The sequence below is a fragment of the Misgurnus anguillicaudatus genome, chromosome 2 (assembly GCF_027580225.2).
Source record: "Misgurnus anguillicaudatus chromosome 2, ASM2758022v2, whole genome shotgun sequence".
In the NCBI taxonomy this organism is placed as follows: Eukaryota; Metazoa; Chordata; class Actinopteri; order Cypriniformes; family Cobitidae; genus Misgurnus; species Misgurnus anguillicaudatus.
The window spans coordinates 44,725,517-44,795,117 of NC_073338.2; the positions used below are offsets into that span (position 1 = coordinate 44,725,517).

Below are 69,601 nucleotides of genomic sequence, written 5' to 3' on the forward strand. Positions count from 1 at the left end.
AAATATCTCTATAACTGATGCGAAAGGATGAACATGGTTTAAAACATTACCAATACAGTGTATTATCATTCTTTCATTAACTGTTATTGAAAGGTTTGTGTAAGAGCTTAGAATAAATGTCTTTTATCTGTTTTTGTATCTCTCAGGTCCACAATGTGTAGCCCGAAGAACATACAGCATCTCATCAGAAACCAGAGATCAGATCTTTGTGGCTGTAGAGGGTAAATATAAAAAATGACAACTCATTATAAATCCACTGTATTGAAACATTACCTATAAATAATCCACCTAGTTGACTCTATGAATACATGACTTGTAACTAGGTGACATCAACAGTAGGCTTGAAGTGTTTATCTGTATTTAAAGTGATATGTATTGTGAAAAGCCCTGTCCACTTAAAATATATCCCTCTCTGTCAGAGAGCTCATGTTTATGTGTACAGTTCTGCGGTCCAGCTCGCTCCTGCTTATTACAAGGCTTTGACAGGGATTCAAATTGCGTCTTTTTGTTTGAGAGGCCCCTCAGAGCGGAAGTGTGCTTGCTTGGATGTTGCCTGATGGAAATGAGGGCCTTCACACCAGATAGAGAATTGATCGGGACGGTTTATCAAGGGTAAGCACCTGAGCAAACCAGACTATACAATCTGGCCCACCACAATCTACAATCTAAAAAATGCTGGGTTATTTTTGAATCCGTTGGGTCAAAAAGGGTCAAACCTAGCCGTTGAGTAAAATGAACCAAGAAAATGTTTACATTTGACTCAGAAATAGTTCTAACACAACACAGTAATGGTTAAATTATTATATATGAAAATAACCCAGCCTTTTTAGAGTGCATGCAGTTTATTTTGGCCAAGAATCACTTGCATATTATGCAGAAAGAAAAATGCACATGTAAAACAACCAGCAACCAAATGTAGTTTAAAGCTACATTTCAGGCCATTGGTTGGCTGTGCTATTCAAACCTTAAAGTGTAACTTGCAATGTTGTAAATTTTTATTTTAAACATGAACTTTAAACAATTTAGCGAGGATTATCCTTTCAATGAAAGAATGGCTGATAAATGTAAATATATATCATAATATTCGAATTAATATAATATGCAATATAATAATGTCGATTAATATAAAATATGTGACCCTGGACCAAAAATGCAATTTAATAATGTCGATTAATATAAAATATGTGACCCTGGACCAAAAATGCAATTTAATAATGTCGATTAATATAAAATATGTGACCCTGAACCAAAAAATGTAATTTAATAATGTCAATTAATATAAAATATGTGACCCTGGACATAAAAACAATTAAACCATATAGCGTGGGTATATAGCAATAGCCAAAAATACATTGGTCAAAATTATACACTGAAAAAAATGACTAATTGAATTTAATCAATTTTTTTAAAGGGATACTTCACCGATTTAGCATTCAGCTTTGTATCTGTAGAAACCCGGCAGTATTACTGAATGACCATGTTTCCCTCCCTCATTTCCCCCTGAGAGGAGAGATATCTGCATTTTGGTTCTGCAAAAAAGTCCTCCGATGATGCAAAAATCGTCATATTACATCATCGGAGGACTTTTTTGCAGAACCAAAATGCAGATATCTCTCCTCTCAGGGGGAAATGAGGGAGGGAAACATGGTCATTCAGTAATACTGCCGGGTTTCTACAGATACAAAGCTGAATGCTAAATCGGTGAAGTATCCCTTTAAGGTAAGTGGTTGCAATCAATTTATTTAAGCTACATTTAAACAAAAGTTTTATATTTTATTTTACGTTACTAATCTTTTTTGTTTAAATGTAGCTTAAATAAATTGATTGCACCACTTACCTTAAAAAAATTGATTAAATTCAATGAGTCATTTTTTTCAGTGTACATTTTTATGCCAGAAATCTTGTTCATAAAAGTATTTTGTACATTTCCAACCATAAATATATCAAAAATCTATTTATCATTAGTAATGTGTGTTGCTAAGGACTTCATTTGTACAACTTTAAAGGCGATTTTCTCAATATTTTGATATTTTTGTGCTCAGAGTCCAGATTTTCAAATATTGTCATATCCTAACAGACAATACATCAATGGAAATCTTATTTATTCAGCTTTCAGATGATGTATAAATCTCAATTTCCATAAATTGACACCTATGAGTAGTTTTGTGGTCCAGGGTCACAAATAAACTATAAAATTTTTTGCAACCTTCAAATTTTCAAATAGTTGTATCTCACCCAAATATTGTCCAAACATACCATAAGCTACCCTTAAACATACCCTTGCAAAGAATTGACCCTTATGGTTTTGTGGTCCATGGTCAGAATTATAGCCTTTCACTTTTTCATATTACATCACGGCCACATCCTGTGCTTTTGATCAAGATGTCCTCTTGTTTTTTCAGCTCTTTTTGAACTTCTTTATTCTGGTGCCAACTATTGTGAGAGTTGCGTCAGACTAAAGCCCCCTGCTTCGATATGACCTCTTTTGGAATGCAATTAAATACTTTGAAATGTTGTGAATAACAAAGCATCAACATGTCCACCTCACTACAGTACAGACACAGTGTGCCAGATATTTTATATAGGCTACACTATATGTGTTTGTCACACAAAATATCCCAACACCATCAGGTAGAAAAGCACAAAATATCACAATATCAGTCATGTTTGCCAGACTTAAAGGTGCAGTGTGTCATTTTTAGAAGGATCTCTTGAGAGAAATGCAAAATAATATACAAAACTATATTATTAGAGGTGTTTGAAGATCTTTTTATAATGAACTGTTATGTTTTTATTACCTTAAAATGAGACGTTTTTATCTACATGGGTCATTCTACAGAAAAGGTGGAATTCAGGTGATGGAAATTTGCTTAAATGAACTTCTTTCAATACACCCAAAACTTCTATAATAGCATTAATTAACTTGTTAAATCTATGAATCCGCAAAACAGGGAGCTTAATCTATGATTAATTTTTAATACATTTTAATAACAAATCCATGACGTTGTATCTTCAATACCTGACAAAATGAGAATATAATAATAGATAATGAATATGATAAAACTTATAAACTTAAACATTTTTCCATCTTGTTTTGTTTTTAATGCTTTTGTGTTGGTCAGTTAACGGAATAGTGCTCAGGAAGTACTCATTAGAGAAGTAACACCAATGACGGTAACACTAATGACAATTTACAGAAAAAACAAACACTTTAACAAAATGGCTGCCATTAGCCATGTGCTATTTTATCAGAGATGTAACAATCACATACTTAGTCAGTATAATGTATTTTTATGTAAAGATCTTAACTCTCCCAGCTATAAAAAAAAGAGTAACACTAATGACATCCAAAAAATCTTATCTCAAAATTCTTAGATATATCATGATATTTTAGACAAATAAGGTAAGACATCTCACAAACCTTTTGCCTTCCTCCACTGCACTTCTTCCACTGACCTTTTACCCCAAGAAAAACTTCAAAGAGCTGATGCATTGTTTCAAAATAAAGGTGCTTTGGGAAGGTAACACCAATGACATAAATTTGGGGGACAAATATTTATTTGAAATTATTCATATTAGTAGTGTATTTTTACCATTTCAGTGTTGTAGTAAATTCCTACAGGGTTAAAGGTAAATGTAAATTAGATTTGTTTTATAAAAAACATGGTTTTAAATAATAAGTACACAGTTCAACTTCCATGTATGATCAAAGGGACAGGGCAATTTTCAAGACCAGACATTTAAAAAAAAAGTTTAAAAAAGGAAAAAAAAAGAAAATTACACAAATAAACTCTCTCATCATTTTAAGGACAGTTTATATTTATTAAATATATATCATTATGGGATTATTGCGTCCAATTAAACTATTAAGGGGTCTGCAAAAGCAAGGGACAAGCATTTCCACCTTTTTTGTAGAATGACCCACATACAACGAGAGTCCCCTTACATGGAAGTCGCCATTTTGGGCCGCCATGTTTTTACAGAAGCCATTAACGGACAAACTTTTTTGCTAAGTTGTCTCTGACAATGACAAGTTTTTCCGGTGGGAGCTACGGTAGCTTCTCTATGCGTTTCAAATCAGGGGGTGAGCAGTAGACTGAGCCGTTGGTTGCAATTCGCAACCTCACCACTAGATGCCGCTAAAATGTACACATTGCACCTTAAACAATCTAGAGAAAACTGCTTATTTTTAACAAGTACTTTTTTCATGAATTGATCATGTATAAATTGAACATGCATAAAGGTATAGCTTGCTTATTGCTGCATCCAGCATATTGAAACCATTTAACATTTAACAGGTCATTAGATAATAAACTATTTTGTACCCATTTCATTTTGATGTGGCAAGTTACTCATTAAAAGACTGTTTAACACAAAAACGACTGTGTTTATCAGATGGAGTATGTTCACACCTTATTTTGAAGTCTGTGACTCTGAGGGCATCTCGACCGTAAGGATCCAGGGTTCGTGTTGTAACACACGTTGCGTCTCTGAGCAGGAGCTACAGGTCAGAATCTCTCCAGCATGTAGTTTTATTTAAATACATTACCATGAGAATGACCCCGTCTCATTTTTGGGGGATGGAAGGTGGTATCAAGTATTGGTGAGAATATTGGGCGGATATGGAAGAGGTGGCCTGGATACAGAGAAGAATGCAACATGGATCATGAGTATTTCGGACTCGATGGTAAAATGAAAACCCATATTTATGCCTCACAAACTTCACACACAAGCCCAATTGATATTTAAAACATTTCTGTTTCTCTTAGTACCTCAAGGAATGAGTTTAAACCTCAAAGTGCTGTTGCTAGCTGCCACCTTCCTCCTGGTAAGAATCAAACCACACACAGGTCCTGGTCTGAAAAATACAGAATGCAGACTTATAAACTGTACTTTATATTTTCTCTCTCTTCGTTTACAGAATCATATGTTTTTTGAGATGAGCTAAATGGAGATGCTGAACAACAGAGGCAGATGCCACATCTTGTGAACCCAACATTATGAAATTACTGTGACTAACAGCAAAATTATAGCAAAAGCATATCATGTTGCTATGACAACTAAAAGTAGCATGGATGGGTGATGCTTTTCTGAGCTATGACCAACATTTTTTAGACATTTGCTCTGACCTTCAGTGAAATAGTGTACATTTAACACAATCTTTTGTTACAACCAAAAATATACAAATATGTGTTTTTTAGATGTGCAGTACTTTGAAAAAGTCTTAGGTTCCTATGCTACCATTAGATGTGTTGTTTTTGCAATTGTATAGTGATCCTTTATAATTATTTCTCAGTCTTTTTATTGGAATACAACCAGAAAATACAGGAAATGTGTATGTAGTATTAAAAACAAGTATAAAAGTATAAGCTGAAGTGTCAAGTATTTAGCGTAAACTTCCCTTCCACTTGAGCAATAGCAGGCAGCTGCAGGATCTCTTAAACCTAAATAAAATTAAATCCTACACTGTAAAAAGTGTTTCTGTGCCTTAGTAGATTTAACTAAATAAAATGAGTAAACTGTGTTACAATTTATTTTTAATCAAATAACATAATAATTTGAATAATTTTATTTAATCCCAAATGAACAAATAATTGAGTAAATTCAACTTCATTTTATCATGTATAATCCACTTAAATTTGTAAGAAGGAAATTAATTTAATAATTTTGTGTTGAAACTACGTTTTATTATTAAACGTAACTAACTAGGCAGTGGACTCCTATAGTTCCCAGCTTGCTTTGCACGGGACTGCATTTGGAGAGTATAATTTGAATTTAAACTCTAGTTTTTAACTAAAAAGAAAGACTTGTTAGTTTTTATTGTTCATTTATCTTCGAGATTTGGTAGACTTTCTGTCTGGTGCTTGTGCATAGACTGCATACTGTGCTTTACAGCTGCCCAAAACGAAATTGGGTGGGCGCATTGATTGAATAAACAATTCTCATCTCACAGAAATATGAAGTCTAAATCAATGTTTATGGAAACAACAAACCATAAAAAAGTTACCTGTACCAAGAAAAGTAAATTAAACTAACAGAGTAATACTAGAACTATTAGTTAACTAAACATAATTTTGTTGCATTTGTATTAAGTAATATTACAGTGTTTATACTTAAAAAAGGTTGCAAGTTGACTCAACCTAAAACTTCCCATGCAATCACTTGCCTCACTTTTTATAAGTTAGATATAGGTACTTTTTACAGTGTAATTTCTAATTTTAATCGAATTACTTCAGGACTTCAGTCTCCTCAAAAAAAGCTCAAGATATGTTTGTGCCAAGAAAGGTCACACTAAATACTAACTGATACCTGAAGAAAAGATTTAGTTCTGAAAATTGTTTTGTTTTTAATTTTGTTTACATATTTCCTGTATTTTCCTGTATTTTCTGTTTGTATCCAAATATGCATGGACATTTAAACTTTGCTAAAACAACAAAGCTGGTGATGGTGGCCTAAAGATTTTTGCACAGTACTGTAAATGTTTTACTATTTTGATACACTGTAGACTATAAAAATATGGAGTAATAAAGGAAAATATTTCTAGGATGTTTGTTGAATAAACTGGTTGTAACTTTGTGACACTGACACAGAAACTGGAAGTTTAGCAGATCAGAATTCTGTGACGTGCAACACCTAAAACTCTTTAAATAGATTATTTTATAACATTACGTAGCCTATGCAACTTTTAGCTTTTACTTGCATATATGGAACAGTTTGTTCCTTTTAATATATCACATCAGGACTGCTAAAAATGAATTGGTGAAGACAAAATGTGTTTAAAATGATTAAAACCTTAAAATGATACAGGACGTGACCCTGGACCACACAACCAGTCATGAGCAGCACAGGTATATTCGTAGCAATAGACAAAAATACATTGTATGGGTCAAAATAATAAAAAAGGTAATCAAAAAAAAAAAATCAATAGGATATAAGATAAAGATAATGTTCCATGAAGATATTTTGTATTGCTATATCAAAAAATTATTTATCATTAATACGTGTTGCTTCATTTGGACATATTTAAAGGCCATTTTCTTAATATTTTGATATTTTTTGTGCTCAGAGTCCAGATTGTCAAATATTGTCCTTTCCTAACAAACAATACATCAATGGAAATATTATTTATTCAGCTTTCAGATCATATAAAATCTCAACTTCCAAAAATGTACACCTATGAGTAGTTTTGTGGTCCAGGGTCACAAATAAACTCACCCTACAAAGTCATATAATTTTATAGTGAAATCTTTATGATGAATGATTAAATGTGAATTGACACCTTGTGCGTGCTATCCGAATACTGTTATATGTGCCTGTGAAATCCAGACTAAAGTCTCATAATCTAATTAAGAGATTTGATTTTAGTCATTAATTTCAATTTGTGACATGGTTTAAAATCAATATTAAAGATATGAAGTTTATATTTTCACAGAATGTTCTTGAAGGTGTCAAATTAGAAAGTATCTATATGAAGTTTTAGATCGAAATACAATATCATTAATTTATTATAGCATGTTAAAATTGCCACTTTGTAGGTGCAAGCAACCTACTTATAGCACTTAAAACATTTTTCACGCTATGATCCTTTTAACCCCTAGGTTGATTTTAGGTGAAACAAACCCAGTAATCACAAACAAAGTGACTTTACCAATAGGTCACATATTATCAATAAAACTACCCCATAGCTGAAAATTAGCAGCAGATGCATAATCAACATTTATTGCTGTCATCAATCATAATTACAAACCACATGTTCTCTTTTTTTGTACCGCAAATACAACGTTATCCAGCACCAGCACTGAATTTCAGGCAGTATTGATACTAGAGCCCCCATTAACTTCACATCAGTGTTAACACTACATATCCATGAAAAAAACAGTTTGATTTCTGTCGATTCTGAAACCAGGACTTCTATTAAAAGAACGCTAGAGCGATGACATCACACGACACATCTAGTGACGCCTCCCCCCAGCAAAATGCCAGGATGTAGAGTGATTTTGAAAATCCGTTTTGTTGGAGGCGAAGGCCTGAAGGCCAGGCACAGTGAATCAGGCAGCATGGTACCCACCATGGTACTCACCTCAGGGAGGGCTCTGTCCTTTGGGTTTACACTCTTATCAACAAGAAATAAAGTCTCCATTTTATATCTTTTCAAATAGGTTTAGAAATATAACTCATTTTTTGTACAACAGATCTACGTTAAAACAAATCTCAACACTGTAGCTAAAATACTGCACTGTAGTAAAATATTCCCATCAACCCATGACCTCACATGACCTAAACAAAAGTCTTTCTGCTCAGTCCATCTTTTTTTTAGACACTGCATTATTCAAATTTGGGTAAGCGTGTCTGTACTACACAATGGTGTGTAATTTTATTTGGACAACCGTGGCAGTTCCCAGCATGTAGTTCAGATCACAGCGGCTGAGCTCCGTGGTCCCACTGGCTCCACCCACTTTTCTCTGATATGTCAACCTCTTGGTTCAGCCGATAAACTCTTTTGCATTTCGATGATTTGGTTCTTTCTTGTGTAACAGCTTTCAGGTAATGTGATAAAACAGAATCCACCTGCTTTTGGTGGTAAAACCTCTCATGCTGACGAGATCCCTTGTTTTGTTTTTTTCAACAGAAAATCAATTATCAGGTCATCGTCTTTTGGCATGTCGTCTTCTTTGGGAATATTATCCCCATAATCTAGATATGAGTAAAAACAATATATTGTTAACCAGTGATATTACAAAATAATGAAGCTGGAACATTTCGCTTGTTAAGTCTGACGTCATGCACCGCTTCCGGGTCCAACCGATTTCAAATGCCATAGGGAATTAACAAACAAAAAACACACTAATGTGCGGTCGAATCATAATGCAAAACTACCAAAAACCCCCGATCCTAATTTTTATCTTTATAACAAAATCTGAGATGACATGGATATTTTACGAATTATTAATATATTGCTGTCTGTGATTCTGTGAGCCCGGAGACTGCTGTGTACACTGCGAGTTTAATCAAATTTTGCTTAAATGTGTGATATAAATAAATAGTGTGTATTGATGGCTGTTTAAATAATATTCTCTATTGACATAAGTAGAGTCTTCCCAGCTAAAAGAAAAAAGTTCTAAGAACACTCCTTGAAAGTTCCCAACGTTCCCAAAAACGTTCTGCTGACATAAAGTGTCCAGTTTTTTTACATTCTAAGAATGTTTCTGGGTTGTCTGAACGTTAAAGTAATGTTACATTCTACCATTTTCAAACGTTATGACAATGTCATGTTTTAATGTTCACACAATGTTTAAAACAACTATTTTTTTAAATGTACTTTTTTGCTTGTTATGTAAATGATAGGAGAAACATTTTCAAATGTTATAAAACATTATTTCTATAAAGTTCTGTAAAAACATTGCTGTAGAAAACACAATTCAAGTATTACGTTTAGATGTTGATGTTTTGTTTCATTTAAAGTCACCATTATGGTGATCCGTGTTTGTTTTAGTTGGAGTCTTGAGCTGTGACATTTTCTTAGTTTTTCCCTGGTTGCATTAACTTTGTGTGTATAAAACACATATAAATGTAAGGTAATGTAAAGTTTGAGCAATTCTGTGGTGGTTGGTACATAATAATAAAGATAATCATCTAATTCTCTGTTAGATGGATTGGACCCAGAAACAGTATTCCTTACGTCACAACTTAACAAGCGGATGAAAATAAACTTACAGTAGGAGCGTGTATGAGCTCTAGTAACAATACAGCTGGGCAAATATGCAATATTCATAATATAATTGAAAAAAACAGCACCTTCATGTATTTAAAAAGTCTTGTGGTTAAATATTTCTGTCATGCATAGATGAGTATATGTATGAAGAGTTTGTAACCATTACACACATTTAGGATAAAACACTAGCGACCTCCAGCTGCATTTACTAAACCATGGAAATCCTCCCAGGCTCTAAATGAACACACACAAACACAACATTATCAATATTAGCAATTATTACACATATATACAGTATAATAAATAAACATAGTGCTAAAAAAAACAGTTTGATATAAAAAACACCCATTCTCTGATATTACAATACTTTATAGACCGTTTCATCGGACGTACATACGTTGTTGCGGTTACGTCTGGACGGAACTTAACTTCCGGTCTCTGTTTGTTTAATGGTCTGACTAGTTGCTAAACTGAACTCTGGAACAAATTTCTCCTCGAAAATAATAAATGTTTTGGTTTCCTAAAGACATACGGTGCTTCTCGTCCGGTGTGCAACCCCCTTTAGATCAATGTGTCATTTCAGGTTTGCTGTGCATGTGACTAAATTGCAGATTTTCTGTTTGAAACCCAGCAGGCAAGGTTTGCAGAGAAATGTAAGATTTTTCCCATCCTCATCTTTACCAACCTTGTCATAAAACTCATTGCTGCTGTCACCTCCATGCTGCTTTTTGTTTTGATGATGCATGCAGCAGTGAAACACTGGTGGCTGGTGTTGCCAGATTGGGTGTTTTTTCCGCTACACATTAAGGTCTGTTTACAGTGTGTTTTAGCCAGGTTTTCGCCTGGAAGACTATAGAAATCTGGCACTTTATTGAACGATGTTAAACTGAGAGATCGTGTCGTTCACAAACACCAGAATGAAAGAGTTCACAGTAACGTTCATCAGGCAGTAATACAGTACGTTTAGTTCACGTTCTCCCAAAATATGAACGAGTTCAGGCACAACACTGCCTAAATGTTTGTTCTAATACAAAGATGCGTATCCATCCACATGCATGTCTGACATTTAGGTTTCAGTTTTAAAACATGCAGGAATTAGAAGGTACTTGCTTGATCTAAAGTTCGGAACCTGATTAATGTTAAAAAAGTTATTACGAGTGACAAGACTCTAAAACTATTTTCCTCGCACTGACTAACAGATCAGAAGCGTGCGACTCCAGTATATACACAAAATGTACAGTTTTGAAAATATCTGTTTTGACAAGATACACGCAGCTAGGACCTATAATCTCTTATGTCTTAAATGAATGATTGGTCAACTGTTGGGGAACTTACTACTATTTTTTTTGACTTTGTGTGTGCTAAATCTATTAGTTTTACCAGTGATTTTCCAGTCATTGGCACAGGCTTATATAATAAGCTTCTTAATAGGCTGAGATGTGGAGATGGTGTGCGTGTCCAGTAACTCACTTGATACTGTCGGTGTGTGTTTTATACTCCATAATGGTATTAGGAGGCAGATTGAGAACTCTGCGTAAAGTGTCTCTAATGCGAGCAGTGGTGGCCTGATCGCTGGCCGTCTTATTCCAGATAGAAATAATATCCTCCTTTTAAAAAGAATACACACAGAGTAAGAATAATTTGATAATTTAATAAGAATAATTTAATAATATAGTGAATATGTAGTAGTCTGAAATCTGAAACTTGTGCTGCAATATAGATGTGTGATGCATAAAGATAAGATGTCTGCAGTACCTGAAAGCGAACGGACACGACAGCTCCACAGATCTCCTCTCCTACCATAAATTGTTCCCCCAGCATTGCCAAGATCAGATTCTCCCAGCAGCGAGACGCCAGACCTTTACGAAGCCGAATGATCCATTTACCTCCACTCTTATTAGCATCATCCTAGGAACAAGAAGCAAAGAGAAAAAATTGGGGCGGGACTATCAGTGGAGATTAGTTTGATAAACGTCATAATGTTGCAATGTGGCACAAAATAAACATACTTTATTTTTTATTGAAACTAATTGTCATGTCACACTCATCCTCCCACATGGGCTTGATTCCTTCTTTAAACAGATGAAAATCACTGTGACCAGTCAGATCGCCCGGTCTGATCATGTGACTATAAAAACGCCAGAACTGCTCCACCTGGGATTACAAAACAGCCGTTGAGCTGTCAATCATACTGTATGATCTACAACACAGCAGTCTAACTTTAAACAACACAGAATCTGAATGTTCGACATATGAATAAATATTTTGGTGAATGTGTCTCTGTGCATTATTATACATGTATGCACGTACCGAAGCAAAGCTCCCGATTTGTTTGATATTCTGTTCGTAGCTCTGTGTGCTGGCCGGCCGTCCTGGTGTACGGCGAGAATACCAAAATGTGTAGTTGTATTGGAGAGGGTGCTCACCGGCCCCTGGGACCACCGCCTGAAGCATACACAAGCAGGTTTTAATTATTGTATACTTTTTTTAAACACACTTCACAATTTTGCATTGTAGCAAAGCAGCTTTACACTGTAAAAAATCTGATTTCAAAATATTTCCCAACAAAGAGAATAAAGATTTTTTATTAGGAGTCAATTTATCATTCTGCGTATACTGACTTAAATTAGCCTAAAACTTGTTGCTAACAAGGTTTTTTTTATTCACCAGACAAACAATCTTACATTTAGGAGGGTTTTGAAAGATCCCATGAATGTGGGGTGTTCATTTCATTGTTGTTGTTTTTTTTAAGAAAACTGTTTTAGTATGCTGCTGTTGTTTTTCATTAGTTGTGTTATTTTAATGAATGATATTTGATGATTATCCCCATGGTTGATGTTTGGGTTTCCAGTGATGAAGTCAAACTGCATGATGCAATGCTATTGGTGCTGAAAGTGATTTCAACACAAACTGTTTAAACTGTTTATCCTCTCTGAGGATATATGAATTATCTAGTAACAATTTAACTATTTTTAAACTATGTGAGCTGATCAATTTGATAAGTAAAATTAAGAAATCAGCATTGCATGAATGAACAAATTTATGTTGGCTTATTGTTAAAACAATAAGGAACACGCAAAAATCTTACTGCATCAGGTTGCCTCAATTGTTTATATTTTCTCAACTACCCGAATTTATTTTTTACAGTGTACCAACCTGAAATATGTACATAAAAAGTGTAAAGTAAGTAACTCAAAGTAAGTAATTTACTTCACTTGCCCCTTAACCCAATGTCAAAGGGTCGAGGGCAAATCTTGAAAAATGTACAAATTTGATCGTAAAATTTATATAAATTAGCCACCTTGTAAAAACACCTACGATTTGTCATAAGATTGTTTTTGTGTTACAGTAAATACAGAGTAGTACAGGCAAATATAAAAACATGCACATAAAATACATAGGAAATATAGGGCCAAATTTACAAAACAGGGCAAATTAGCGCAATTCCAAAAAAGCACTGATGGGAGTGGGAATTTACTAAAAATGTGCGAATTCAATAACACAAGCACAACATCTAATTTTTATAATGATCAACGTTATCTACTAAGAGCAGGGCAAATAAGTTTAGGGTTGCAAATAAGCAGAGCTGATGCTCCTTAGGTGCGGGTGATCTACTAACGCCTGATGCGCATGAGTTCAGCACCACGGATATCACAGCTGAAAATGCAGGGTGTAAAATAGGGCTGCACTATAAATGGCATGTGATTATGAATGCGACATTGCCTAGCTTCTCCGTGAAATACGGCTCTGTGTAGTAAATGCCGCTCCATTTACTACTAATTAAATGGACCGGTTTTACTGACATGATTCGCATGACAATCACATGCGATTTCTCCAGCAGATTTAATAGGAATGCTCCGATCGATCAGCCGAAGATGCTTGCTATGCTTCTCAATAAATTACAGTGAAATGCCGCTACATCCAAAAGCCAGAGGGCGCTCTCGTACAGAAACTTAATATGCGCTGCAGACGAAGAACCATTCACACACAGCTATGACACGCAGCTCCAGGAAACGGCTTAAGGATATATTTATATTGCTGTTCTTCAGACCTTTTCAGGTATTTTCATGATAGTAAAGAATATGTTTAATGATTATGTTGGACGAGTGTTGCTTTTTTCTAAATGCATGTTTTAAACGACTCAAACTAACAGTGATTTCAAGTCGATAAAGACTTACTGATCAAAAGCCGTAGTACATGAAATAGCTGTGAATAATATCGGCTGTGTGATTTAAAGTATCGGCCATGTATTATATGTGTATATCTGCATTTATCGGAGCACCCCTAAAATTTAACATAACGTGGCTTGGCAAACAATATTTTTGAATAATGTTACTCCGGCATTCCTAATAATTGATCTGTGTGGAAAAAACCCTCTCCCTTCTACCCTGCACTCTCTGATGGCTGCAATGCCTCCTTCTAGAAGCAACAATTTCAGCCATTTTGAGCGCAAAGTTGATTAAGACATGCTTTTTTCAGCGTTAAATAATGGCGCAAATACCACTCATTTCACAAGCACGATCCTTAGTAAACCGCGTTGTATGAACTATTTAAATACTCTTCTCCCATAAATTTTGCATCTGAAAGGGAAACTCCTAGACATGCATATGCAATAAGGTCAGTCGCAAAAATAACTAGGCCACACCTTTTCAGCGTTAATTATACACTGAGCGACTTTAGTAAATCCTGACAGTCTTTACTTAAAGGCGGAGTGCACGATGTTTGAAAGCCAATGTTGACATTTGAAATCACCTAAATAAGCACGCCCCTACCCCAATAGAATCTGGATCTTCTTTTGATAAACCCGCGCCACACATACGCAACCCAGGCAACGATGTCGGTTAGAAGACACGCGTCTTACTGCTGATTGGATTTTTCAGAAATCATGCACTCCACCTTTAACGCCAAAATGATGGTTTGCGCTGGCGGTAGCTGTTAGTTAATCTGGCCCATAGTATTATTAATATTACAAAATACAAGTACCTCAGCAGTACCAACTGCAAAACCGAATGGGATTTTTTCATAAAATGGAGCGTTCATTTTATAGTGCTATTAAAAAATATGCATATCACATTTTTAAAAGGTGTAAATTAGCAATGTAAAAATAATTGTCAGCAGAATTTAACAGGTCACAGTTGTACAAAACAAATGTGTCACACCTGATTAGATTCAGCCCAATTTATGTCTAAAAGAATACGAGATATATTTACTAATATCGAACACCCACCTTTCTCTTAGTGTTTGAATCCTTCTCCTCGTCATCATTTTTTTCCTTCTCCCCATCTTTCGGTGCGTTGTTTTCCTGGTCATGGTCTCCACTGTCATCATCTTTCAGGCTTAAAGAGAGACAGATCTGCACATTATTACAAAACCACAATATCTTATTTCTCACTGTGAATTCAACCAGAATATCAATTTAACCCAAACCCTTAAAACATAACTCACAAATTATCAAAAAAGCTTTTTAGAAGGGCAATAGGATGGTGGTACTGTGACAGTATCAGATGGTAATACCATGATTATGACATTTTTAAAATAATCTATGTACACGGTATTTACATTAAGTACTTTAAAGACTGCTATGGTATAACAGTATTGTATTATAATTTTTATACATGACACTTGCAACTTTAGTACAAATAGGACAGAGGCCCTGAGGTATAAGTTTACAGAGTCACCACCCGTTCTAAAAATAAAACCATGGTTTTACTATAGTAAAAGTCCAGTAATGTTTTTTTTTTAGTGCAGACTGACTACCAATTGTATAACACAGTTTTACTACAAATACCACAATTAAACTGATTATTTTGGTGATATTGTAAATCTGTGGTTATGTTACTATACTTTTACTACAAATGACAGTTATGCTACTGTATGGTTACAGTAAACTGTGGTTTATTACCAAAGTACCCAACTCTGTTTTGCATGGAAAGTTTGCAAACATAAAGTAATATACAACATTCGCTTTTTAACGCTACAGTAATGAATATATCTACTGTAGTTTCGCTTTTCAGCAAACCACACGTTTATAACCATCGTCACTCCTCCAGTACGCTCCAGAAGAGAGTTTCTGCCCGGGTTAAAGAGCACCTGCCCCCGCTGCTCAAGCGCACCCGTACCCGGTGATTCTTTTTCGGCCCAAGGGCCGTGCGCATTCAGCTCCGGGGCATTTGTCCGGTTGCGTTTATGTTTCTTTTTTAAAACCAATGCACGAGGCTAACAGCAAAACACGGTGACAACCCAGTCCATGCCAAAGCTCACCGACACACCTCTTTCCCTCTCTCTCTCCCTTTATCTTGCTCCGTGTTGAAAGGACGAGAGACACGCATGCTTACGCATTCACGAATTAGTAACACCGCCGTAACGCGCAGCTTTGTAATCATTACTCACGCGTCAAATTTGTTGTTCATTATTTTCTAGGTGGGTCTCCGTATCCGCTCGCGCGCCGACGGCAGCCCCGTCAATTCCGCAGCAACGGCGCCGCGCACGATTGCTGGCGGGCGCGCGCATCGCACCCCAGCGGACGACGTGCACACTGTCCACTTGGTAAATTATTTGAAGTGAGCAGAGCAAGTTTTATTTAAGTAACTTAATAGATTATCATACAGTGTTACACAAATATGGAAATATATATAAAATTAAAACTGCATATTATACGAGAATAAGAAAAATACTAAAACAGTTTTAGGTTAAGTGTGCCTATATGAAGTCATTTCTGTGACAACTACTCAACAAGTAAAAAAATTATCAATAGGGGATTTTCTTTTAAAATACAATAAGCATTAAGAATATCGCCTACGGTTTTTTGTAGTGACAATAGTAAAATAATTGGTACAATATTTTAAGTACTCACTTTACAGAAGCGTCAAACACACACACTTAATTTTGTCTGAATGTTTTATCTCTTTCGTTTTCATTGGTACTTCTCTTTCTCTCTTTCTTTGTTTCTGTTGTAAGCAATATAGCTAAAACTTTTTACAATATATTACAATCTTTATAATACGGTAGCTGTATATATCCCTTTGATATTGTTTTATTGCTGGAAATGTATCAAACAACTAGGTTCACATACATCAGTAAGGATGGGATATCTATTGAATAACTGTGATAATGCTTGTTATAATTAATACAAAAACATACATAAATAAGAGATAATTCATATGTAATTATTTTATTTTTTATATGCAACCTGGATGTAAAACAAAACATAATTTAAATGCAAAGAAAATAAATATCTTACATGAGTGCAAAACACATCACATACATAACACTGAAGTTAAAAACACTGAAAGTTGGCAAATAAACAAACCTCTGACTGCACATCATCTGAACTGTAATCATTGTAAAGTTTCAATGTGTTAAAAAGACTTTCATCTCTAGCCCGAGATGAAAAGAACCAGCACACACTATCTAAGCATGGACATCTGATCCACTTCCCCAAGACTACCGTCTCATCACAGAGATACAGGAGACCTATTGTAGAAAAAAGCAAAAAAGTTGAGCATTTTACAAACTCAGATTACAGATTACAATTGATCATTCAAGATTATTTACCACCACACAACCAAGAAAAGTGTAAATGGTATGATACACCATATACCAGAAGTTACCAAACTTTTCATTTCGCAACACACTTTTTTAATAGAGTATTTTAATTTTATTAATGAAATGCAAGTTTAATGCAATATCAAAATACCTTATGGTAGCCTATATACATTGTAATTGCTTGCCATTAACTGGACTAAACGTTTCTTTGCGTGTCATTCACCGCTACAGCCAAGCGATTTATCCACCTTATCCCACTTTGCCACCCTGCCATATACGATACCATTTCATATCACTGATATCATATATCATGTCATATCATAGTTTTCCATGCATTTGAACACAAATTCTTACCTCCTGAATGGCACGACCCAAACACTCCTGACTCTGCATTGCTTTTCTGTGGAGAAATTCGACAGCTTTAGACCTCATCTGTACCAGAACACAATTATTTTGGATCACTATATAGCAATCCATGTTCTTACAATTGCAGTGTGTACCTTCTGTAGATCCAGCAGCACCCAAATAATATTGCACAAATAAACCTGCTTTTCAAATAGCTTTTTTCCCACAGACAGTACAGACATTCCCTCATGACTCTTTAATGCATCCTAAATCTTTACTTATACAAAATCTACATTATTATACTAAATTTTAAATTCATATTATGCATCATCATACTTGAGTCACATACATTTAGTGACAAAGCCTTTAACATTTATTATGGCCTTTAAAAATTATTTTGTTAAATTTGTGTTTTCTTAAAGTCCCTGTAAAGTCAACCTTGAAAATTGCCTTTAAACACATTATAAATGTTAGAAATGTATTGCTGAAGCACGCCACAAATACTATGTAGTACTGAATTGCAGAGGTAGATTGCTAAACAAGAATGTTTTTCACCATTTCTTTGTTCAGGATTTTTTAGGCGCCCTAAAATGAGCATGGCCCCGCCCCTAACACAATCACAAGCATCCATTAAGGTTGCAGCTGTATTGAAAGTTAAAAGAGACAGCAGCTTTCCTGCAAGTGGGCGTGGTTTCAGCACTGACAGCAGACACGCCCCCAGGTTTGAGAGCAACTTATTTTATTTATTTGGCTTTTTTAATCATTCACAATTGGCTGGGTGGTTAATATTACATTTTTCTGTGATGTCACAAACTCAGAACACATTTAAAATCTGACATTACAGGGACTTTAACTATTATTCGACCCATGGTCATGATATTTGCAGGTTTATATGGTGTCACAAACCAAAATGTTTACATAATTTGAGGAGGTACAACCACTAAAGATGTCCTAACAGTTGCCACTACACCTTTAACTAGCATAATGTTTTTTTTAAACTGAGGTGTGTACATTTACACACTTCAACTTAAAAAAAGCAAGAGCATTAAAGAAACACTGCAATATATCCAACGTATATGTGCCATTTTTAGCTGCAAGCATCTGTATAGGTGGGGTCCTTACCGATATATCCTGCGTGCTAAGGTCAGCGTGAAGTGAGCGCTGAGATCAGGCTGGTATGTGGAGGGAATTATAGCGTACTCGCCCGGCTCTAAATGGCAAAACACGCTGACCTCTTGGGAATGGGCATGAGGCACACAGCTAACCACAGGAGACGTGACATTAGTGGCCAATGAGGAGTAAGAGCCACCATCAGGTACCTGGACACAACAACATCATTACCGTTAGGGATGGTGGTTTTGAGACATATATATGCTTGTGTTGTAATTTACGATAGTACTTCTGTAAGAGCCAAACTTTCATCAACTGACATATTAAACTTAATGTCAAAAAATGACATCACTCACTTCATGAATGATTATTAATTTTAGGCAAAACATGTCATTTTTTAGCCTTCTCTTATCCTAGTTTAATATGCAGGGACAACTTTAAGTCAACCATTCAAAAGTTTGTTGCTCTGAAAAGATAGTAGCCTATTGAAAGACAAAAAAGTGGAGGTGCTAAATTTTACAAAAATAAAAATATTTTTGTGAGCAGGTGGATTGGAGCTTCCTTAAGATCTGACCTGATAAATATGGAAGCCAATGGCATGTAAGGCATGTTCTGGCCTGTTCTGACGTAGAGTGACCCTAACATTGTTCCCTCCAGGGTCATAGGTCACAGCGAGGGGTATGCGAGGGTTGCGCCCATGTGTGGGGAAGTTGCGACCTCCTCCAGCAGTCGAACCGACAGTCCAACATCCACGAGAGGTGACGGACTCCCACTCTCCTTCTGAACAGTGCTGGGAAGGAGTCGCCGATTTCATCACACTAAGAGAAAAATACATTTTGGACCACTGAAAAGTAAATGTCTTCTGGCTTGTAGTCAAATCTGGGGTTTCTGTAGCTGGTAAGGCACAGTGCTAGCAACTAGGGATGCACCAAAATGAAAATTCTTGGGCGAAACCGAAAAAGAGGTAACCAAGGCCGAAAACCGAAACATCGAAAGAAATTATGCCAATTATTAGTACCATTCAATTTGTGGCTATGACTGTGTACTAACTTCACTAGGGGTGTGACAGATCACAAAACTCACAGTTTAGATCACATTACAGATTTTGAGGCATGGATCGGATTATTTTTCAGATCAGCAAAAAAATCATATAACAAATAAAGAAATTACAAACATTTATAAAAAAGAACCAAGATGTACATCAAGTAAGGTCTGAAATTAGCATAAAGTACAGAAATCGAATTGAATGAATCATAACACTGTCTTTATTGTATAAATTAAATATGATTATTATTATTTTAGAGCTACAGAAGTGATTTTCTCTTTGTCTTGGGTTGTTTGATTAACATTAATGACACAGACTTAAGTAGGTTAATTGAGGTTACTGTCTCTTTAAGACCAAATAAGCACAGACTGGTTTCTGACTCTAATCTATACATACACTTAAAGGCAGGATAGGCAGGAATTATCTAAAAAAACTTTTTTACAAATTTGTTTAAACTGTCTTTATATTTCTGAAAAAGAGAGTATAAAAATCGAGTGTCTGTAAACCTCTCACCACTGTTTTAAACACAGCGAATCGCATGTGAGCCGATCCGTGATCCGTACTGATTCACAACCTCGGGAGCTAGGAAACGAATTGAGACACAGGGATACTGAAATATGTCCACACCACAGACATGTTGCTTCAGACAAGCACGTGCAGGTCGCGGTTTCTGTTTGCGTCATCAAAATATTCCAATTGTTTTGGAGATAAAAATATTCAGCTAACAAATATTTATTTGATTTTTAGAGCATTTTTGTTTTTTGGCTGAAAATTTTCAGTGGCCGAATATTAGGTCATGAGTTCATGCACAGACTAACAAAATGAATAACTGAAATGCATTGCATATCAAGTAAAAGTGAATGAAAGTACATAAACTGGCTGTTATTACATCAGATGCACGTTACCTAAGAGAGGTCATACAGGATGAATGAACTCTCAGAAGAAACCGTCCTTCAGCTCCCTGCACGAAGGTGCTAGGAACCAGCAGGTAAAACCCAGAGCTCAGGTGTGTGTGTGAAACCACCTCACGATCGTACGCATGTGTGCGTGACAAAATGGGCGGGCTGCTGACCGTCTGCATCAGGTTAAATCGCTTCGTCTCCACCTATAAAAATACACAGAAAATATGTTAAGAGCTTAAAGAAAATAGTAAGGAGGAGCGTGATGCCAAAGTTCAAAACGGCAGACATACATTAGTTTCTTTCTTATTTACTTGCTTTTAAACACATAAAGATTGGTTAGATCTCTCTAACCTTCCACACGTGAAGTGCAATGGCCTGCAGGTTTGGGTGCTGCTTTACACTGCCCCCTGCTGGTGGTTCAGGTAGTGCATACTGCATCAATGACAGCAACACTTCTCCCCTCTCAGACACCTTCAGCCAGTATTTAGGATTGGTGCTAAAAGTGCTGTTGTTACGGCAACCACCTGCAGAGTGACCTTTGACCCAGCGGCCTCCGATCTGGTGACTGTGGGTTAGAAAAGCACCTACATGTAAAGAGATGGAGAGATACATATGAAGTGAACACCTCTCTGTATTATTAAACATATGAGAGATGGCAGTGTTCTTTTATTAAATAAAAATACCTGTGTAAATGCTCTGGAGGTGTCCTGCCTCATTGATTGGGTAACTCACTGTGACCTCATCAAATTCCTGCAGGAATTCCGTCTCGTCCATCCAGAATTCCCCCTCTGCCGTACGGCCCAGCAGAGCCTGAGCACATGATGGTTCTAAACAACTCCACCCTGATCCACTGTAGAGATAAAGAGTCAGTCAGGCTGACATAAAACTGCAGTTTTTGGTAAATAAAGAAAGTTAAAATGAATAACCTCTTTATATGGTGTTAAAGAGACACTTCAGAAATATCTGTTCATGTTCTTGGATGCGACATAGATACAGCATCACAAAGCTACAAGTCTAGAGAAGTTATATTTCACGTTTGAAGTCAATAGGCCTAAAAAAAATGTTTTTGTAAGACTAGTGCCTTTTCTAAGTGCCAGTCAGCCCCAAAATAAAAGTCTTTTGTTTACATGCATACACGTTCATTCTTATTATTATTTATCTTATGTAAGCGTATAAAATGCCGTTTCCACACCAGGAAATAAAACGTCACACAAATATTGTTGGATTCGTTATCTAATTGGCTACACATTCTGTTTTTCATTATTTTTCATGAAGTCATTGGAGGAACGAGCGAGTCACATGACGTCACGATATTTGACAGCGCTGTTTGGATATTATGTATTATACTCCCGCCTACTTTTAGAAACAATGTTTGACCGCTGGTTTGAATGCAAGTGTAATCTCATATACAAGTGTTACGATGTAAATAGTCGTCAGATTGTATATTATATTCTATTACAAAACGTGCATGTGAAATCTGATGTAAACAATGGACAATATATCTATATTTCATGGATTATACGCATTTGTGGACAAAAATGGCCATTGGATGTATTTTACTGGAGAGTTTTTATGGGTTATTCACACATCTGAAACAGACTGGATTCGATTCGCGATCCTTATACCAACACAAAAGTAAGGAGTCCCGTTTATATTTTGCATGTTGTCATCTTGACTTCTGTAACAAAATACTACATTTATGATGCTAGAGCATCTGTATCTCAAAACAGAGACCATACACTGATGCTAAACCCGTAGACCTTTTAAACTATGTATAGTAATGTTAATATTATTATTGTTTGTAGACAGTAGGCTATATAGATATTTTAGCAGCGTTAAAAAAACTGACGTCTTTCCGCCCCCGAGCTAGTGCGCGTCGAGAGGTTAACATTGCCACTTTGTAAGCGTGAGCAAAAATTTGTCGTTTTGGGGTGTGTCCTTTTAAATGCAAATGAGCGGATCTCTGCACTAAATGGCAGTGCCGTGGTTGGATAGTGCAGATTAAGTGGCAGTATTATCACCTTCTGAAATCACAAGGGGAGCCAAATTGTTCTTTTTCACATTTTCTAGGTTGATTGAAGCACACTCAGATTTTCATTATTTGTCCCCTTTAAGAAAGCAGTATGGCCGATATAACACAAATGTAATTACAGCAAATCAAAGACAAACAGAAAATTGGTGAAACTAAATAAACATTTGTCTACGCATAAAATTGATAAATATACTCTTTTGAAGTACTTGAAAAATATTTCAAGACATATGCATTGTGGATCTGACATCTCATGTCACTTTAAAAAGTGAATATTGATTAATTATTTAACTGTCTGTTAGACTTTTGCTTTACATTTGAGGGTCTTTTCATTACGAACGACAAATTTAAGAAACAGAAAGATTTATTGGTCAATGCCAATAAAAAAAAAAAAAATCCAAATATCAGGCGATATAATGGCCACTTCAATATATTGAACTATCACTACTACACAAAAGCCAGTGTTTTTATAAACCAATGCAACTATAAAATGAGAAATGTGCTATTAAGAGTTAAAGGAAAACACAACCGTTTTTATTGTATGTTCTTACCTCAACTTAGACAAATTAATACATACCTATCTTTTTTCAATGTGTGCACTTTTAATCTTTTTACATTTTATTGTTTTCCTTTAACTTTTGACTAATTTTAGTTGGCAAACAAACATGTTTATTAACAGAGGGGTTACCTCTCCTTCCAGGTCCCGCCCCAACTCCTCCTACCCCAGGGATTTCGAATCCTGATTAGCTGCACTTGATCACCAGTTTTTGTTATCGCATTTGTCCACTCCATCACGCTCATGGCGTGAAACTGGCCAAGCTCTAAGACCCCTGCAAAAAGACAGACAGAGAACTTTTATGTTACAATTATCCGTTACGTTTCTACTACTATATATCTTTAAAAAAAACGACTTTCATTTAAGTGTTGTTAAAAATTACCATGATATCATTACTGGTACTGAAACATTTACGTTTATGCATTTGCCATTTTTCATTAGGTGCGTTTGTTGGGATTCGCTAGTAACACAATGTTTTACAAATTAAGCTACAAGGAAACAAATAGTACAATATATAACCGAATTAACTGGGGAAAACTACACCACTTGCCCCAATATCCTGTATACTATTTACGATCTCAGCAGTAACAACATAAACAAGCAGCTGTTGTGGTCCGCACGTAACTTCCGGTAAACTTCAATAGTTTATTTATATAACAAGCAAAAAACAACACATAGATTACCTAGGAAACCAAGCCATTTGTTATTTTCGATGAGGCATTTGTTCAAGAGATCAGTTTAACAACTAGTCAGACCATTAAAATAACGAAACTAAAGTTCGGATCCAGACGTGTATCGCGTCAGTGCACGTGCGTCAGATGAAATTACCAACCTGCTATCTATTAATTACTATCTAAAAAGTATCATTTTCAAAATCTGTTATCTATAATCACTACATATAAACACAACAATAAAATAAAATGCCATTTACACATCATTTTAACCATATCCTGAATTTTTTTTAGCGTTTTAAAAGCACAACATTTAAAAAAAATGTTTCAAATTGCAAGTTTCTAAAACACAAAGTCATTATCGTTTCATGTAAATGTAGAAATGCACATTTGTGATAATAGTCATGTGAGCGTAATACGTGGACCTCATCATCCATCCAAACATAATAGTGTGATACATCTTGATTGTTTGTATTTATCTCTGTAAAAGAATGCATGTGTGCGCAGGCAAGTAGTGTTTCTTTACAAAGTAACATCGCCAACTACTGGCCTGGCACACATAGTACAGCATTTTAGTCGTTTTTGTGGATACGTTTAAAGATGGATCGTTTAAAAAAAAAAACTGTCATGTGTACGTGAACTTTTTTTTTAAAAATGCAAAGGAAAACCTTTCTGTTTTTTACATCATAAAAACATAGCCTAAGTTACTTTTTTTTCTCACCAGTGGTTGCGCTGTGGACAGAGCAGCTGATGGAACACCGCTTTTTCATTTCCTCTGACAGTTGTGATAGACTCATCTCATTGTCCTGAGTCTGGATTTTGTTGGACTGTTGTGGTGAATCCATTCTTTTTAGACTCCATCGTTCTGCTATGGTTCCACTTAAGTCCACCATGGCCTCGCATACTTGCCCCGCCCACAAACGCTCATATGAACCATGTAACCTTGTGTAAAGGAAGGTTCAAATGTATGTTTATTATATATTTATGTTAAAATATGAAATCAAAGAGGTCATGTCCGTGACAGCATTTTTTTCAAACTAGCACTTACTTGGCATATGCTTTCTCCAGCAGTGCTACCCAGAATGCTCTGGGGCTCTGACATCGTGAGAAGCAGGGAGTGCTATTGATACATGGCAGCCGGTCATCCACTCGTACCTCTATCCAGTGCCCGTTCCTCCAGAAGCAGAACCGGAAATCACCATGGTAACCACTGTCACCCCATAAAGGCTGTTCCTGTGGAAATACCTGATAATCTGATTTGTAAGAAAACAATCGAAGAAATAATTAGACTTATGACAAAACGTTTTACATATTACACAAATTAATTTACCTTGTTCATCAAATGCTGGTTCTTGAGTAACATGGAGCAGGCACAGAGCAACCAGCAGTCTCCCAGAATGCCTTGCTTTGGGTTTGCCTCAACAGGGTCATCAGGGAAGAGTTGAGGATGCTCACAGATCTCCTAATGGTAGACAACAAAAAGCACTGCTCAATACTGCCAACTCTACTTATAGTCATATACATTGCCTTGACATGATCACTGGAAATAAATCTACATGCAATGTAAAAGAATATAATTTAACCTGTGGGCGGAGCCATGTAACCTCGCCCAGCACACTGGAGAGGGGCGTGGTGTAGTCACAGAAGAGGGAGGAGTCATCAGCGGGGAAGCTCGGATCGACAAATATCCCATTGTGCTCAGCCTCTGTTTGCATGGCAACCGTTTCTAGTGTTATATTATTTATATTTACATTATTAAACATTATTCAGCATTGTATATACTGTAGTTTAAATAAACCATTAACTTAATCTACAAGCTATTTTGTATTCCCGTGCAAATATTTACGTGCATAAATTGCGACTGCTGATTAAACTTTGATTTCTACTATTTATTCTGTAAATGTTTAAATATTAATAATCATGCATTGCTCAAGATTTAATGAAACTTGCAAACGTACCTTCAGCTAGGTTGGGATGCTGCTGCTAACCCGCTGTACATAGTGCTGGTAGTTTTGAATGACATGAGTCATGACCACATATGCATTAAGACGGAGTTATATGCTTTAAGAGATCGACTGTCACTACTCGGCGGTCGATAAAACACTCAAAAAATACAAAATTGAACATAAACACTGGTTCAGAGAGCAAACCATCCTTTAACCGGAAAGACGCGCATGTGGTGGACAGCGCGACATCCGGGGCGGAGGAAGCTGCAGCAGTCGCGAGACCGTCTGCAGACGGGGCGGGGCCTCTGTTGAATCTGCGCACATATATATAAAGGGAGACCCAACTTTGTGTTTTGAATACAGATATAAGGGACAGTGGTAGAATAAGGGGCATTTCTGACACGTTGTCTTATATTCATCGTTATACACTGAAGTTGACTAATCTATGACGACTTCTGTATTTGTGATCCCCAAAAATGTGAAAGGACTTTAAATGTGTTAAAATATTTTTTATGTTAAATGGTTGGTTAATGGCTAAAAAGGGGTTAGCATAAGTGTGTACGATTTACATCAACCAATCAAAATGCAGAGTTACAATTTAGGGTCCATGTTAAGTTTAGGCTTAGGACATACCATTTTAATCTATTATTTCCTTATAATCTTATTGGTTACTTTATGGTTAACGTTTAGGTTGTATTTTAAAAGGTAGGCTATGTGGTTCTAGGACAACCAAAACATGCTGATCAAGAAAGACAAAGTCCTGTTTGTCAAAATCACTGCAATTTAATACACACTTAATGTTTTTTTTTATTTCCCTTTGGGGCAGTTTGTTTTGCAGAGGCGGACACTACTTAAGTATTTTTACTTTCTACATAAAAGTAAATTTTCAAGTATTCATATTTTATCAGTGTTTTTCTCTGGAAAACATACATTCCAAAGCATATTATCGTAATTTTACTCCACTACATTGCATAATTTCAAGCTTTTGATTTATATTTAATATTTAAGTACATTAAACATCTAGTAATTATTTTACTTTTATTTAAGTAAAAAGTACTTTCGTACACAATTTTGATGTAATTAGGTATTAAATAAATTTTAATATGCAATATTAAAGGAATACACAGTATGATTCTATCCTTTAGAATGTAGTGAACATTTTTTAGTAATGTAAAGTAAATTTTTTCCCAAGACAAACACATGCACAGATGCTTGGAAAATGGAACTAAAATACTCAAGTAGTGTCCACCTTGTGATGTCCTAATTTGTAAAAACATTTTTTATGCAAGCAATAAGGTATAAGAGACTGATCGTAAGTCACGAGTCCACTGAGATGCATCGTTACGCAAAAGGCAAATTTTTTAAATGGTTGCTTTGTTACTAATAATTATTATTTTTAATAATAATAAATTATGCTACCCGATTGTTGCGTAATTGTTGGCTGCCCAATTCTGCTGATGTACACATAAAAATTCCCATAAATTACAACATCAATATTAAAACTAACAAAGACCAGTTTCTCACCCTTGCTACACTTTTAAAACCTGTTTCTGCAAAGAATCGAGAGTCATTCGGTTCCTGTTTAAATGTTTATAAAATGAAAGAAAAAAAAACCCTTGAAGATAAATGCTCTTTTCTCAGCATATTGAAACCTCTTCTCCACTGACTTCCCTTCTGGTCTTCTTGAGTACTGCAGTTTTTCGCTTTTTAATGCCTACTTGCAGGCTTGCCTTAAGTTTCTTTTTGGACAGTAAAGTTGCAAATTAAGATGTTGCATCACAGCAAGAAGGCTCCTAATTTGCATGTTTTCCCTGTGTCAGCATGGGTTATCTCCACAGTCCAAAGATGCACAGATAAGGCAAAACTGTATAGTCACTAAAGTTGCCCTTGGATGTGTGACTGAGTGTGCCCTGTGATTGACTGGCATCAATCCAGAGTATACCCTGCCTTTGGGCTGAGATGCTGATAGGCTACTACTTCCTGTGACACTGAGAGGACAGGTAGATTTAGAGGATGAAAGAATTGGTCTTCCCCCCATTTAATATTTATTTGAGTAAAATATATTTTTTTCTTTTTATGTTATCTGAAGATTTGCTCCAGAATTAGACGCTCCATACTACTAGATTATGCAAATTTTTTAAATGTTAAATAAAAGAAGAACTGTCTTGATGGTCAAAGTAAAGAAAAAATGCTGAGAGCAGCTTTTACCAGAATAGCACTTTTTATGCTTACATACCCATTTTGGAAAATATATATATTATGACATGGAGTAAAGGTTGTGGAGGAACAAAGCAAGGAGTCTTCAGTCAGTGGTATGATGATCTTATACTTAATTCTTTTAGGTCTTACAAATAATACGAAATATAATATATGATTGTTACACTAAAAAAATTTATTAAATAAAAGTTATTTAACTGTTCACGCATGTTGCTAAAGATAATATGTTAATATACAGTAGTCAACTATAAAGACTTATTAAAACATTAGTTTTATAACACTTTGTGATTTTAAAACTCAAACAGAATTTGATGCCTAAACGTTTGTTGTACAATATTTCGTTTTTTCCTGAAGATTTTGTCATGGATGCCATGAGACTCTCTACCCTGTTGCTCTATCTTTCTTTGGCCTCAGTCTCTGCTGTGGATAAACTGAAAAACATTGATGACTTGAAGAATGTTGGCTATGGCAAACCTTTTCCCCGTCATGGACTCCAAATGTTGTTCTGGTTTGCCCAACAAGTTGATCGTGCTGATCAAAATGGAATCTATACCAAATTCAATCTTGATCCAAAAAAAGGCAACTTTGGCTTTCACGAGTTTAAAAATTACGAAACAATCCTCCCAAACATAAGTATTAGAGGGGTACAATACTATTCAGTTGGAAATCTAAATTCTGAAAGGTACCCTAAGGTCAAACAACTGCCGTGCTACGTGAGGAAGTATTATAATAAAGAGAAACCATTGAATAACATGGACAGGCTCATGATCTCTGTGAACCCAAATAGTCCAAAAAAAGTTTACAATGTCTACATTACGGCACATAATAAGAGTGGTATGAACTTTGATCATAATGCCACATATGAGATTGATTCTACTCTGATAAACAATATCAGGAGGATCAATCAACCATATGATGGCAAACAAGAATGTGAAAGATGCTATAATTTTCTAAAAAGAACAGGATACACTGGTGATGTTCCCTTTACAGTCAACTCTTTTTGTCACCAACAGTTATATTCACTAACAGCTGGTTTCCAAATCGAGTTTTCTGAATCAATATTTTGCCATGATTTAAAGTTTGATCTTTTCACTACAAGAATAAACGGGTTTGATGCAGGTCTGGAACTATACACTGAAGACGGTTATGCTTGTGCTCGACTCTACATCAAGAAGACCTTTACAAACTGGCAAAATGACTTCTACTACTCATGGGTAGGGTTTTACAACGGTCCAGAAGAAGCAAATGATAAATACAGCACACATCAGTATGCTGTGAAATTTCAAAAAGGAGAAGAAGATAACACAAAGGATTATGATATTTATGAATACCAGTCAAGTTTAGCAATTGCTCCAGGAGTTCAGATTCGATTTCTACTGGACAAGAACTATAACTATGTGCTCGCAAAAACTACACCTTGGGCAGGTCCAGAAACATCATCAGATATTGACAGTTTGGGTCCAGGTAATACTGATATCTCCTCATATGGTAATGCTGTCATCCCTGTTGAAATTAAAGGGTTTGATGCTGGTCTGCGTCTCTACGGTGAAGATGGCAGAGCAAGTGCTCGGCTGTACATCAAGAAGACCTTCACTGATTGGCAAGATTACTTCTCTGCCTCGTGGGTGGGGTTTTACACAGGAAAAGAAATAGCAAATGGTGAATATTACACGTATCAGTATGCTGTACATTTTGAAAAAGAAGAAGGACATTTGACAGGTTATGATGTTTTCAAATACCAGTCAAGTTTGGTAATTGCACCTGGAGTTCAGATTCGCTTCCTACTAAACAAAAATTCGAATACTGAACTAGCACGAACTCTACCCTGGGAGGCAGAGTTAATTTAGTTTATTACACGACACTCTACAATACTTGATTCTGATTGGTCAGTCTCGACATTCAGACATATTGCAAGTCATCTTATTTTAATACCTACGAACAAATACAAAAAAATATGCATAATTAATAACATATATGAGATATTGATAAGATACAACAAAATCCTTAATTTTATTAACAATTGGAATAATCGGCTGCTCATGTCTTTGTCATAACTAATCCGTTGTTTCTAACATCATTTTAATTTTAATTGTTCAACTTATTAAAAATGAATTTTCATCTTGTGAATCATCCAATTACTGTTTATCAAATCAGATATATCAGCAGTGTGAAACCTTCTGATTGTATTATATGGATTGATGAATTAAAATGCTTCTAATGCAAGTGAATGTGTCCTTTTATGATATCATACAGAGAAAATGAATGGAAGTGATTATTGGTTAAAATAACTAAATAGTATGTCATTTATATAAATAAATAAATAAATAAATAAATAAATATATTTAAATAGTTCAAAATAGCAACTTGGAATTTCCACATTCAGTATTTAAAGGAAAACACCACCGTTTTTCAATATTTTACTATGTTCTTATCTCAACTTAGATGAATTAATACATACCTATCTTTTTTCAATGCGTGCACTTTTAATCTTTGTACTGCGCCTCGTGAATGTGTTAGCATAAAGCCTAGCCCCATTCATTCCATATGGATCCAAACAGGGAATTTAAAAGCCACCAAACACTTCATCTAACTTAATTTGTTGAAGTTGAGGTAAGAACATAGTAAAATATTGAAAAACGGTGGTGTTTTCCTTTAAAATACAAGAGTAAAAAAACTATAATAAACAATGCACTTCCCATAAAAAGAAGGTACAAAAGGACAATATCATTTCTGACAGTGTACCCTGCCCTTTCAGGCAAAAGTGAAAAGAAAATGTTTGCCTGTATAAAGATTTTCCTGCAATTTTTTTTGCCAACCTTCCATCTTTCAGTCTTGTATCTCAGATCTCCTCGGAGATAAATGTTTGTTGTTTAGATCCTAAGAGATTTATCTTTTTTATAAAGCATGAGGTTCAAATGTTTAATTCTAGAGTATGTATACAGTAATGTTGAAAACTGTGTTTGCCGCGGTTACTTAGTGCTATTCTGAAAGTGAACCAGATTAAACTGTTGCTTTACAAGACATATTTGTGCTGAGCTCAGCAGAAAACAGTTTGGAACACACCAAAAAAAAAAAAAAAAAAAAATGTTTGTTATGTGCGAGAAATAAGGTATAATAAGGTCAAATATGGCAGTGGAAGAACTATTGATGATAAAAAATAGAGAGAAAATACTGAGGGCAGCTTTCTACCAGAATAACACTGTGTGAAAACACACTGCTTTACTTCTAGGAATTTAACATGAAGTGAAACCCGAGGATCCAAAGCAAAGAGTGGTTAGTCTGTGATTGCACGACCTTATACTTTATTATTTTAGGTTTCAATGTTACAAATAATAAAATAGAAATTATGATTAAACGTGATGTTCTGTTATTAATATTGACTTCACGTTGCCATTTTTCACAAATAATAAATCATTTACTTAAAAAGGTAAATGCACAACATACTGAAATTTTGAAACTTCCATTACTTTGGAAATATTGAAGGTATCCTCCATATGTTGGGCGGTACTATTCTGTAGCAATACAAAAAAAAAACACTTTTAAAACACTTTCAAAACTTTGTTGAAAGTACTATGAAAGTCAAAAACTAGTAAGTGGAATATGGCTCATGGGCTCTCTGCACTCATGATAAGGAAGTTTTTAAGTTCATGATTATTGCGTATATGTGGTCTAAGTTCTTCTTGCATACATTTAAAATACATTTTATTATGAAATTTTTTGTTGAAGCACGATTTGTTAGTTAAAACGTCTGTATGCACATTTTACGAATACATTTGTAAACCATAAACCAGTAAACTATAATATTATGGAATAGATTGAATGTTTAAAAAGCATTAAACACACAAATATTTAGTATAGTGGCAATTGGCACACATTTTTAGCTATAATAGTATTATTTAAATAAGTGCATGGGATTATTTCATTAAAAAATCATTCCATTGTTGATCATTGATTTAACATTTAAAAGTGGTTAGAGATATCACATTTCAGAAAAGAATTATAAAGAATAGAAGGAGATATATTTAAAAAAAAAATCCTAACTAAGTATCCTATAGCATGGCATTTGTTCAATAACTGATTTCAATTGAGAATCCATTTAGAACATTGAACTTGACCTTAACTCAGAACTTCACACAGGAAATTTCTGTAATAAATAAGTAAATAGATAGCTGTTGAATTAGCTATTAATATATGAAAAGCTCAGAAATGAAACAAGTTTCACTGTTGTCTTTCAGTAATTATAAAATCAGCACGTATGCATTAACTAAAGTAAATATTTGAGAGATGCATAAAATAACATTTTAAGAATCTCCTCGAATAAATATGAATTCTTCAAAGAGCATATACAGTGTTCATTGGAAATATTTTTTTTTTATTTCAGTTGTTTATTGTATGTACACAAAAACTGAGAATGTGAGTGTTTATATTGTGTTTTTGATTTAAATATATGAAAAGTTTGGTTTAAAAATATGTTTAAAAAAATCAATAAAAACATGTTTATTATTATGCTATCATGTTTTTATTATGCTTTATTGTGCTACTTATTTTGTTTTATGAAAGGTTAGGGTTAACACTTAGCCAAGCAATGCATTCAAGGTACACTACCACATCCAGCACAATTATCACCTGCAGATTTGAAAGCTTAACAGCTCCCTCAACTGGACGGTTACATTTGCCAAACTATTTCATAAGCTATGTTTTTTTCACCAAATTTTAAACAAAGAGCCAACATTAAACAAAGATTTAGAAGATCAAATTAAATCAGTCTAAAAATGTAAGGACAGTCGGTTCTGTCAACACTCTTCCCCTAAATGCCGCAAAATGGTTGTCTTACCCTTATGAAAATTAAAATTTTTTGTGGAAAAGTAACCATGGCTAACTTTCGCAAGGGTATTGATGTATAATTTTACTTTCAGTCTCAAAATATTGTGCGGGAAAACCACGACACTGGCAGCACTCCATGTAGCCTAATGCACACCTGTGTGTGAGATGGACTTTGAAGGACTTTAGTTATATGACTGACACACCTGTTTGCACACGTCTCTACAAAGAACCAGGAAATTCTTGAGTTCAGGTAACGTGAAACGTTTTGTCTTTCTGTCTGATTGTACCTATAGTTAAATGGCAGAAGCCAGTATTTCAGTGGCTCAGGATCAGTTCATCTGTTCAATCTGTCTGGATCTACTGAAGGATCCAGTGACCATTCCCTGTGGACACAGTTACTGTATGAGCTGTATTACAGACTGCTGGGATCAAGATGATCAGAAGAGAGACTACAGCTGCCCTCAATGCAGACAGACCTTCACTACAAGACCTGTTTTAAATAAGAATGTTGTGTTTGCTCAGATGGTGGAGATACTGAAGAATACACGACTCCAGATTGATCGACCTTCTCCCAGTTATGCTGGACCTGGAGATGTGAAGTGTGACGTCTGTACTGAGAGAAAACACAAAGCTGTCAAGTCCTGTCTGGTGTGTCTGAACTCTTACTGTCAAACTCATCTTGAACAACATGAGAAATTATTCAAAGGCAAGAGACACAACCTGATAGACGCCACTGGACGACTTCAGCAGATGATCTGCACTCAACATGAGAAGCTTTTAGAGATTTACTGTAAAACTGATCAGATTTGTATATGCCTTCTGTGTATGGTGGATGAACACAATGAACATAAAACTGTATCAGCTGCTGCAGAGAGGACTGAGAAACAGGTAAGAGATGAAAACATTGAGTGATGTGTTAATGTCATCAGATGCTCTAACTGTATAGTGTGATCATGTTATTTTATGATCCAGCAAGCAAGCCTACGATAGCCCTTTATGGCCACAGAGCCCCCAGCTAGTTATGTTGGCTTGAGAAAGCCAACATACTGTTGTTGCACTTAAACTTATTTTTATTTTTATTCTTCTTTTTCTTCTGACCTAAAAATTTCTAACTCTAACTCCTCCTAGAGCTTTCAAGCTACAGCCACCAAACTTTGCACAGACCTTCAGTGTGATCTGACTTGAGTTGCTATATCTTTTCTAAGAGATCGGACTTACGGTTCTCCTAAACCGTCCGATCAAACATCCCAAAAAAGTCCCATAGACTTACATTCATAGAATGTTTAGGCTGAGTGTTTATTTTCAAATTCTAACTGTCTTCTCATTCATACAAATACATTACATCATCTCTCAACCTCTCTCAGTCTATCTCTGTCTCACAAAACTCACTCAATAGCACAGACAAACTCAACTACACACACACACAGACACACACACACACACACACAACCACACAGACACACAATCACACACAACTACACACAGACACACAACTACACACAGACACACACACAATTACACACACAAACACAAAATTATATATAACATACTGTCACAAAAACACAGACATGCACACACACAAACACACACAGACACACAACCACACACAAATACACATAGACACACAACTACACACAGACACACAAAAACACACACAAACACAAAATAATATATAACATACTGTCACAAAAACACAGACACACAACCACACACACACACAGACACACACACACACACACACACACACACACACACACACACACACACACACACACACACACAAACAGAAACACAACCACACACAACTACACACACACACAGACACACAACACAAAATTGCACACACAAACACACACATAAATGTCTCAACTGCCCTAAATGCCCCATCTGCCCCATTCTGCCCCAAATGTCTCAAATAACCCAACCGCCCCATTTTGCCCCATTTGCCCCAACTGGCCAATTCTGCTCCAAATGCCTCATTCTGCCCTAAATTCCCCATCTGCCCCAAATGCCCCGTCTGCCCCAACTACCCAATTCTGCCCCAAATGCCCCAACTACCCTAAATGCCACATCTGCCCCAAACACCCAATTCTGCCCCAACTGCCCTAAATGCCCCATCTGCCCCAACTACCCAATTCTGCCTCAACTGCCCCATTCTGCCCCAACTGCCCTAAATGCCCCATCTGCCCTAAATGCCCCATCTGCCCCATTCTGCCCTAAATGCCCCAACTGCCCTAAATGCCTCAAATGCCCCAACTGCCTCATCTGCCCCATTTTGCCCCAAATGCCCTAAATGCCCCAACTGCCCAAAATGCCCCATCTGCCCTAAATGCCCCATCTGCCCTATTCTGCCCAAACTGCCCTAAATGCCTCAAATGCCACAACTGCCCCATTCTGCCCTAAATGCCCCATCTGCCCTAAATGCCCCATCTGCCCTAAATGCCCCATTCCGCCCAAACTGCCCTAAATGCCTCAAATGCCCCAACTGCCTCATCTGCCCCATTCTGCCCCAACTGCTCTAAATGCCCCAACTGCTCTAAATGCCCCATCTGCCACAAATACCCCATCTGCCCCATTCTGCCCCAACTGCCCAATTCTGCCCCAACTAACCCATCTGCCCCAACTAACTTAACTGCCCCAACTGCAGCTCCATCTATTACTCTCAGACTAGGCTTTATCAAGCCAACATAAAGTTTGTTCACAAACTTTAACCTCATCTAGTTATTATTATTCCCTCTTCTTTTCTTCTGAGACCAAAATTTCTAACTCTAACTCCTCCTAGAGCTTTTAAGCTACAGCCACCAAACTTTGCACAGACCTTCAGTCTGATCTGAGGAGGTGTGCTATATCTTTTCTAAGGGATCGGACTTACGGTTCTCCTAAACCGTCCGATCAAACATCCCAAAAAAGTCCCATAGACTTACATTCATAGAATGTTTAGGCTGAGTGTTTATTTTCAAATTCTAACTGTCAACTCTCACTCATACAAATACATTACATCATCTCTCAACCTCTCTCAGTCTATCTCTGTCTCAAAAAACTCACTCTATATCACAGAAAAAAAAATAAACACACACACACACACACACACACACACACACACACACACACACACACACACAACCACACAGACACACAATCACACACAACTACACACAGACACACAACTACACACAGACACACAATTACACACACAAACACAAAATTATATATAACATACTGTCACAAAAACAGACATGCACACATACATACACACACACACACACACACACACACAATCACACACAGACACACAACCACACACAGACACACAACTACACACAGACACACAATTACACACACAAACACAAAATTATATATAACATACTGTCACAAAAACACAGACATGCACACACACACACACACACACACACACACACACACACACACACACACACACACACACACACACACACACACACACACACACACAATCACAATCACACACAGACACAGACACAAAACCACACACAACTACACACAGACACACAATTACACACACAAACACAAAATTATATATAACATACGTCCACAAAAACACAGACTCACACACGCACACACACACACACACACACACACACACACACACACACACAACCACACACAACCACACACACACACAGACACACAACCACAAAATTACACACACAAACACAATATTACACACCCAATCATACTCACACAAACACACACATAAATGTCCCAACTGCCCTAAATGCCCCATCTGCCCCATTCTGCCCCAAATGCCTCAAATAACCTAACCGCCCCATTTTGCCCCATTTGCCCCAACTGGCCAATTCTGCTCCAAATGCCTCATCTGCCCTAAATGCCCCATCTGCCCCAAATGCCCCGTCTGCCCCAACTACCCAATTCTGCCCCAAATGCCCCAACTACCCTAAATGCCCCATCTGCCCCAAACACCCAATTCTGCCCCAACTGCCCTAAATGCCCCATCTGCCCCAAATGCCCCGTCTGCCCCAACTACCCAATTCTGCCCAACTGCCCCATTCTGCCCCAACTGCCCTAAATGCCCCATCTGCCCTAAATGCCCCATCTGCCCCATTCTGCCCTAAATGCCCCAACTGCCCTAAATGCCCTAAATGCCCCAACTGCCCTAAATGCCCCAACTGCCTCATCTGCCTCATTCTGCCCCAAATGCCCCAACTGCCCTAAATGCCCCAACTGCCCTAAATGCCCCATCTGCCCTAAATGCCCCATCTGCCCTATTCTGCCCAAACTGCCCTAAATGCCTCAAATGCCCCAACTGCCTCATCTGCCCCATTCTGCCCTAAATGCCCCATCTGCCCTAAATGCCCCATCTGCCCTAAATGCCCCATTCTGCCCAAATTGCCCTAAATGCCTCAAATGCCCCAACTGCCTCATCTGCCTCATTCTGCCCCAAATGCCCCAACTGCCCTAAATGCCCCAACTGCCCTAAATGCCCCATCTGCCCTAAATGCCCCATCTGCCCCATCTGCCCTAAATGCCCCATCTGCCCTATTCTGCCCAAACTGCCCTAAATGCCTCAAATGCCCCAACTGCCTCATCTGCCCCATTCTGCCCTAAATGCCCCATCTGCCCTAAATGCCCCATCTGCCCTAAATGCCCCATCTGCCCTAAATGCCCCATTCTGCCCAAATTGCCCTAAATGCCTCAAATGCCCCAACTGCCTCATCCGCCCCATTCTGCCCCAACTGCTCTAAATGCCCCATCTGCCCCAAGTGCCCCGTCTGCCCCAATTATCCAATTCTACCCCAAATGCCCCAACTACCCTAAATCCCCCATCTGCCACAAATGCCCCATTCTGCCCCAACTGCCCAATTCTGTCCCAACTAACCCATCTGCCCCAACTAACTTAACTGCCCCAACTGCAGCTCCATCTATTACGGCGCATTCACACGGGGCGTCAGCGTTAACGCTTAACGGAAGGCTTGTCTGAAGCGTGGCCAACAGCCAATCACAGTGGCCGCTACACATGCTCCGTTCTTCCATAAACGTAATTGGCTGGCTCTGTCTAGGTAATTTGCATAAGGCGATCTGATTGGCTGACGCACGCGTTGCCGTTTGAAAAGTTGAGAAATGTTCAACTTCTGCCGCGAGCAACGGCACTGACGCAGCGCCGACGGATCCACAATTCAGTTCGGCAACGCATGACGTCACCCATTAAAAGTGAATGGGAAGCGTTAACGCTGACGCCCCGTGTGAATGCGCCGTTACTCTCAGACTAGGCTTTCTCAAGCCAACATAAAGTTTGTTCACAAACTTTAACCTCATCTAGTTATTATGTTGGCTTGAGAAAGCCAACATACTGTTGTTGCACTTAAACTTATTATTATTATTCTTTTTCTTCTGAGACTAAAATTTCTAACTCTAACTCCTCCTAGAGCTTTTAAGCTACAGACACCAAACTTTGCACAGACCTTCAATCTGATCTGACTTGAGTTGCTATATCTTTTCTAAGCGATCGGACTTACGGTTCTCCTAAACCGTCCGATCAAACATCCAAAAAAAGTCCCATAGACTTACATTCATAGAATGTTTAGGCTGAGTGTTTATTTTCAAATTCTAACTGTCAACTCTCATTCATACAAATACATTACATCATCTCTCAACCTCTCTCAGTCTATCTCTGTCTCACAAAACTCACTCAATAGCACAGACAAACACAACTACACACATACACACACAGACACACAACCACACAGACACACAACCACACACAACTACACACAGACACACAACTACACACAGACACACAATTACACACACAAACACAAAATTATATATAACATACTGTCACAAAAACACAGACATGAACACACACACATCCACACACAGATACACAACCACACACAAATACACATAGACACAAAACTACACACAGACACACAATTACAAACACAAACTTATATATAATACTGTCACAAAAACACAGACATGCACACACACACACACACACACACACACACACACACACACACACACACACAACTGCACACAACTACACACACACACACACACAACCACAAATATACACACACAAACACAATATTACATTCTGCCCTAAATGCCCAAACTGCCCTAAATGCCCCAACTACCCAATTCTGCCCCAAATGCCCCAACTACCCTAAATGCCACATCTGCCCCGTCTGCCCCAAACACCCAATTCTGCCCCAACTGCCCTAAATGCCCCATCTGCCCCAAATGCCCTGTCTGCCCCAACTACCTGCCCCAAATTCCCCATTCTGACCCAACTGCCCCATTCTGCCCTAAATGCCCCAACTGCCCTAAATGCCCCATCTGCCCTAAATGCCCCATCTGCCCTAAATGCCCCATCTGCCCTAAATGCCTCATCTGCCCCATTCTGCCCAAACTGCCCCAACTGCCCTAAATGCCCCAACTGCCCTAAATGCCCCAACTGCCTCATCTGCCCCATTCTGCCCCAACTGCCCTAAATGCCCCAACTGCTCTAAATGCCCTAAATGCCCCAACTGCCCTAAATGCCCCAACTGCCCTAAATGCCTCAAATGCCCTAAATGCCTCATCTGCCCCATTCTGCCCCAACTGCCCTAAATGCCCCAACTGCTCTAAATGCCCCAACTGCTCTAAATGCCCCAACTGCCCTAAATGCCCCAACTGCCCTAAATGCCTCAAATGCCCTAACTGCCTCATCTGCCCCATTCTGCCCCAACTGCCCTAAATGCCCCAACTGCTCTAAATGCCCCAACTGCCCTAAATGCCCCATCTGCCCTAAATGCCTCATCTGCCCCAAGTGCCCCGTCTGGCACAATTATCCAATTCTGCCCCAGATGCCCTAAATGTCCCATCTGCCACAAATGCCCCATCTGCCCCAACTGCCCAATTCTGCCCCAACTAACCCATCTGCCCCAACTAACTTAACTGCCCCAACTGCAGCTCCATCTATTACTCTCAGACTAGGCTTTCTCAAGCCAACATAAAGTTTGTTCACAAACTTTAACCTCATCTAGTTAAGCTTATTAGCAAATGTTGACCATAAAGGGCCATCATAGACTTGCTTGCAGTGCCGACTATAGGCAGTTGTTTTGATTTATCATTATTTACACATCCAACAGAAAGAACTGAAGGAGACGGAGAGAAAATACCAGCAGAGAATCCAGGAGAGCCAAAAGAAGCTTCAGGAGCTGAGAGATGCTGTGGAGACTCATAAGGTGAGTTTTGATCAGAAGAACAACTGCTGTCTGCTGTTTCAGATCTGTTTCTGACTTAGTTAAGACTCTCATCCAATCAGTCAGTGAGGAGTTCAGTGCTGGATGACTTTCATTGAAGTTCACTGTGTGTAACAGACTGTGTGATGTACCAGTAAGAGCTGAATGAATGCTGCTGATTCTAATGCTCCTCTCTCTGTGTGTCCTAACAGCGCTCTGCACAGACAGCAGTGGACGACACTGAGAGGATCTTTACTCAACTGATCCAAACCATTGAGAGAAGACGATCTGAGGTGACACAGCTGATCAGAGATCAGGAAAAGACTGCAGTGAGTGAAGCTGAAGGACTCTTGAAGCGACTGGAGCAGGAGATTGATGATCTGAGGAGGAGAGACGCTGAGCTGGAGCAGCTTTCACACACAGATGATCACATCCATTTCCTCCAGGTAACAGAGATCTGAAAAACACAACAGTGATCTTTAAGAAGTGAAGAGCATGTTTTACCGAGATTATATTTTCGATGAAATGTTTCAGTGTCATCAGTTTATGTTTGTGTTGTTTGTCTTTGTGTTTGTGTAGAGTTTTCAGTCTCTCTCTGTTCCTCCTGGATCTTCAGACTCACTCAGCATCACTGTCAGCTCTCTCATCTCTTTTGATGATGTAGGAAAATCTGTGTCTCATCTGAGAGAGAAACTGGAGGATTTGTTCAAAGAAGAGATAGAAAAGATATTTGATAGTAAAAGTGAGACCAGAAAGCAGTTTCTAAAATGTGAGTAAATATTTACCCAGCTTGGGTTAATAACAACCCTGCAGATTCTAGCATGCCATGTGGCATAAAATAAGTGTACAGTACACTTACTATATTTATTGATTGATTGAAATATTTATATAATTTTAAAACCCTACACAGTGATAGTTGATCATACTGGATGTGAAAAGTAATCAAAAAGAAAAGAAATAACTGGTCTTGTCTACAGTGAAACATAACTATGAGATAAAATAGAAACTATAAGATAAACATTTACATTCAAACCATTAAATTTGTCACTGATGGGTTTATATTCAATTAAAGCAATTAGTTTACTGCTCATACATTCACAAACCTATTTCTACACACAGGATTATGATAAATATAAGAGTAAACAATCACATCTGATTCTTTGTTACCTTTTTAACAAATTTTAATGATTAGAACAATTTTATGAATGATTAAAATTTCCTATTTTATATATAGATTTTTTTTATTTGTCTCCATCAGATTATCATCACTTCACTGCAGATCCAAACACAATGAATAAACGGCTTTGTCTGTCTGAAGGGAACAGAGTGATTACTAAAACTGACACAGTCCAGCCGTATCCTGATCATCCAGACAGATTTGATCTTTGTTATCAGGTGTTGTGTAGTGAGAGTGTGAGTGGACGCTGTTACTGGGAGATTGAGTGGAGTGGTAATGGTGTATCTATATCAGTGTCATATAAGAGCATCTGGAGGAAGGGATGGGGTAATGAGTGTTTGTTTGGACGTAATGATCAGTCCTGGAGTTTGTTCTGCTCTGACTCCAGTTGTTCTTTCTTTCACAATAACATTAAAACTAAACTTCCAGTAGTGTCCAGATCTTCTAGAATAGGTGTTTATGTGGATCACAGTGCAGGATCTCTGTCCTTCTACAGCGTCTCTGACACAATGACCCTCATCCACAGAGTCAACACCACATTCACTAAACCTCTCTATCCTGGGTTTTACGTGTCTGGATCAGTGAAACTGTGTGATATAACAATATAGACATAATAATATTGTCATGTCAGAAGTTTGTCATATCAGAACTTGATGAACAACCATTTAATTTTAAGTCACTTTTATTTCTAATCACTGTATTAATACTGAACCAACGCCTGTTAAAATCAAGCAGTAAAATAATCAAATCGTATTTAATAATGACAGTAGATTGTAAATAAAGGAACAGAAGGAATATAAAGAGTCATCTCAGACAGTAACAACAGATCATACTGTATGTACTGTATAAGTCTTCACAAGCAAGATTGATAAAAGTTCTTCTGATTTACATTTATTGACCCACTATGTCCATTTATTCGGCAAATGTATATTGTAAAAGGGTTTGAGCTTTAAGTAAACTAATTTATACCCAGCTGTGGTTAAGGATCTCATACAAATGTATGTGTTCTTGTTAGCGTAAATCTATAATTTTAAATTCATGTTTAGTTTTGTTCTTTATGCTTGCTTGATATGAGTATTCATAAAGTTATGTACGTTTTTTATAGAAAGTTTTGCAAGACATCAAACTTCATATACTGTATCAAAACACTTTCTATCACAGTTTTCTGAGCTATATCAATACTAAAAATACTACAGGAGTAAGTGCAGCATAAACAAATGTTGTCATTTTTTTACAGCATTTTAATTGTTCTTTGGGTTACTTTATTTAATAAATTTGATTGGCAGGTGAAGCGAGTCATTCATACATTTTTTTGGGACTCTTGATTTATCAGCAGATGCAGGTGAATGTAACAGCTTGATAAACACAAATTTAGATCAGTATACACAACACAGACTAATATGACATTGAGCTTCTCTTAGTGCAGTTTAACAGCATCTGAAACTCAATCAAGAAGACTTTCATAGAGGAATGAACAAAAGTGGAATAATTACTGGCATTACAGTCTTATGCTGTCCTTCATGAATCCTTTCACACATTAACTAAAGTAATACAGTTTGAAGAACTCTGATCTCCAATAAACATGAAAATCTTCATAGGAGTCTATGCACAGTCTTTATTGCAAATGTTTAATTTTTATTTCAAGTGTTTGTCATTTAAAAAAAAGAAAAAAAAGGAGAACTTCATATAATCATCAAAAACTAAATGCATCATATCATTTTATATAAAGTGCTAAAGTACAGTGCCATTTAACAGAACAAATGCTCTCCGTGTTAACATTGTTGAACATCATGTTAAACATTATGGAAATGCCACAATATATTTCCAAAGTCATTAGGCATCTGCAGAACACTTCTCCTCTAAAGACAAGAATCAGTTAAAGGTGCCAGGATCAACATAGGCATAGGCCAGGAAATCTCCTATTTTGTTATTTTTATCATCGTAATGAAGCAATCGAAAGCACTGGTCACAAAACAGACAGGGGTCTGTAGGGGCCAGAGCATCGTTAGTAGTAACCCATCTGCTGATGTAGGTATGACACACTGAGCACTTCCGGGTCACGACCCTGTGTTTGTAAGTGATGAGCGGGTAGAGTTTCTGATCTAAACAATCGTCCTTATGGACCAGTCTGACATCTGTAAGGACAACAACGTGTTCGCAGTCACCCTGGTGTGTGTAGTAAAACGGGAATCCCAATTTCATCTTCAGGTCGTAGAAACACGTATCCTCCATCTTAGTTGACTTGAAATCGGGGAAGTCTCTGGATTTGGCCCACTCTATTGTGGTCGTGCTGATGTCTCGGCATTCTGGGAAGCGCATGTCATTGTAAAAAGTGCCATTGAAGAAAAAGAAAGCAGACTTGTAATGATCTTTACTGACGTATTGCGGCACAGCATCCATATTGTTGCTGAATTCTCCAAACACCTGCAAATCACTGACACAACAGATGGCATCTCTGAGCTCACTCAGCTTCTGCCCAAAACATTTAGGGTCTGATACGCCCTCACATGCTTAAAATGCTGAAACAGCGCAGGATACACAGCTTCACCTTTAAGAGAGCATTCAGTTATAAATCTCTAAATGCTCTTTGGAGCTCACGTCTGTGTATTCTTAAACTGGAATATTTTCGTTTTTACCTTCGTTGTGCATTACGCTGCTTTCCGCCATATTGGTTTGTGAATTCGATCAATGTTCAATTAAATCGATGTAAATTCTAACAGTTTTTATTTTATTACAAAAACTACTATGAAGCATCAGCTGTTTACTATTAAAATCATTACCATTCCCTTATGTAGGCCTTTTCTCAATCCGGTTGCAGCCTGCGGAGGTCGCATACGTAGTCTGCATAAAGTCTGGTTTATTTAAGTTAATTTGCAGGTCATAAGCATATTATATAACAATTTATGATTTACAAAGAATAATAGTCAACTTTATAATTTTTAATATTCTGAAATAAAACGTTTTGATGATGTATGCAGCCTAGAAATGCAACTTTCAGAGGCTTCGGATTAAGAAAGGTTGTAGTGTCTTTTGGGCCGCATTCCAGTATTTAATGGTTGCCATTCACCAGATAAACATCCATCAATAACCCAGCACATTACTAGAACAAACAAACCTCAGAAAGTATAATAGTTTTAATTAGAAAATTAAGTATTAAATTGATCTGAACTTCTCCAATGGTTAATGAGTGTTTATATTGTGTTTTTGCTTTAAATATATGAAGAGTTTGGTTCCAAAACCAGATATGTTTAAAAACAATAAACAAAAACATGTTTATGATTATGCTATCATGTTTTTATTATGTTTTATTGGGCTACTTTTATGTGCTGTATTTTGTTTTTGAGGGCTTAGGGTTAACACTTAGCCAAGGAGTGCATTCAAGGTACACTACATCCAGCACATGCACATGATGATTATTTGTTAGTCAGATGTAGGTGACTAACAGCTCCCTCAACTGGACAGTTACGTTTAGCAAACTATTTCATTAGCCTATGTTTTTTTTCACCAAAGAGCCAACATTAAAAGTTTAAAAGATTTAAATGAGTCTAGAAAAATAAGGACAGTCGGTTCTGTCAAAAGTCTTCCCCTAAATGCCGCAATAAAAATTTTTAAAAAATTGTGGTAAAGTAACCATGGCTAATTTTCATGAGGGTATTGATGTATAATTTTACTTTTAGTCTCAAAATATTGTGCGGGAAAACCACGACACTGGCAGCACTCCATGTAGCCTAATGCACACCTGTGTGTGAGATTGACGTTTGAAGGACTTATTAGATTGACACACCTGTTTGCACACGTTTCATAAACAGAACCAGGAAATTCTTGAGTTCAGGTAACGTGAAACTAAACTGATATCAGGTTGTTGCTGTTTTGTCTTTCCGTCTGATTGTACTTACTGTATAGTTAAATGGCAGAAGCCAGTATTTCAGTGGTTCAGGATCAATTCAGCTGTTCAATCTGTCTGGATCTACTGAAGGATCCCGTGACCATTCCCTGTGGACACAGTTACTGTATGAGCTGTATTACAGACTGCTGGGATCAAGATGATCAGAAGAGAAACTACAGATGCCCTCAATGCAGACAGACCTTCAATACAAGACCTGTTTTAAATAAGAATGTGGTGTTTGGTCAGATGGTGGAGATGCTGAAAAAGACAAGACTCCAGATTGATCGACCTTCTCCCAGTTATGCTGGACCTGGAGATGTGAAGTGTGACGTCTGTACTGAGAGAAAACACAAAGCTGTCAAGTCCTGTCTGGTGTGTCTGAACTCTTACTGTCAAAATCATCTTGAACAACATGAGAAATTCTTCAAAGGCAAGAAGCACAACCTGATAGACGCCACTGGACGACTTCAGCAGATGATCTGCCCACAACATGAGAAACTTTTAGAGATTTACTGTAAAACTGATCAGCACTGTATATGTCTCCTGTGTATGGTGGATGAACACAATGAACATAAGACTGTATCAGCTGCAGCAGAGAGGACTGAGAAACAGGTAAGAGATGAAAACATTGAGTGATGTTTAATGTCATCAGATGCTCTAACTGTATAGTGTGCTCATGTTGTTTTATCATCACCCATCAAGCAAGCCTACGATGGCCCTTCATGGGCATAGCCACAGGGCCCCCAGCAGGTTTTGCTCATTAGCAAATTGTTGACCATAAAGGGCCATCATAGACTTGTTGCAGGGCAAACTATAGGCAGTTGTTTTGATTTATCATTATTTACACGTCCAACAGAAAGAACTGAAGGAGATGCAGAGAAAATACCAGCAGAGAATCCAGGAGAGTCAGAAGAAGCTTCAGGAGCTGAGAGATGCTGTGAAGACTCATAAGGTGAGTTTTGATCAGAAGAACAACTGCTGTCTGCTGTTTCAGATCTGTTAGGGTGACCACCTGTCCCGCTTTACGTTGTACTGTACAGCAATTTTACCCTTGGTCCCGCTTCACTTAAATTGAGCATCTATACCGCTTTTTCATTCAACCCTACCTAATTGAAAATAAATTCACAGATTCGTCCATGCGTATTGCTAACTTGTCTCCAATAGTTCAGAGGAGAGCAATAAAAGCGATATTCGATAGGCTGAGTCGTACGTCAATCAAACTGTTGGCTGGTCCACGAACACCTCCTCAAAATTGTCAACAATCTCAAATTGGAGAGCGCTGGTTCGTGCGATTTACCCCCGCCCGCGTGTTCGCGTGTCCTCGACACAATCACATCACACATGTTAGCAGTAGGCCTAGCCCTTCCTAGCTCCTATTTCGGTTGTATTGTTCTTGGCTTGTTATTTAGGTGTGTAGTGATGAACAAAAGACTCGACTTCACACCTAATAGCCACAAGACAACTTTATTTAACTTGTTTTGCTAACATGCATACCTGGTATGCAGCTCATGTAACAAGTTTGCTGAGGTTTTGCTAACGCAATAAGCCTATATCATGGCCATACAGGCTAATGTACTGTACTTAATATACTTAATAATCCATTTAAAAATCCATTTATTATTAAGTATATATTATTAAGTACAGTTGGATACAATAAAGTTTGCGTCTAATAATGCCATCATAATCACCATATGCAAATTATGCGATAACAAATTAAAATGCGCTAATGTCATAACATTTGACAAAGCACTGCAGGTAAATAGGATAAACAAAAAAACTAAGGCATATCACCACAGATCCTTCCCCGTTAAAGCAACACACTGTAGTTTTTCAACCTTCATAATATATTTCCAAGACCCTTGTGATGGTACATTCACTTACAATAGGTTGACTGACACGTATGCCATAGTCTGACGGGCTCTGTATCGCTTTTACTGGCACTATGGAACTTCAGGGTGCGGGTAGTAACCCGAGCACAAAAAGAACTACAAAATTTGACTGCTTTACGGCATACCTCACTTCCGCCCCCCCACCCCCATTTCCTCAAGTTCGGACGTGAGAGCCTAACTAGCGTTTGTTTGTGCTGTCACGCGGGTGTATGTTGTTATTATGGCCAAAGCAGCAACAAAACCCAAGAAGGCAAAGGTTTTGTCGGAGGAGTCTAGGAAGAGAAAAAGTGAGAGTGACAAAATAAAAGGCCGGATGAGGATAAACATTAGTACAGCGTTCGCTTGCTGGCGTGAGCTAAAGGAGGAGGAGGGCTGCCCGACCGATGCTAACTTGGCTGTCATGCTGTTGGACTAGTAAGTACTGAAGTGATTTTTTGTCTGCCTGACTATGTTACGGAAGCTATCTGGTCCTCCATTTATCCATATGAATCAAGTAATGCTAGTAGAGGAGTGAATTATCAATCTGGTAAATAGTTAACATGCTAGTTATCATGCTATCGCTATTTATAGGTAGCATTCTTGTTCTGATTTGAACATTGCAATTGATGACATGCAAATCGCAAATGTTTGATCTGAAATGTTTAGTCTACTAAAGATGTAGAAAGTGAAAGGAGGAAGATTAGTAACTTTATAATTGTGTTCATAGCTTCTGAGTTTGTGTATACTTGATTGTGTTGTTTCAGATGATTATTAGCTACAGACCCAAACAGGATTCTTGTCGCTAACGTTATTTTTTCTGAGGACGAATTCCCACACTCATGTTGTTCTTGTGCAATACTTCTGTGTGGTTAGATTCTACAAACATGTAGGGTTCAGTGCATGATGACTACCTCACCAAGTCTAACTCAAATGTGTTGCTTGTTCTGAATAATCAGCAAAGTAATTTCCCTGTTATGTGATGTTTGAGTTTGTGGGTATCTCACGTGTATCCCCTGGTGTAACCATGACAGATTTTACGACAGTAGTAGAAGACAACACTGTTTCCCAACTGTAGGGGGACCCCAAGAGCTAGACTTACATGGTGTTGCTTTAATGACTTTCCCCCTGAAATTTAAATATACAGAGTAGCATGTTTTGGTTAATTTAGAAGAAATCTACATATGCAAACAGATGAAGGGTAGTACGTAATTATGAGAAGTGCCCTTTGTCACAGGTTTAAACGTAACAGGTGAGAGTAGTGAGCTGCTTCGTAAGCTGAAATCTTTTTGTATTAATGTATTAAAATGATGCAGTCCACTTACCAGCATGACACTAAAACAGGTAGTGTTAATGGATACTTTTTAAGTACATGTGAGAGCCCATACCTCTTTACTTAAACAGGAGTATTTTTAAACATGCGTATCTGTACTTCTACTTGAGTAAATGATGTGTATACTTTTCCAATCTCTATATCAGGTTAAGCAGCCATGGCCAGTGTGGCCACAAATAAGAGACAATGCACTTTTAATAGCGGATGGACCGCAACATACTCTTGGTTAAGACCTGTAGATGGAAAGCAGAGAGAGCTTTTAGCATTTTATGCAAAAGCAGTTTTTCTTGGGGCATGGTGGTAGTGTCTTAATCTTTTGGTCGGTGGGTTTAAAAGATGTTTCTTGGTAAATTAGATAGACAATATATCTTAAGTTTAAAGTTATTACGTCTGTCCCACATTGTCCCACTTTACCATGCTACTTTTTGTCTGACTGTAGGTGACCACCCTAACTCTCATCCAATCAGTCAGTGAGGAGTTCAGTGCTGGATGACTTTCATTGAAGTTCACTGTGTGTAACAGACTGTGTGATGTACCAGTAAGAGCTGAATGAATGCTGCTGATTCTAATGCTCCTCTCTCTGTGTGTCCTAACAGCGCTCTGCACAGACAGCAGTGGACGACACTGAGAGGATCTTTACTGAACTGATCCACTCCATTGAGAGAAGACGATCTGAGGTGACACAGCTGATCAGAGATCAGGAGAAAGCTGCAGTGCGTCAAGCAGAAGAACACTTTGTGCGACTGGAACAGGAGATTGATGATCTGAGGAGGAGAGACACTGAGCTGGAGCAGCTTTTACACACAGATGATCACATCCATTTCCTCCAGGTAACAGAAATCTGAACATGACACATTTGTTGTATGTTTTACAGATATTGTATTTAAATGTTTCAGTGTCATCGGTTTATGTTTGTGTTGTGTTGTTTGTGTTTGTGTAGAGTTTCCAGTCTCTCTCTACTTCTCTTGAATCTTCAGACTCACTCAACATCACTGTCAGCTCTTTTCCCCCTTTTGATGATGTAGAAAAATCTTTGTCTCATCTGAGAGAAAAACTGGAGGATTTCTGCAGAGAAGAGATAGAAAAGATATTGAATAGTGAAAGTGAGACCAGGAAGCAGTTTCTAAATTGTGAGTCTCAACAAGTAAACATACACATATACATTACTAAAGATAATATTTTAAGCTGCAATCTGGGTGTTGGGTTGTTTTTAACACAGGGGGTTAAAATACTGGACAGAACTCAACAGTTGGGTTGAAACAACCCAGCATTGGGTAATTGTTTACGCCAGGGGTGGGGAACCCTGGTCCTGGAGGGCCACTGTCCTGCAGAGTTTTGTTCCAACCCTAATTAAACACACCTGAAAAATCTAATGAAAGTCTTCAGGATCACTTGGAAATGAAATTCAGGTGTGTTTGATTAAGGTTGGAACTAAACTCTGCAGGACAATGGCCCTCCAGGACCCAGGGTTCCCCACTCCTGGTTTATGCAGTGGTGTATTCTGCCCAATATTTACCCAGCTTTGGTTAATAACAACCCTGCAGATTCTAGCGTGTGGCATAAAATAAGTGTACATGTATATTTATTTATTTAAATATTTATATAATATTAAAACCCTACACAGTGATAGTCAATGTTGGGGAAAGTTACTTTTAAAAGTAATGCATTACACTATTAAGTTACTCCCAAAAAATGTAACTAATTGCATTAATTAGTTACTTTTTATGGAAAGTAATGCTTACGTTTCTTTTAAGTTACTTTTACGTAACTTTTTCTTACTTGGCTGAGGCTTGATCTCTTTCAGGCTTTTTCAGACTGAGAAGTTCTGCATTTAAAAATTGCATATTTCCATCGCAAAAATTTCAAGCTCTGGCCTGCCATCTCCTTTTCTGACTGAAACTGTTCCAGCTCAGGCTCTCACACATAAAGTGCGTTAATCTATGTTAATACGTTCAGTTTAATGCATTGTTTTTTACATTGAATGAATTAAACTGAAAATTAACTCGCATTAATTTTTTAAAAAAGTAGCTCAAATATTAATATGTAAATTTATAAAGTAATGCGTTACTTTACTCGTTACTTCAGAAAAGTAATATTATTATGTAATGCACGTTACTTGTAATGCGTTACTTCCAACACTGGTGATAGTTGATAGTTGGATGTGAAAAATAATAAAAAAGAAAAGAAATAACTGGTCTTGACAGTGAAACATAAAGGAACAGTATGTAAGAAATTAATATCAAATAATTATAAATTGGCCCTGATATGTCACTAGACATTAAGAAATAATTTTCATTTCAAATACGTATATCACTGACAACAGTGGTATGGCAAACATTTACATTCAAACCATTAAAGTCACCATGAAACGGAAGAAGCGATTGCCTTATTTTCCCCGTGGTGACGTATATCCGAATGAAATGGCTTTTGAGCCCTTACGAAAATTAACCATGGTTTTAATGTGGTAAAAGTGTAGTAACCATGGTTTTTTGGTCAATTGATTACTATGAGCAAAACCATGGTTTTACTACACTAACCATGATTTAACTATGGTTTTTGAAAACCATGGTTGTCAAAACCATGGTTATTTTGTGGTAACCATGGTTTTACTACAGTAACTATGGTTTTTTGGTCTTAACTGTAGTAAAACCATGGTTCATTTTCGTAAGGGAGATTAAATAAGGCAGGGCTGGATTTGAATTTGTCCATCGAGATCTGATTGGATCGTTTGAAGTTGGGTCGTGTTGCTATGCTAATCGCTGCGATCTTCTCCCGGACCCCGCCCACCTGCCATACTTATGACCGGAAGTGAAGAGAGATCGTTTTGAGATATTTGCATTTTTGATTAAAGATTATGAGCACACACGAATTTTAAAAAAATAATGAAGCTCACAGATAAGTCATTTGTTAATAATACCACAATATAAAAAAAAGATATATTTTTCATTTCAATTTCATTGCGACTTTAAATTTGTCACTGATGGGCTAATATTCAATTTTAGGAATTAATTTACTACTCATACATTCACAAACCTATTTCTACACACAGGATTTTGATAAATATAAGAGTAAAACAATCACATCTGATTCTTCCTTTTTAACACAATTTTAATGACTAAAACAATTTTAATAATGATTAAAATTCGAATTTACTATTTTATATATAGATTTTTTTTTATTTGTCTCTATCAGATTATTATCACTTCACTGCAGATCCAAACACAATGAATAAACGGCTTCGTCTGTCTGAGGGGGACAGAGTGATTACTGACACCAACAGAATGCAGCTGTATCCTCATCATCCAGACAGATTTGATCTTTGTTATCAGGTGTTGTGTAGTGAGAGTGTGAGTGGACGCTGTTACTGGGAGGTTGAGTGGAGTGGTATGGTGGATATATCAGTGTCATATAAGAGCATCAAGAGGAAGGGATGGGGTAATGAGTGTGAGTTTGGATGTAATGATCAGTCCTGGAGATTGTTGTGCTGTGGCTCCAGTTGTTCATTCTGGTACAATAACATTAAAACTAAACTCCCTGTAGTGTCCAGATCTTCTAGAATAGGAGTTTATGTGGATCACAGTGCAGGATCTCTGTCCTTCTACAGCGTCTCTGACACAATGACCCTCATCCACAGAGTCAACACCACATTCACTAAACCTCTCTATCCTGGGTTTTATGTGTCTGAATCAGTGAAACTGTGTGACATCTAACAATATAGACATTATACAAATAATATTGTTATGTCAGAAATGTGTCATATCAGAAGAACTCAATGATGAATTAACAACCATTTAATATTAAGTCACTATTTTTTAAATCACTGTATTAATACTGAACCAACATTTGTTAAAATCAAGCAGTGAAATAACCTAATTGGATTTAATAATGACAGTAGATTGTATATAAAGGATCCAAAGGAATATAAAGAGTCATCTCGGACAGTAACAACAGATCACACTGTATGTACTGTAAGTCTTCACAAACAGAATGAATGTTCTTTTGATTTACATTTAGTGACCCACTATGTCCATTTATTCTGCAAATGTATTTTGTAAAAGGGTTTGAGCTTTAAGTAAACTAATTTATACCCAGCTGTGGTTAAGGATCTCATACAAATGTATGTGTTCTTGTCAGCGTAAATCTATAATTTTAAATTCATGTTTAGTTTTGTTGTTTATGCTTGCTTGATATGAGTATTCATAAAGTTATGTACGTTTTTTATAGAAAGTTGTGCAAGACATCAAACTGCATATACTGTATGAAAACACTTTCTATCAGTTTTCTGAGCTATGTCGATACTAAAAATACTACAGCAGTAAGTGCAGCATAAACAAATGAATAATGTCATTTTTTTACAGCATTTTAATTGTTCTTTGGGTTACTTTATTTAATAAATTTGCTTGGCAGGTGAAGTGAGTCATTCATTCATGTCTTTATATTTTGGACTCTTGATTTATCAGCTGACACAGGTGAATGTAACAGCTTGATAAAAACAAATGTAGATCAGTACACAACACAGACTAATGACATTGAGCTTCTCTTAGTGCAGTTTAACAGCATTTGAAACTCAATCAAGAAGACTTTCATAGAGGAACGAACAAAAGTGGAATCATTACTGGCGTTACAGTCTTATGCTGTCCTTCATGAATCCTTTGACACCATTAACACAAACCCCTCAGTACACATTAACTAAAGTAATAAAGTCTGAAGAACTCTGATCACCAAATTGCAAATGTTTTATTTTTATTTTAAGTGTTTGTCATTTTTGTACAAAAAAATAAAAAATAAAAAATGGAGAACTTCATATAATCATCAAAAACTAAATGCATCATATAACTTTATATAAAGTGCTAAAGTAAAGTGCCATTTAACAGAACAAATGCTCTCCGTGTTAACATTGTTGAACATCATGTTAAACATTATGGAAATGCCACACTATATTTCCAAAGTCATTAGGCATCTGCAGACCACTTCTCCTCTTAAAGACAAGAATCAGTTAAAGGTGCCAGGATCAACATAGGCATAGGCCAGGAAATCTCCTATTTTGTTATTTTTATCATCGTAATGAAGCAATCGAAAGCACTGGTCACAAAACAGACAGGGGTCTGTAGGGGCCAAAGCATCATTAGTAGTAACCCATCTGCTGATGTAGGTATGACACACTGAGCACTTCCGGGTCACGACCCTGTGTTTGTAAGTGATGAGCGGGTAGAGTTTCTGATCCAAACAATCGTCCTTATGGACCAGTCTGACATCAGTGAGGACAACAACGTGTTCACAGTCACCCTGGTGTGTGTAGTAAAACGGGAATCCCAATTTCATCTTCAGGTCGTAGAAACACGTATCCTCCATCTTAGCTGACTTGAAATCTGGGAAGTCTCTGGTTTTGGCCCACTCTATTGTGGTCGTGCTGATGTCTCGGCATTCTGGGAAGCGCATGTCATTGTAGAAAGTGCCATTGAAGAAAAAGAAAGCCGACTTGTAATGATCTTTACTGACGTATTGCGGCACAGCATCCATATTGTTGCTGAATTCTCCAAACACCTGCAGATCACTGACACAGCAGATGGCATCTCTGAGCTCACTCAGCTTCTGGGAGCCCAAAACATTTAGGGTCTGATATGCCCTCACATGCTTAAAATGCTGGAACAGCGCAGGATACAACACATTAAATGTCAGGATGATCTCTCCCTCAGGCACCAGGTTCGCGGGGTCATCTGGCTTCTTACCCACACACATCATCTCCATTTCATTGTTATAAGCTTCATGTCTGTCCACGAGGTCCCTGGTTAAAGAGTCTTTATAATCTTGCCTCCTCTTGCGTAATTTTAATGTGGCGAGCTGGGGATCTGCTGGCACGGTGTCCGTGTCTTCATGTTCACCTTTTAGAGAATCAACACTGCATATGTTCTTCAGCTCCTCCAGGGTCTCGGCATCAATTCCCAAATCTTCAATGAGCTGCACGTCTCGTACTTCTGGGCCATGGTCGCTGTACGAATACACATCTGGATTCAAAGCATTCAGGTATAAATCTCTAAACGCACCGATGTGAAACTCTTTGGAGCTCACGTCTGTGTATTCATAAACGGGTATGTTTTCGTTTATAACTTCGCCGTGCACGCCGCTGCTTTCCGCCATATTGGTTTGTGAACCGTGAGTGGCGCAAGGGTTTGTGGGAAATGGTGTTTTAATCTTTCGTCACCGGAAACGATCTTTTATTGTAAAATACTGTCGAATATTCGTTTTATTTGTTTATAAATGACAAAACCTGGAAAAACAATGTAAATTCAAACGGGTTTAGCTGTTTACTATTAAAATCATAAACATTCCCTCATGTAGACCGTTTTTCAATCCGAAGGCTGCAGCCTCCGGAGGTCGCATATGCAGGCTGCGTACGTCATCAAGCCTGTTTTTTTTTTTAAGTTTGCTGGACATTACATTCGCAAGTCATAATCATATCACAACAATTTAAGATTTTTTAAAAGAATAATAGTCAGCTTTATAATTTTTAATATTAAGTCTTGATGACGTATGCAGCCTAGAAATGCCACTTCCGGGGGCTGCAGCCTTCAAATTGAGAATCGGCCGTATTGTGTTTTGGGCCTCATTCAAGTAGGATTTAATGGTTTCCGTTAACCAGATAAACATTCCATCAATAACCCAGCACATTACTAGTACAAACTTCAGAGAGCATTATGGTTTTTTTATTCCAAATATCCCAATAAGTATTAAATCCATCTGAACTTTTGCAATGGTTATTGCGTTGTGTTTTGCTTTAAATATATAAACAGTTCTTTAGTGGATTAATACACAGTCTGACTTGGTTAAAATTTGATGTTAAAAGAGCTTTCAAAAACCAAAATAACACAGACACTAAAGCAACACTGACATCTAGCGGCATTAATACCTTATAGCATTATTACTAACCCATGTTAATAAATATGATGCCTTTGGAAAATGTGTATACATAAAGTTTTAAATGTCTATACAATTGAATGAACATGTTTCCATTTCATTCAAATGTTTTGATTTTACCTCTGCCTAGAATCACATTTTCCCTGGTGTAATTTTGTAAAATGCCAGAGCAAAGTTAGAAAGAAGAATTGGGTGAACTTCCATAATGTAAACTATTCATATATATGATTGACCACAAGTGAAAAAAGGGAACAAAACTCATGAATAAAAGAGACGGACCACGTGGTGTAGATAAAAACACTTAAATTTATTAATTACAATATGTTTTATATATTATACGTTTATCCAGTGCATTCCAGTGCGAGCAATTTCAGGCAGATCAGGTGTCTATATTATTATAACTTTCTTTTTTTCCTGAAAAAGACAAATAAAATGTATTAATATTTTTTAGCTCATTCAGATGGCAGCTTTAACTTTATGTTATTTTACATTTTAGTATTAATGACATTGCAGATGTTAAATCTGCTACTCAACACATGCACTGTTTTTCCAATTATGTTGGTATGAAACACAAAGTTTGGTGATGCTTTACTCACTGGATATGTGATATGGCATTCTGAACCCAAAGGTCATTGGGGTTAGCACAGATTTGTCTGTTCTTCACAGTAATAAATCTAAAGACAAAAGAACAGATAAGAATAGATCAAATATCACAGATATTATATATCACGCACATGCACGCACACATCAATTTGTATATGTACACATATACACACATAGAGATCATTGATTTTTACTTACACAGTAGCAGGTATGTTACATGTCATGGTGTCATCTTGCTGCTTGTAATCTTTTAGCAGCTGTAGAGGAAAGGACTTTGTCGAATACTTGGTACAACACCGTACTGGACCTTAACACAAACAAACAAACATGAATTTCTCTTTGGTCAATGACACATGAACAACTAACCTGACCCAAAGCTTTTTTTAAATGATAATTCATCTTTGTTCCTGTTTTTTTTTTCTATCTCCATATGCTATGTTAACTTACACGTAACCTGAGGCACATCAACTTTTTGGTTATAATAAAGAGATTACAAAGCAGAGGGGAAGTTTTCAGTTCCTCACTAAAACCAACTTTTAAAAGAGTATATTACACATGACAAATGTGGTCACTATGAACACCCATTATATGGAAAACAAAACAAATGTAAGAATCTTCCAAATTTGCCTTTTATTTTCCACAGAATAAATATCAGCACTCCGGTTTCCTCTAGTGGTGGAAACTATGACAATATTTTACTATCCCCACCTATTGGCGCTCTACGCACCTGCAAACCCTGAATCATGCATTACTATACAGTGATGCTCAGATATCACTGTATAATAACTCATGATTATAAGTTATCAGATCAAATGCCTTCAGTTCTAAATTTAATGTGAATTCAAAGTATTAAAAAATACACCAAAACAAAGGAGCTATAATGATAAACATCATAAACATGTTTCAACTTACTGCTTTCACTTGAGTTGACCCAGATGCACAGCAACAACAGCAGCGTGGAGGATGTCAGGATGAATCTGCTCATCATTGGACGATATTGAGCTACTTGCGGATAAGAAAAGATAAATGAAATTATAAATATGATATGACGATCTTGACAGCTGTACAGTAGATTACAGTTTTAGGAGCTCTATGCGTCCACATTATTTGACATCCCAAGAAGCTACAATATATACAGGTGTATGGGGGAATTTGGAGACCACATTTTAGCGGAACTGAAGGGTGGAAAGCAGGGGGAAAATCAGGGTGTAAATGTTTGTAGGTCAGATAAAGGTGTGTGTCTTATCATGTGGGATATTCCATTTTTAGAAATATAATATGAACTGTAACATGAACATCTATTTTTTAATAATAACAGTGTTACTGGTGTCAAAATTACAATAATTTATTATTTATAATAATAATAATAATAATAATTTTGATTGTACAGTAGATAGACAGCAATGAATAATGGTAAAATGTTTTATGTTATTTAACACAAAAAGGACGATGCTCTGATTTCAAAGCAGTTCAAAGTTTTTGATTTCTTCATTTACATTTATTTGTATATTTATGTACAAGTATCTTATGTCAGCAGTATACAATTATAATAAAATCAATGTGGTAAATAAATTAAAGCTAAATGTAGAGGTTACACTCTTAAAAAAAGTGATGCCATAGAAGAACCTTTTTTGGTTCCACAAAGAACCATTTAGTCAAAGGTTTATTTTAAAGAAACATTTCTTACATTTTTATAATCTGAAGAACCTTTATTTACCTTGATGAATGGTTTTTTAGATGTTAAAGGTGCTTTAAAGCAGTGGTTCTCAAATGTTTGTTTTTTTGCGTGCACCCCCCAAACCGTCCATCCTTTCATGCCCCCCCAAATTATAAAACTTAAATTTGAATTAAACAAAACATGTTAGATAATACAATGTTGTACTGTTGGTTAGCCTTATTTTTCTGAGGTTTAAAAACACAGAATTTATGATAAATTAATGTATTTTATGTCGTATGTCATTTAAGGGGCCCCCCTGGCACCATCTCAGGACCCCCAGTTTGAGAACCACTGCTTAAAAGAACCATTTAGACAAAAAAGTTCTTCAATAGCATCGTGAAGCACCTTTATTTTTAAGAGTGTAGAAAATTGTTTTTAAAAAACAAATGTTTTCTTAAAGTCAGTTGTTGAGGTTGTAGCTTTTTACTTTAAAATAAAAGTACATATTTTTTTGTTCGTCCTAAATATTACTTTATTTACATTTATTAGTAAAACACGATGTATAAGACATTTAGTGATCAGAGATATGCATCTTTCCTGGCAGTATATCTACAGTATCACTCATCTATCTTCTCATCATCACAGCTTTGATCTGATCGAAACATCTGATAACGTGCCAGACACTTCTACTCGATCTCTCATATTTATGCTAAATATTAATTGTTATTTTTCTTCATTTTAAAATAAGTTTTTATATATATATATCTACTTTCAAGAGAAGTTAAACAATATAAATAAACCATAAATATTTAGTTTAACATCTAGCATTGTTCAAAGGCATTTCCGTTTTCTCATAACCTAACCCTGATTTCTCATCTCTGATCTCTTATCACAGCTGAAATCAGATTGCATGACAGAAACGGCATTAAGGTAAATTCCCATTCTGTCTATAAAAGCACATAGAAATGAATCTCAAAAATGTCAAGAAGGTTAACGCCTTTCTAAACCTGTAGGTGTATATTATGAAATCAAAGGGTTACTGTAGTAAATTCAACACTTTCAAGTGGCATTTTTAAGAGACATTAAAGTCGTGCAGCATATAGTGCAAATAATGTGGTTTTTAAAGGAAATTACTCTGCGGTAACGGAACACTGTAAGATTTCGTTCTCATTCTTATGACCTATTTCACTCCTCAATTTTAGGACATGTGTTACATAAAACATTACGACCTAGAAAACATACTAACCAAATCCGTTTGCACCCACTCAGAACCAATAGCATGTTAAAATGAGAACGAAAGTCTCGTTGTCGGTCTGGAACAATCCATTTGTGTAAGTGTGGTTGTGTTTAGTTAAATTATTTGATGCAGCATAAATTTGTGATGTAGTCATTTTAATACCGCAAGGTATTACCGCAAAGTCCCTGCTAGAAGTTTAGTTCCACATCAGTAGCACCATAACGCGCTTTAACAAATAATCTTGATTTTACAGAAGTTTGCTATTTAAATGGGCTACAAGACAATTGAGAGTATATAGAAAACTCTACAATTTCAGGATTCTTTTTAACAAAATCTTTTTTTTATCTATATTATATTATACCATATACCACAGGGCTGTTGAATGCTTTATTCTGATTGGTTGAGAAATGTTCCACGGATGTTGATTATTTTTATGATAAACGCACACATAACCTGTCAAATGTCTTATGAAAACCACCAGAGCAATATCTGTGGTAACCGTGGTATAACTGAAATAATTGACTCCGGTCCTTTGAATTATGTAAGGAATAATTGACGACAGGCCATTGAATTATGTAAGGAATAATTGACGACAGGCCATTGAACTATGTAAGGAATAATTGACGACGGGCCACTGAATTATAAGAAAATAGTGCACATCCAAGGTGGTAATGCGACACGGTGTGAAGTGGAATGCCGTTGCACTGCAGGTGCGCATTGTTTTCAAATAATTCAAGGGACAGGAGTGAACTATTCCTCTTGTGCCGCGGTTGCCACAAACATTGCTCTGCTGCCTATTTTTTTATTTCCAAGACATTTGACTGTTTAGGTGTGTGGTTTACAGAAAAATAACCAATCAAAATAAACCGTTCAAAAGGCCCATGGTATAATAAAGCAATAAGCCCCGCGAAGCAGTGGGTTACCAGTGCATTTTATATCAGCTGATGTCCGTGCCTAAAACCCACTTAGCTGTTGTGGAATGCAGTGTAACACCGCTGCTTCGCGAGGCTTATTGCGTTTATAAAACGGTTACTTCATATGCATAGTAGAATTTCATAAAATGAACACAAATAAGTTGTAATTATATTCGTACAAATATTACTCTTCCGCCAAACAAAGTAGTTCCTCAGAATTAAGTGTGACTGAAACAGAGCACAGTTCACAACCAACACAGATGCAGCAAAGACACAATGAAAATATGATTAAAGACTGTGGTGTTTATTTTTATAAATCAACATTTATCTAATTTATACATTAACATTTATATTGTGCAACTGTTGAAGTGATGATAAAATATGCTTGGAAGCATGCTTAACTCCCCATCAGCGTGTTTTTTTTTAAGTAGCCACCCAGTTTTAGTGTAATGCCTTACAGAAAAATTATCTTCTTTAAATAAACATAAAATATCAAATGAAAAAACAGACCCTCCGCTTAAAAAAAACTGTTTCATCCTATCTTCATTTGTTCTTTTATCACCTCTCAAATTTTCGGCTAAAAGTGGAGATAATTCCATTTTTGTGAAGAACTTTTGTAAGAGATCAGATTCAGAGCCATCAAAACTTACACAGTGTTTTTAGTGTTAAGTGAATGCGTCAGTGTTTAAGTTGGGTAAGATCGCCACCCAGTGGATAGCGGAAATATGAATTTGAGGTAGAAACTCATCAGGAAACGTTTTCTCTTTGCTGACGAGATGACTCAACAATATTTAATGACATTTATCTGGATATCACCATTAATTGTGGAATTGTAGACAAATTAAAAATATGATTAAAGACTCTGGTGTTTATTTTCATAAATCAGTACGCAGCAACAGTGGTGCAGTGATACTTATGTAATGCGGTCTCAACCGTAGGTTTAGCGGGGTATTTTATCACGGCTTAGAATGCGTTTTAACAAATCAGAATGAAGAACCAGAACTGCCCGTTTTATAATAGAAAACAATGCACACCTGCTGTGTGGCTCTCCGCTTCGCATCGTGCTGCATTACCATCTTGGGTGTGCGTTATTTTCTAATCAATCATTCAACACCCGTCGTCAATTATTCCTTCATATCTCTGACCCTGCTGTGAAAACCAGAGTAAAGTCTTACATTCAAAATCTGAGATAATAAGCATAGGTTTGATTTCAGCCATTAATTTGATTTCAATCTTTGACATCCCTGCTGAAAAAAAACCCAATAAAACCATTACAAAAAATTATAATGGTTTTATTGGGAATTTTATTGGTTCTAATGGAATATGGCCCAAAACACACTACAGTATATTGGTTTTTGTTGGTCTCTAATGGTATTGGTTCTATTGGTTCTATGTATTGGTTCTAATGGAATATGGCTCAAAACACACTACAGTGTAATGGTTTTAATGGTAAAAGTTAATGGTTCCTATTGGTATTTTAATGGAAACCATTATACTTTTCTGTAATGGTTTTATAGTTTTTTTCAGCAGGGATTATCGTACTCAGTCAAGATATCAAGGTTATATTTTCACAGAATGTTCTTTACTTTATGTAAGATGATTTTATGTAAAAAATAGTAAATCTAAAAAAATGTTAGAAACATATTTATATTTACAGCTAAGTTTATTTATGTAATGTATGGGACACAGGAAGTGCAGCAGTTCCCACCATGTAGAGCAGCGTTTCTTAAACTTTTTTCTGCCATTCCCCACTTTGGAGGTAGGGAAGGGTTCCAAGCCACACCTGACCTGTCCCAATCGCCCCAACAAAATTGTAATAATTTTGTTCTTACAGTCTGATTTATTTCAGTTTTTGATGGGCACAAAAATGACCACATTTTCTCCCATTTGTCACGCCCCACTTGTAATGTTCCTATTGTTCACCAGTGGGGCCCGCCCCACACTGTCAGAATCCTGCCAGATCCGTATTTAGATCTAGTTTAGCATGGCAGGGTTCTGACAGTACATATGTTCTATGTGGGAGATGCGTGGTTTTAGTATTGGTTTATTCTGACTACGCATTTCCCGGGTCTCGTCACTTTTTCCCCGATCCCTTACTTGTGATTATTTTCCAGGTGTATGTAATTTACTTTGTCCCTATTTATTGTCCCTGTGTTTGCTGTTCTGTGCACGTTCGTCTTGTCACAAATCTTGTTGGTTGCTGTAAGTATAGTCAAGTCTTAGTCATTGCCTGTTTTGAAAAGTTTATTGTTAGTTTTGTTAAGTTTAGTGTTAGTTTAGCGTCGTGTTTTCTCTTGTCTTGTTTTGCCCCCTCGTGGGTTTTGTTTTTCTGTTTTACCCCGTATGTTAATAAATCCCTTTGTTGTCAACGTCTGCATTTGGGTTCGTGTCTTGTGTCCGCAAATCCTGACACACACTTTGAAAAACATTGATGTAGACTAAGTATATTTTTAAATAATTAAATAATAAAATCTGAAATTCCTGGTATTAAAACACAACTAAATATCCAGTAATTTCTAGAGTCATTTTTAATAATATTTTTTTTCAACATTAGAATAATGGTAAACTCTATATGAAAGTGTTATATTGAAATAATGAAATTCATCAAGCAGTTTTTTGAGGTCTCACCCTAAGATGCTTCATAAAATGTATTAAAGGAGATCACATTTATACTGGGGTCATGTTGATTGCTTTATTTAGTACGCCATCCATTTCAGAAATATTTAAATACAATTTTTTTCAATCATTCAGATATGTGATTTTAGATCAAAAGGTTTATAAGATCATAAAACACATTTTAGTTGAGTGCCTGTATGCCTTTGAATGGTAGTGTGGATAAATTCAAGATTAGTTCTTGTCTAAGAAAACAGTTATGGGTAACACTTTACAATAAGGTTGTATTTGTTAAAATTAGTTAATACATTAGAGTCTCAGGCAGTCTACAGCAGTGTACAATACAATATTAATATAAAGAACAAAAGTGAGAAATAAATTAAGACAGAAGTAGAAATAAATAAATAAAAACATGTAGTATTTACAACAAAAATGTACAGTAATAAGGATTGAAGGAAGAAAGTGTGATATAATGGAATATATACAATGTCTTGAAAGTGCAGGTGTATTACAGCATCTATTAACATTTATACTTTTACTACTATTAATACAAAAATCAACAGATGTAACTATAACATTTATCAAGATTAATAAATACCGAAAACTATATTGCTTATTTTTAATTCATGTTAGCTGCGCATTTACTAATGCTGACAAATACTTCCTTATTGTGTTGTGTTTCCATGTTATGATATGTCTACCTGTTTATATTTAACCTTTCTGAAGTTAAAAATAACTCCAAAGTTTAGGGAATATTTAGTCCTGAATTTTTCCTTTGTTCCAGTGACCTTTAATGATAATCCTCCTTTACCCCCAAACACAATGCTCCTGGAGTTTCCACTGTCTAGGAAACAATTCAAATATGTTTGTGGCTCACATTCACTTTCAGGGAAGTAAATGTTAAACAGTTATCAGTACTTTCCCGCAGGCCGTCTTCTTCCTTGTTGCATATTTTTTGACTGAAAGGAGATCCACTGTTGCCTGATTTGGTTAATGATAAGTTTGAACACACGTGCTGTGTACTTTACGTGTTCGTGGAAAACCCAAACTCGTGTCAGATGGTTTGTTCCACAGACAACCTCAGGTATAAAACTGCTCGCACATCACTGTACTCTCACACCTTTCATCTGACTCTTGCTCTGAGGATCACAGACAGCAAACCGACAGACAGATAGACAGAAAATGGCTCGGATTTCAGTTACCTCCATGCTGATGGTTCTGGCTCTCAGTACACTTTGCGCAGATGCCTTAGCTTTTTGTAAGTATCTCTTTACCTACTTTACCAGTTTAACTTTTTTATTTCTTTCAGTTTTAATGTGCTTTATTGATATGACAAATACTTGTACAAAATCCATTCTTTGTGTCTCTTTGTTTTCATTTTATATTTGTACATTTGCATTTATTTGGAAATCATCTGTAATTTGATATGTGAATGATGAATCAGTCATAAGTTCTTTAGATATTAATTCATTCACTTTGTTGTATTTACAGCATGTTGCAGAAAGTACACACAGAGAAAAATAAATAATATATCTATGATCCGAGGCTTTTCCATTCAGTCCATGAGAGAAAACTGCCACATTGATGCTGTAATGTAAGTAAAAGACGCCCATGCACCTGCTATTAATTATACACTCTGTATTAATTAACTGATTCATAGAGAAAATTTATTGAAAATTTGATTCTTCCCCCTCAGATTGCATGCACGAAGAGGGTTGAATATCTGCGCAGACCCATCTAAACCCTGGGTGACAGAAATCATCAGTCAACTGAGGTAAGCCTGCAGATTTACAAGCGCACATACATAGACACACATGCTATGAATAAAGGTTATTAATATAAAGGTTTGAATATAAAGCTTATGATTCTGTTGTCTGTTTTGTTTTTCAGGAAAAAAGTGGAGGAAATCAAGAAAAAACATAAGAATTAAAACTTAACAATGTTGACTTAACAGATGCTGTTACAAGATTCATGTTTATGTAGCTCAATTGGTAGCATTGCATTAGAAGTGCAAAAGTCATGGGTTTAATTCCAAGGGAACACACATACTGATAAAATGTATAGCTTTAATTGTAAGTCACTTTGTAAAACAAGTGCCTTTTAAATGTGTAAATGTATTCATTTATGATGAAGAAGAACATTTCTTTTTATGCAGTTTGCATAAAAATCTACCTTGCATATTTGTATATGCATTTTATATTGTAGCTTACTATTTGTTTGCTTGCTTTTAAGTGAAGGCATTAAAATTAATATATTCAATGTAAAGTGAAAACTTGTTTTTTGTATGTACTTTTTTAAATAAAATAGTTTGGTTGACATTTGTTGTCTATATATTTGAAACCACAGAGAACAAAGAAAACTTGACTCAAAGGGCAGATGACACATTTTGTATTCATGCTATGATTGGTTGAATGTTTGTAAGACTTAAATACTTCTTAGATTCTTAAGATTTCTTAGATTTTTAAAATATTTTAAATATTAGAAGGGGTTTTTTATTCACGTTTGTCACAGGAAAGGAGGGTTAATAAGTTGTTAGACATTATTAGGAAAGTCCCCATGCATACTTTAGCCCTGGAAATAACATGGTTAATGGATCATGTAATCCAAGAAGAACGACTAGAATGCGGAACAATTCACGTTATTAAGATAAATTGTCAAATGCTTAGACAGCCAAACAAGCAGATCAACACATACATAGAAATAATAAAATAGTGAAATGCTCCAAAAGTCCACTTGGTGTCGCTCTTTCACATTAAATACATTTCAGACTTATTGAACTATAAAGTGCCTTTGAAGGGCTGGAGCGAATAACAACTACTAGACCAGTAATAAAAAATGTTGTTATATAAAAAGTTTATAAACAAATTCTTATATAAGGTAAATCTTAAAGTCGCCTATAAACTGTCATTTGAAAGGCCTACATAAATTTATTAAAATATTAATATTAATTAGAAACTGTGAAGCATGTGAAATTAAAATTGAAACAATTAAAATTGGAGTTAAAAGATCTCTGGATAAGATTCATTAAGATTATTATAATCACATTTATAATCATATAATTAACAATTCACATTAACAGGTTTTAACTGAACATTTATCAATAATTTAATTAAAAGCAGGTAATTATTGGAAGAATTATAAAAATGTTATTTAGTCTATTATTTCTCTATTTAAAAAGTTTGTTCTTTTTTATTTGGGGAAATTTATCAATAATTTAATTAAAAGCAGGTAATTTTTGGAAGAATTATAAAAATGTTATTTAGTCTATTATCTCTCTATTTAAAAAGTTTGTTCTTTTTTATTTGGGGAAATTTATCAATAATTTAATTAAAAGCAGGTAATTTTTGGAAGAATTATAAAAATGTTATTTAGTCTATAATTTCTCTATTTAAAGGTTTTTTCTTTTTTATTTGGGGACATTTATCAATAATTTAATTAAAAGCAGGTAATTATTGGAAGAATTATAAAAATGTTATTTAGTCTATTATTTCTCTATTTAATTTTTTTTTCTTTTTTATTTGGGGACATTTATCAATATTTTTTACCCCACAACTAGCTATGAAACACATACAGGAACATAGACGTAATAACAGTGGCTGCTCGTGACTGCTCATCCGAGGGGCGCGTATTAAAAATATGTTTTCAGAGTGTCATGTGTGCTGCTCGTGTTTTCAAAATATGTGTTTGTTGCGTCATGTGAACCATGTGCATCACGTGTTTTGTCAAAATAAGTGCCTGCTGCACACGCGTCAAAACAATTTATAATAAAAGAGATGCTCACATTCACACAATACATGCAAGACACTCCCTTAACAGTAAACTCTGATTACGCATGAGATTATGTGAGTATCTGGCAAACGCAAGCGTTTCTTTTATCACAATCCTGCAGCAGGCACTTATTTTGACAGGACACATGATACACATAGGTTCACTCGACGTGCTGAACACATATTTTGAAATTATGAAAAGCTGAGCACCAGCTTTCACTATGGAAGAAACACCAGCTGCTGGCTTGTTTTAAAATAATTGCGCTTCCGGAAACAATTGAAAACATACGCCGGGTGGCGGTGTAAAAGGTTTGGTGTGCACGCTACCTAACCCAACACCCAAACCTATACCCTTATAGAAAACTTCTGCATTTTTATGGATTCAAATAAACATAATTTAGTTTGATAGGACCAAACATGTCTCCACAAGGCCAAATATTACTGGTATTATTATGGGTATATTTGGTCCCCACTCATAGGGATTACCAAGACCACCCCCCTCCCCAACACACACACACTTCCTGCAGCTGAGTGGTTTAATGAATAGCCATGAGTGGTTATGACATCATTGGCTCGTCCCTCTCGGCACGGCTGCACACACACAGGACTTCCTGCTGAATAGTGGAGAAACACACACACACGCGCACAAAGACACACAGACACACAAACAGGAACTCGGCATGCAACAAAACAGCTCCACTGCCAAGCTTTAATCTTTCCTTTCACACAATCCCATAGTGAACAGTGTAACTTCCCCAACACATCAGCTCACACGAATAAATGTCTGAGATCTTTTGACTAATATCAGAAACCTTTTCTGACAAAGAGTTTTAAATCTAAATTTGACCATGTTTACTTAATGTTCCTCAAAGTTGAGTGCCACTTTACATAAAAAATGCTTGCTCCACTAAATAAGTACATAAACTGACTGATACAACAATCCGATTTTACATTCTCTTTTCCTGGTATGTAAACTCCAACCATTATGATTTTTTTTATTTTTTGTATGTTAAGAAGTCCAGGCCAGCCATACATTTTTGCATGCTTAAATCGTCTAGATTAAAATGCTGCATTCTGTGTATCAAGTATCAATGAAAAGAACAAAAATAGCATCTAACAAGCAATTTGATAATGCAGTAAATGGATATAAAAATGATTCCATTTATACATTTCAGATCTGTTGACTTTAAACATCATACAAGCACACAAATACACACCTCACCTGCACCTGTTTGGTCTGAGAATAACTCGGACAGACAGTGTCGCTCTGCATTAGGTTTGATTGTTTCATTTACTGCTTCAGGCGAGGTGGTTTGATCCCAGCGCTACGGATCTGACGGCCCCTGAGGGACACGAGCACTTACAGATCTGTGCAAGACACTGACAATAACACAATAACAATTTTTTTTCATGGCAAATGTTGCTTATTAAGCAAAGGTGTTGATTAATAATTAATAATTACAATAATTCTTTACAAGAATAATTATAGTAATAGATGGGCCCTAGCTGTCACTGGGGCATTATCTTTCATATATCGTTTAGGTACAGATATGTATACATTTGACTATGTATTTGAGGTTTTACACTGCAAAAAATGACTTTCTTACTTTTTTTGTCTTGTTTCAAATACAAATATAAATTTTTTTTTATTAAGATGCATTTTCTTGATGAAAAATATCAAATTTAAATGAATTTCTACATAAAACAAGCAAAAACATCTGCCAATAGGGTAAGAAAAGAGTCTTGAAATAAGATAACTTTATTCTTAAACACTATACACTGCAAAAAAAAATGATTTTCAAGAAAAAAAAATCTTAGTATTGTTGTCTTGTTTTTAAGCAAAAAAAAAAAAAAAAAAAAAAAAAATCTGCCAATGGGGTAAGCAAAAAATCTTGAATTTTTTTCTTAAACACTAAATTCAAGAAAAATTCAAGAAAATTTTTCTTACCCCATTGGCAGATTTCTTTACATGTTTTATGCTTGTTTTAGTCACTTAAATTTTATATTTTTGGTCTGAAAACTAGACTTATTTTCTTGGGTTGTTTTGCTCATCAAGATAAAGCATCTAAATTTAAGAATTTTTAGATATTTTTACTGAAAACAAGATACTAAGAATTTTTTTCTTGAAAATCATTTTTTGCAGTATATGGTGGGTAGTTTGTCGGACAGAGATTATCTTAAACTAGGACTATGCTTTAGATAAATAAGGAAATATAACTAGTTTTAACAAACATGCCTAACTAAAAACATTTCTGGTATGCATTTTATGGCAAAACAAAGGGCACCGATGTATTTTAAGTTGTTTTCAGTTTGGACACCTCCTACATTTATTTTATTTATTTAAGATATTTTTGCTTGTTATAAGCACAAATTCACTTAAATTATTTTTTGTCTCAAACTAGACTTATTTACATGGGTAATCTTGCTTATCAAGAAAATGCAACTTGATTTAAGAATATTAGATATTTGTACTAAAAACAAGACAAAAAAATCACAAGTCATTTTGTACAGATATATATTTTTAATTAAGATCTTGATGAGTAACACAAAACATATAAAATGTAAGTGCATTTGTTCTTAGAACAACAAAAAAAATCTTCCAAATGAGTAAAAAACCCTGAAATGAGTAACATTATTCTTAAACACTTAAAGGCGGAGTCCACGATGTTTGAAAGCCAATGTTGATATTTGAAATCACCTAAACAAACACGCCCCTTCCCCAATAGAATCTGGACCTTCTGTTGATAGACCCGCCCCACACATACGCAACCTGGCAAGGATGTCGGTTAGTAGACACGCTCCTTACTGCTGATTGGCTATAAGTGTGTTTTGCTAGTCGGCCCGTCTCCTTTTCCAAAGCGTTTTTCAAACATCGTGGACTCCGCCTTTAGTTCAAGAAAGAAATTAAAGGGGGGGTTTAATGGTATTTCAAGCATTCTGACTTATTAACACAGTTATAGAGTTGTTTCCTCATGCTAAACGTAGGCAAAGTGTCAAAAATGCAGTTGGGCGTGTTTCAGAGTATTTCTGTGCCGAATGCACTTCGCCAGGGTTCGTACAAGTTTCGGCTAATTTTTTTCGATTATGGTTCTAACTGACGTTTCAGGGATTTTCGATACGTATCACTTCTTTATATGAGCTTCCGCCGGAAAACTTCCCCCGGAAAACCCCGCCCAGCCGTCAGTCAGCGGGAGACGCTAGAGCTTGCTAACAGCTTATCACGCCACTCAGCCTTGTTTAATTTCAAAAGTCAACAATGGCACAACAAGAAGTGTGTTTTTGGATGTAAGGAGAAGACATCCAGCCTTATGGAAACAATGGATATAGTTTATTATCCGGATTAGCAGCGGAGTTTTGCGTGTGTGTTTGATGCGGTGGATTTTCAGAACCGGGTCATGACGAGTTACACGTGGTAAGTAAGACTTCTGTCTTATGTTGGAAATAGGCGCGTGTATATTAACGTTATATAAATGACACGAACATGTAGTGAATCATACGTTATAAGT

General features: G+C 36.4%; 10 protein-coding genes across 12 annotated transcripts in view; 5 read left to right on the forward strand and 5 right to left on the reverse strand.

Annotated features, from left to right (window-relative positions):
- Positions 1 to 6,814, forward strand: part of LOC129443040 (phospholipid scramblase family member 5) — a 9,282-nt gene extending 2,468 nt beyond the window's left edge. Inside the window, exons 3-8 of the mRNA XM_055203418.2 lie at positions 147 to 221; positions 420 to 612; positions 4,396 to 4,507; positions 4,588 to 4,687; positions 4,770 to 4,828; positions 4,922 to 6,814. Coding sequence (XP_055059393.2) covers positions 147 to 221; positions 420 to 612; positions 4,396 to 4,507; positions 4,588 to 4,687; positions 4,770 to 4,828; positions 4,922 to 4,948 — 566 coding nt within the window. The 3' untranslated portion in view covers positions 4,949 to 6,814. The remainder of the gene's footprint in view (positions 1 to 146; positions 222 to 419; positions 613 to 4,395; positions 4,508 to 4,587; positions 4,688 to 4,769; positions 4,829 to 4,921) is intronic.
- Positions 6,815 to 7,692: 878 nt separating this feature from the next.
- Positions 7,693 to 17,158, reverse strand: eif4e2 (eukaryotic translation initiation factor 4E family member 2). Of its 2 annotated transcripts, none has more exons than XM_073856398.1 (8): positions 17,022 to 17,158; positions 14,940 to 15,048; positions 12,023 to 12,157; positions 11,757 to 11,866; positions 11,468 to 11,615; positions 11,183 to 11,319; positions 9,883 to 9,946; positions 7,693 to 8,694 (listed from the first exon to the last, which is right to left on the reverse strand). In XM_073856398.1, exons 1-7 carry the CDS (start codon positions 17,051 to 17,053, stop codon positions 9,898 to 9,900), a joined length of 720 nt encoding a protein of 239 aa, XP_073712499.1. In that variant the 5' UTR covers positions 17,054 to 17,158; the 3' UTR covers positions 7,693 to 8,694; positions 9,883 to 9,897. The 2 variants fall into 2 exon arrangements, with proteins under 2 accessions (XP_073712499.1, XP_073712506.1); XM_073856405.1 differs by lacking the exon at positions 17,022 to 17,158 and adding an exon at positions 16,103 to 16,251.
- On the reverse strand, positions 17,046 to 26,147 carry capn10 (calpain 10). 2 transcript variants are annotated; one of them, XM_055203420.2, is made up of 13 exons: positions 25,874 to 26,147; positions 25,499 to 25,620; positions 25,246 to 25,377; positions 24,964 to 25,160; positions 24,637 to 24,857; positions 23,377 to 23,518; positions 21,343 to 21,509; positions 21,011 to 21,243; positions 20,663 to 20,862; positions 19,287 to 19,530; positions 18,725 to 18,921; positions 17,612 to 17,657; positions 17,046 to 17,185 (listed from the first exon to the last, which is right to left on the reverse strand). In XM_055203420.2, the coding sequence occupies exons 3-13, from the start codon at positions 25,276 to 25,278 to the stop codon at positions 17,156 to 17,158; spliced, it is 1,710 nt and encodes a 569-aa protein (XP_055059395.2). In that variant the 5' UTR covers positions 25,279 to 25,377; positions 25,499 to 25,620; positions 25,874 to 26,147; the 3' UTR covers positions 17,046 to 17,155. The 2 variants fall into 2 exon arrangements, with proteins under 2 accessions (XP_055059395.2, XP_055059394.2); XM_055203419.2 differs by having other exon boundaries at positions 25,499 to 25,641.
- A 1,983-nt stretch (positions 26,148 to 28,130) lies between these two features.
- On the forward strand, positions 28,131 to 30,204 carry LOC141366130 (uncharacterized). Its single transcript, XM_073871428.1, has 2 exons — positions 28,131 to 28,173; positions 28,433 to 30,204. The coding sequence occupies exon 2, from the start codon at positions 28,441 to 28,443 to the stop codon at positions 29,923 to 29,925; it is 1,485 nt and encodes a 494-aa protein (XP_073727529.1). The 5' UTR covers positions 28,131 to 28,173; positions 28,433 to 28,440; the 3' UTR covers positions 29,926 to 30,204.
- Positions 30,205 to 32,765: 2,561 nt separating this feature from the next.
- On the forward strand, positions 32,766 to 42,344 carry LOC129443044 (E3 ubiquitin/ISG15 ligase TRIM25-like). Its single transcript, XM_073856408.1, has 5 exons — positions 32,766 to 33,790; positions 40,036 to 40,131; positions 40,341 to 40,574; positions 40,708 to 40,897; positions 41,387 to 42,344. The coding sequence occupies exons 1-5, from the start codon at positions 33,200 to 33,202 to the stop codon at positions 41,911 to 41,913; spliced, it is 1,638 nt and encodes a 545-aa protein (XP_073712509.1). The 5' UTR covers positions 32,766 to 33,199; the 3' UTR covers positions 41,914 to 42,344.
- A 556-nt stretch (positions 42,345 to 42,900) lies between these two features.
- Positions 42,901 to 43,972, reverse strand: LOC141351474 (snRNA-activating protein complex subunit 3-like). The gene is given in 3 exon segments (XM_073858351.1): positions 42,901 to 43,779; positions 43,782 to 43,853; positions 43,942 to 43,972. Coding segments are annotated over 3 exon segments (705 nt in total). The 3' UTR covers positions 42,901 to 43,177.
- Positions 43,973 to 45,101: 1,129 nt separating this feature from the next.
- LOC141350626 (E3 ubiquitin/ISG15 ligase TRIM25-like) lies at positions 45,102 to 52,781 on the forward strand. Its single transcript, XM_073856422.1, has 5 exons — positions 45,102 to 45,803; positions 46,048 to 46,143; positions 48,986 to 49,219; positions 49,330 to 49,519; positions 51,582 to 52,781. The coding sequence occupies exons 1-5, from the start codon at positions 45,213 to 45,215 to the stop codon at positions 52,097 to 52,099; spliced, it is 1,629 nt and encodes a 542-aa protein (XP_073712523.1). The 5' UTR covers positions 45,102 to 45,212; the 3' UTR covers positions 52,100 to 52,781.
- A 379-nt stretch (positions 52,782 to 53,160) lies between these two features.
- On the reverse strand, positions 53,161 to 54,592 carry snapc3 (small nuclear RNA activating complex, polypeptide 3). Its single transcript, XM_055203427.2, has one exon. The coding sequence runs from the start codon at positions 54,525 to 54,527 to the stop codon at positions 53,382 to 53,384; it is 1,146 nt and encodes a 381-aa protein (XP_055059402.1). The 5' UTR covers positions 54,528 to 54,592; the 3' UTR covers positions 53,161 to 53,381.
- Positions 54,593 to 55,378: 786 nt separating this feature from the next.
- ccl20a.4 (chemokine (C-C motif) ligand 20a, duplicate 4) lies at positions 55,379 to 57,711 on the reverse strand. The gene is made up of 4 exons (XM_055203428.2): positions 56,820 to 57,711; positions 56,106 to 56,214; positions 55,901 to 55,978; positions 55,379 to 55,718 (listed from the first exon to the last, which is right to left on the reverse strand). Exons 1-4 carry the CDS (start codon positions 56,893 to 56,895, stop codon positions 55,700 to 55,702), a joined length of 282 nt encoding a protein of 93 aa, XP_055059403.1. The 5' UTR covers positions 56,896 to 57,711; the 3' UTR covers positions 55,379 to 55,699.
- Positions 57,712 to 62,989: 5,278 nt separating this feature from the next.
- Positions 62,990 to 64,630, forward strand: ccl20a.3 (chemokine (C-C motif) ligand 20a, duplicate 3). Its single transcript, XM_055203429.2, has 4 exons — positions 62,990 to 63,586; positions 63,820 to 63,922; positions 64,025 to 64,102; positions 64,219 to 64,630. Exons 1-4 carry the CDS (start codon positions 63,511 to 63,513, stop codon positions 64,256 to 64,258), a joined length of 297 nt encoding a protein of 98 aa, XP_055059404.1. The 5' UTR covers positions 62,990 to 63,510; the 3' UTR covers positions 64,259 to 64,630.
- Positions 64,631 to 69,601: the final 4,971 nt, after the last annotated feature.

Coding starts and splice junctions, on each gene's coding strand:
- snapc3 (XM_055203427.2), bottom strand. CDS start 54,527: ATGGCGGAAAGCAGCGGCGTGCACGGCGAAGTTATAAACGAAAACATA.
- LOC141350626 (XM_073856422.1), top strand. CDS start 45,213: ATGGCAGAAGCCAGTATTTCAGTGGTTCAGGATCAATTCAGCTGTTCA. Junction 49,220..49,329: donor ATCACATCCATTTCCTCCAG/GTAACAGAAATC, acceptor GTGTTTGTGTAG/AGTTTCCAGTCTCTCTCTAC. Junction 49,520..51,581: donor CAGGAAGCAGTTTCTAAATT/GTGAGTCTCAAC, acceptor TGTCTCTATCAG/ATTATTATCACTTCACTGCA.
- LOC141366130 (XM_073871428.1), top strand. CDS start 28,441: ATGGATGCCATGAGACTCTCTACCCTGTTGCTCTATCTTTCTTTGGCC.
- eif4e2 (XM_073856398.1), bottom strand. CDS start 17,053: ATGATTACAGTTCAGATGATGTGCAGTCAGAG. Junction 12,158..14,939: donor ATTCAAACACTAAGAGAAAG/GTGGGTGTTCGA, acceptor TGTATGCTTCAG/GCGGTGGTCCCAGGGGCCGG. Junction 11,867..12,022: donor AAATCGGGAGCTTTGCTTCG/GTACGTGCATAC, acceptor TTGTAATCCCAG/GTGGAGCAGTTCTGGCGTTT.
- LOC129443044 (XM_073856408.1), top strand. CDS start 33,200: ATGGCAGAAGCCAGTATTTCAGTGGCTCAGGATCAGTTCATCTGTTCA. Junction 33,791..40,035: donor CAGAGAGGACTGAGAAACAG/GTAAGAGATGAA, acceptor CACATCCAACAG/AAAGAACTGAAGGAGACGGA. Junction 40,575..40,707: donor ATCACATCCATTTCCTCCAG/GTAACAGAGATC, acceptor GTGTTTGTGTAG/AGTTTTCAGTCTCTCTCTGT.
- ccl20a.4 (XM_055203428.2), bottom strand. CDS start 56,895: ATGATGAGCAGATTCATCCTGACATCCTCCACGCTGCTGTTGTTGCTG. Junction 56,215..56,819: donor GGTCAACTCAAGTGAAAGCA/GTAAGTTGAAAC, acceptor GTTTGTGTTAAG/GTCCAGTACGGTGTTGTACC. Junction 55,979..56,105: donor TGTAACATACCTGCTACTGT/GTAAGTAAAAAT, acceptor TTTTGTCTTTAG/ATTTATTACTGTGAAGAACA.
- capn10 (XM_055203419.2), bottom strand. CDS start 25,630: ATGCAAACAGAGGCTGAGCACAATGGGATATTTGTCGATCCGAGCTTC. Junction 21,510..23,376: donor GGCGGGACCTGGAAGGAGAG/GTAACCCCTCTG, acceptor TTATCTCTACAG/TGGATCAGGGTGGAGTTGTT. Junction 21,244..21,342: donor CCTCCAGAGCATTTACACAG/GTATTTTTATTT, acceptor CTTTACATGTAG/GTGCTTTTCTAACCCACAGT.
- ccl20a.3 (XM_055203429.2), top strand. CDS start 63,511: ATGGCTCGGATTTCAGTTACCTCCATGCTGATGGTTCTGGCTCTCAGT. Junction 63,587..63,819: donor CGCAGATGCCTTAGCTTTTT/GTAAGTATCTCT, acceptor TTGTATTTACAG/CATGTTGCAGAAAGTACACA. Junction 63,923..64,024: donor TGCCACATTGATGCTGTAAT/GTAAGTAAAAGA, acceptor CTTCCCCCTCAG/ATTGCATGCACGAAGAGGGT.